This window comes from Vicia villosa, unplaced genomic scaffold, assembly GCF_029867415.1.
Source record: "Vicia villosa cultivar HV-30 ecotype Madison, WI unplaced genomic scaffold, Vvil1.0 ctg.006148F_1_1, whole genome shotgun sequence".
NCBI lineage: Eukaryota > Viridiplantae > Streptophyta > Magnoliopsida > Fabales > Fabaceae > Vicia > Vicia villosa.
In genome coordinates this window covers 4,037-76,125 of record NW_026706736.1, presented here as the reverse complement: position 1 = coordinate 76,125, position 72,089 = coordinate 4,037, and the positions used below count along the sequence as shown (strand labels likewise).

Sequence of the window (72,089 nt, the reverse complement as noted above, 5' to 3'; positions counted from 1 at the left end):
CGTCGTATTCACAAACATCAGATCAGAAGGAAGTACAGGTGGCAGACTACGCTGACTGACAAAAGGAACGTTAAAGCTACTAAAGGCAACGTCAGTAGACACAGCGTGAACAAGGCTCGAGGTAGTTGACAAAAGCGTATAACATTAAATGCAATGCTGTACGGAACACGCAAAGCATTAAATGCACTCAACGGTCATCTTCTCAACGCCTATAAATATGAAGTTCTGATGAGAAGCAAGGTTAACGATCCTGAACAATATTATTCAAATTAACTTGCTGAAACTCTGTTCAAATCCAAAGCTCAGAATCTTCATCTTCATCAAAGCTCACTACATTGCTGTTGTAATATCTTAGTGAGATTAAGCTTAAACTGTAAGAGAAATATCACAGTTGTGATTACCGCTTTTAAGAAGCAATTGTAAACTCTTGAATAGATTACATTAAGTTGTAAGGAACTAGAGTGATCGTGTGATCAGTATACTCTAGGAAGTCTTGGCAGTTGGCTGAGCAGTTTGTAACTAGAGTGATCAGGTTGATCAGTAGACTCTAGAGAAAGTCTTAGGAGTGAACTAAGCAGTTGTTCCTAGAGTGATCAGGTTGATCAGTAGACTCTAGAGAAAGTCTTAGGAGTGAACTAAGCAGTTGTTCCTGGAGTGATCAGTGTGTGATCAGAAGACTCTGGAAGACTTAGTTGCGGACTAAGTGGAAAACCATTGTAATCCGTGCGATTAGTGGATTAAATCCTCAGTTGAGGTAAATCATCTCTGCGGGGGTGGACTGGAGTAGCTTCGTTAACAGCGAACCAGGATAAAAATAATTGTGCAATTTATTTTTATCGTCCAAGATTTAAAGTCACACTTATTCAATCCCCCCCTTTCTAAGTGTTTTTCTATCCTTCAATTGGCATCAGAGCGCCGGTTCTAAGGTGCAAGCACTTAACCGTGTTTAGAAAAGATTCAGGAAGAGAAAAACGCTTCAGTAAAAGATGGTTGATGAAAGTGAAAAGACTACACCTACACCTGCATCTACATCTGGCTCTGCTGAGCAATACAACGGTAACAATGGCTATACTAGACCGCCGGTATTTGATGGTGAAAACTTTGAATACTGGAAAGATAAACTAGAAAGTTACTTTCTGGGTCTAGATGGTGATCTATGGGATCTTCTGATGGATGGTTACAAACATCCTGTAAATGCCAGAGGCGTAAAGCTGACAAGGCAAGAAATGGATGATGATCAAAAAAAGCTTTTCAGGAATCATCATAAATGCAGAACTGTTTTGCTGAATGCTATCTCTCATGCTGAGTATGAGAAGATATCTAACAGGGAAACGGCCTATGACATATATGAGTCCTTGAAAATGACTCATGAAGGAAACGCTCAAGTCAAGGAGACCAAAGCTCTAGCCTTAATCCAGAAGTATGAAGCCTTCAAGATGGAGGATGATGAAGACATTGAAAAGATGTTTTCGAGATTTCAAACTCTGACTGCTGGATTGAGAGTTCTTGACAAAGGATACACCAAGGCTGATCATGTGAAGAAGATCATCAGAAGCTTACCCAGAAGATGGGGTCCTATGGTGACTGCATTCAAGATTGCAAAGAATCTGAATGAAGTTTCTCTGGAAGAGCTTATCAGTGCCTTGAGAAGTCATGAAATAGAGCTGGACGCAAATGAGCCTCAAAAGAAAGGTAAGTCTATTGCATTAAAATCAAATATCAAGAAATGCACTAACGCTTTTCAGGCTAGAGAAGAAGATCCTGAAGAATCAGAATCTGAAGAAGAAGATGAACTGTCCTTAATCTCCAGAAGGCTAAATCAACTCTGGAAGACCAAGCAAAGGAAGTTCAGAGGCTTCAGAAGTTCAAGGAAATTTGAACGTGGAGAATCTTCTGATGAAAGAAGATTTGACAAGAAGAAGGTCATGTGCTATGAATGCAATGAGCCTGGACACTACAAGAATGAATGTCCAAATCTTCAGAAGGAAAGTCCCAAGAAAAAGTTTCATAAGAAGAAAGGTCTTATGGCAACCTGGGATGAGTCAGAAGATGATTCAGAAGATGAGCAGGCTAACTGTGCGCTGATGGCGACAGAAGATGACGGATCAGAATCTACATCAGAATCAGATTCTGAAGAGGTATTTTCTGAACTTACTAGAGACGAGTTAGTTTCCGGTCTAACTGAACTTCTGGAACTCAAGTCTCAAATTAGTCTCAAATACAAAAAGCTGAAAAAGCAATTTGAATTTGAAACAAAGAAGCTTGAGTTGGAAAATTCTGAATTGAAAGATAAACTTTTAAAATTATCCAATGATGTTGGATCTCCTTCTAATTCAGAAAAATCCACTCCTAGTCTAAACCATATTCTAAAAGAATATGATTTAAGTTTCAGAAAGTTCTTATCTAGAAGTATTGGCAGAAGTCAGCTAGCTTCTATGATATATGCTGTGTCTAGAAACAAAAGAGTTGGCATTGGCTATGAGGGTGAAACCCCATACAAACTTGAACCTGTTGATGAAATGAAACTCACATACAAGCCATTGTATGATCAGTTCAAGTATGGCCACTCTCATGATATTAGGCACACTTCACATGCACAAAGTTTTCACATTACACACACTAAGAAGCATGTGACACAACCTAGGAAATATCATGAAACTCACATTAAGAATTATCATGCTGTTCCTCCTATTACTTACAATGTTAAATCCAAGTTCAATCAGAACTTGAGAAAATCTAACAAGAAAGGACCCAAAAAGATGTGGGTACCTAAGGATAAGATTATTCCTATTGCAGATATCCTTGACTGCAAAAAGGACAAAGCACAACATGTCATGGTACCTGGACTCTGGATGCTCGCGACACATGACAGGAAGAAGGTCTATGTTCCAAGACCTGGTGCTTAAGTCTGGAGGAGAAGTCAAGTTCGGAGGAGATCAGAAGGGCAAGATAATTGGCTCTGGAACTATAAAGTCTGGTAACTCTCCTTCCATCTCTAATGTACTTCTTGTAGAAGGATTAACATATAACCTCTTATCTATCAATCAATTAAGTGACAATGGTTATGATATAATCTTCAATCAAAAGTCTTGCAAGGCTGTAAATCAGAAGGATGGCTCAATCCTATTTACAGGCAAGAGGAAGAATAACATTTATAAGACAGATCTGCAAGATCTTATGAGTCAGAAGGTGACTTGTCTTATGTCTGTTTCTGAAGAGCAGTGGGTCTGGCACAGGAGATTAGGTCATGCTAGTTTGAGAAAGATCTCTCAGATCAACAAACTGAATCTTGTCAGAGGACTCCCTAATCTGAAATTCCAATCAGATGCTCTTTGTGAAGCATGTCAGAAGGGCAAGTTCTCCAAACCTGCATTCAAGTCTAAGAATGTTGTTTCTACCTCAAGGCCATTAGAACTCTTGCACATTGATCTGTTTGGACCAGTCAAAACAGCATCTGTCAGAGGAAAGAAATATGGATTAGTCATCGTAGATGATTATAGTCGCTGGACTTGGGTAAAATTCTTGAAACACAAGGATGAGACTCATTCAGTGTTCTTTGATTTCTGCATTCAGATTCAATCTGAAAAAGAGTGTAAAATCATAAAGGTCAGAAGTGATCATGGTGGTGAATTTGAGAACAGATCCTTTGAAGAGTTCTTCAAAGAAAATGGTATTGCCCATGATTTCTCTTGTCCTAGAACTCCACAGCAAAATGGGGTTGTAGAACGAAAGAATAGGACTCTGCAAGAAATGGCCAGAACCATGATCAATGAAACCAATATGGCTAAGCATTTCTGGGCAGAAGCAATAAACACTGCATGTTATATTCAGAATAGAATCTCTATCAGACCTATTCTAAATAAGACTCCCTATGAATTGTGGAAGAATAGAAAGCCCAACATTTCATATTTCCATCCTTTTGGATGTGTATGTTTTATTCTGAACACTAAAGATCATCTTGGTAAGTTTGATTCCAAAGCACAAAAATGTTTCCTTCTTGGATATTCTGAACGCTCAAAAGGCTACAGAGTATACAATACTGAAACATTGGTTGTAGAAGAATCAATCAATATCAGGTTTGATGATAAGCTTGGTTCTGAAAAACCAAAGCAGTTTGATAATTTTGCAGATTGTGATATTGACATATCAGAAGTTGTTGAGCCAAGAAGCAACGCATCAGAAGCAGAACCTCTCAGAAGCAAAGAATCGGAAGATCAAGTATCAGTTTCTCTGGAGGATCTAAGCATTTCTGAAGAGCCATCTGTCAGAAGATCATCCAGACTCATCTCTGGTCATTCAGAAGATGTCATTCTTGGAAAGAAGGATGATCCAATCAGAACAAGAGCATTCCTTAAGAACAATGCAGACTGTCAATTAGGTCTTGTATCTTTGATCGAGCCAACTTCTGTTGATCATGCTCTAGAAGATCCAGACTGGATAATTGCTATGCAAGAAGAACTAAATCAGTTTACAAGGAATGATGTTTGGGATCTTGTTCCTAGACCAGATGGATTCAATATAATTGGTACAAAATGGGTCTTCAGAAACAAGCTCAGTGAGAAAGGTGAAGTGGTAAGGAACAAAGCCAGACTGGTGGCTCAGGGTTATAGTCAGCAAGAAGGGATTGATTATACAGAAACCTTTGCACCAGTGGCCAGGTTAGAATCTATTCGTTTATTAATTTCTTTTGCCACTCAACATAACATCACTCTCTATCAAATGGATGTTAAGAGTGCCTTCTTAAATGGTTATATAGATGAAGAAGTTTATGTCCATCAACCTCCTGGTTTTGAAGACTCTATGTCTCCGAATCATGTGTTTAAACTAAAGAAATCATTATATGGATTGAAGCAAGCTCCCAGAGCTTGGTATGAACGCTTAAGTTCTTTCCTTCTGGATAATGGTTTCACTAGAGGAAAAGTGGACACTACTCTCTTTTGTAAAACCTTTGAAAAGGATTTTTTAATTTGTCAAATATATGTGGATGATATTATTTTTGGAACATCTAATGCTACACTTGGAAAGGAGTTTGCTAAGTCTATGCAGGCTGAGTTTGAAATGAGCATGATGGGAGAACTCAAGTATTTCCTTGGAATACAAATAAATCAAACATCAGAAGGAACATATGTTCACCAAACCAAGTATGTGAAGGAACTTCTGAAGAAGTTTAATCTTCTGGACTGCAAAGAAGCCAAAACTCCTATGCATCCAACATGCATCCTAGGTAAGGATGAGGTAAGTAAGAAGGTAGATCAGAAGTTATACAGAGGTATGATTGGATCTCTTCTATATTTGACTGCTTCTAGACCTGATATTCTGTTCAGTGTTTGTTTGTGTGCTAGATTCCAATCAGATCCTAGAGAATCTCATTTAACTGCTGTTAAGAGAATTCTAAGGTATCTGAAAGGTACTACTAATGTTGGCTTAGTTTACAGAAAATCTAAAGAATACAACTTAGTAGGATTCTGCGATGCTGATTATGCTGGAGACAGAATTGAAAGAAAAAGTACTTCAGGAAGTTGCCAATTTCTTGGAAGTCACTTAATCTCCTGGTACAGCAAGAAGCAAGCAACCATTGCTCTATCAACAACAGAAGCAGAATATGTCGCAGCTGCTGGTTGTAGTACACAGATGCTCTGGATGAAGAGTCAGTTAGAAGATTATCAGATATTTGAGAGTAACATTCCTATATTCTGTGATAATACTTCTGCTATATGTTTATCTAAGAATCCCATTCTTCATTCAAAAGCTAAACATATTGAGATAAAACATCATTTCATAAGGGACTATGTTCAGAAGGGTGTTATATCTTTAAACTTTGTTGATACAGACCATCAATGGGCTGATATCTTTACAAAACCCCTGGCTGAAGATAGGTTTAAGTTCATTCTGAAGAACATCAGTATGGATTTATGCCCAGAATGAGAAGATGAGAAGTTCTCATGTATGAGTATCTTCTGAAATGAATGTGGAACATTTTTTTTAATCAGAAGTTCTGATTGAATTCTTTTAGAAATTATGATTCGGTTATTACTAACGTTTCATTGTCTAAGTTGATTCAGAACCTCTTTTAAAGCAAAACAGCTGTTACGTTTTATCTCGGGATGGTAAACCTGTCGTTACTATTCATGGATAAGCGCGCGTGCAGTTGAAGGGACGCCGACCATAGGTAACTGTGCTAGTCACCTCATTTGTCTTTATTATCTCTCCTCACGTCACGTAACATTAAATGCTAGTCATCATTCGTTTCATTTTATTTTCTTTTAAATACTCTTCAAAATGGTTTTTGGTTTTCTATCTCCTTGCATTCCTCTTAAAGTTTGTCTCTCTCTCTCTTCCATATCAAACCCTACCTGTTCATTTTTTTCTGCAAACCCATCATGAATTCTTCATCAAGCCCAGGAAATAATGAAAATGATAAAAACAATAAACGTAAAGCTGTTGAAACATCACCTTCCAAACCCAAAAAGATCAAAATCACCTATGATCCTCTCAAGGTGAATCCTTTCGAAGCGATGTTGTCTGGAAACTATTCTAGACGTGTGTTTCATCCTCCTGGTGAAAGGCCTCCATCATCTCCATCTTCTTCCTCATCTTTCGACCTTCAAGACTCAGCTTCCTCTAATCTTTCCTCTCCCTTAATCTCTTCTGAAGACATCTCTTCATCTTCACCCGCTGAGGATGTTGTCTCTGGTAAAGGTGGTGGAAGATCTGCTTCAGGACCAAGTCTCCCTGATCCCTCGCCTGAAAGCCCTAGAAGCAGTCAATGAGGCGTTTCACTCCTTCATGGCATGCTGGCACAGACGTTGTCTTAGCTAGGGTCCTAGGATTTGGTCTTAGTAGTTTTATTTTTCTTTGTTGCACATCTTCTTGTAATCCTCTTTTGCTTATCAATGAAAAAGTTTCTTTGTTTTACATTCCAGTAAATGTTTTCTTTTGTCGTTTTATACATCTGAATCTTTTTAAATATTCTTTTTGATGTTATGACAAAAAGGGGGAGAAGATAAATGATAAATGATTTGATTAAATCTATCAGTTGCTGGGTAAAGGCTCCCACACATTCACTAACAAGAACTTGCAGGTTCTATATGGTTTAAGTGTTTTGCAGGTACAGAGAAGTGAAGTGAATCTTCAGAAGCAAACACAAGAAGCAAAACCATAAGAAGCGTTATTCTGTAAAAGGAATAAGCTCTTGGAAACTGAAGCAAGCTGAGTGCTGTCAAGCTTCAGAGATCAGAAGCAAGAAAGAAGAATGAATCAGAAGCACTGATAATAGAATTTGAATATCATTGTCTATCCTGTTCTGACAAAATTCTATTTGCTCTGATACATATAATGTCATGGCTCTGATACATTATTTGCTCTGATACATTATTTCAGCCTATATGGCTCTGATACATATAATGTGTTCAAACATACATTTTATGTTCTAACTCGCTCATGCTGACTTTTGTCGTTTAGTTTTTGTTCTGTAACATTTCAGGATGTAGAGATGCTCTGATGATGCTCTGGTACATTCAACAATGTTCTGATACAAATCTAGCATGAAGTGATGATTGGTAGACATTCAAAGTTCTGAAGCTATCCGAGGGAAGCAGAAATCAGAAGATGTGAATGTTCTAGAAGATCCAGAAAACTCAAGTTCTGAAGCTGTCCTGAATGGAAGCAGAAATCAGAAGCTGTGAATGTTCTGAAGATCAAAGAAATTCAAGTTCTGAAGCTGTCCTGAATGGAAGCAGAAATCAGAAGCTGTGAATGTTCTGAAGATCAAAGAAATTCAAGTTCTGAAGCTGTCCACGATGGAAGCAGGAATCAGAAGCTGTGAGTGTTCTAAGGATCTAAAGAAATTCAAGTTCTGAAGCTGTCCAATGGAAGCAGAAGTCAGAAGCTATGAATTCTCTGAAGGCAGAAGCTTATATGATCGTCTCTACCGAAATAATCAGGGAAGTCTTTTATTAAAGTTCTTCGAGTATTTATTTCAGGGGGAGATTATTTATCTCAGGGGGAGATTGTTAATCTCAGGGGGAGACATATTCATATGCTTATGCTATAGCTGTGTAATTTGTCTTTTGCCGTCTACTCTTTCTGATCGCAAATTCATATCATTTATATATGTTTTTGTCATCATCAAAAAGGGGGAGATTGTTAGAACAAGATTTGTTCTTATCAATTATCTTAGTTTTGATGATAACTATAATATGAATTTTGCTTAAGATAATATGGTACTCTAATCCAATGCAATTTCCCTTTCAGGAAATATATAAAGAGTACGCATAATTCAGCGCTCAGAAGTTGTGTCTCAAATGGTTCAGCATGCAACATCAGAACATGGTCTGGCAAGACATCAGAAGATGGTCGAAGCAGAATCAGAACATGGGTCTATGGAAGCATCAGAAGAACATGAGATCAGAAGCACTGAAGATCAGAAGATGGTATCACGCTCAGAAGCACTTCAAGGTCAGAAGATCAGAAGATGCTATGCACCAAGCTGTTTGACTTTGATGATATTCAAACATCGTATTCACAAACATCAGATCAGAAGGAAGTACAGGTGGCAGACTACGCTGACTGACAAAAGGAACGTTAAAGCTACTAAAGGCAACGTCAGTAGACACAGCGTGAACAAGGCTCGAGGTAGTTGACAAAAGCGTATAACATTAAATGCAATGCTGTACGGAACACGCAAAGCATTAAATGCACTCAACGGTCATCTTCTCAACGCCTATAAATATGAAGTTCTGATGAGAAGCAAGGTTAACGATCCTGAACAATATTATTCAAATTAACTTGCTGAAACTCTGTTCAAATCCAAAGCTCAGAATCTTCATCTTCATCAAAGCTCACTACATTGCTGTTGTAATATCTTAGTGAGATTAAGCTTAAACTGTAAGAGAAATATCACAGTTGTGATTACCGCTTTTAAGAAGCAATTGTAAACTCTTGAATAGATTACATTAAGTTGTAAGGAACTAGAGTGATCGTGTGATCAGTATACTCTAGGAAGTCTTGGCAGTTGGCTGAGCAGTTTGTAACTAGAGTGATCAGGTTGATCAGTAGACTCTAGAGAAAGTCTTAGGAGTGAACTAAGCAGTTGTTCCTAGAGTGATCAGGTTGATCAGTAGACTCTAGAGAAAGTCTTAGGAGTGAACTAAGCAGTTGTTCCTGGAGTGATCAGTGTGTGATCAGAAGACTCTGGAAGACTTAGTTGCGGACTAAGTGGAAAACCATTGTAATCCGTGCGATTAGTGGATTAAATCCTCAGTTGAGGTAAATCATCTCTGCGGGGGTGGACTGGAGTAGCTTCGTTAACAGCGAACCAGGATAAAAATAATTGTGCAATTTATTTTTATCGTCCAAGATTTAAAGTCACACTTATTCAATCCCCCCCTTTCTAAGTGTTTTTCTATCCTTCACATTTGAATATGATTGATGTTTACCAGGAAAAACAGGAATAGCATTCAAGAAATGTCCCAATTATCTGGACATCATTCCATCAGAAGAAAATCCCCAAGAGGAACGCATTTCTCAGCAAATTCTTCAAAAAAGATTTTCTCTTCAAAAGAAGTCTTATCCCCCAGCAGGGTTGTTCCAGATTGCTATCTTCAAAAGGTGTGATCCCCGCACCCGGACTTGGTCAGATAGTGCATCGGAGGATTATGCATCTTCCTCATTCCCATTTGAAAGGGCATCAGAACTTCCAGCTACCTTTCATTCCCAAGAGATATTCAAAGATCCTTCAACAGAATACCAGGATTCTCAAAGAATTTCCCCAGCCAAGGGTACTCAAACAAGACAAAAGATCATCAACGATCACGATATAGTCATATCCAGATGACTGGCGGAAATTTATTTTCCAAAATAGAAGCTCGACATCTCACATTCATACATTCACATATTCATACATCTCACATTCATACATTCACATATTCATACATCTCACATTCATACATTCACATATTCATACATCACACATTCATATTCACATTCATACATCATGCATCATGCGCATATTCATACGCATATTCATACACAACATAACATGCATATTTCTCCGGGAATATCTCACATTTACATGCATCATTAACATTGCATATCACTAACTTGATTTTTCAGGTAGACGGATATCCTCAACAAAGATGTTCTCAATCACATGCAGTGTTCACCTGAATTCCATGAACGGTTCTCTCAGATATAATCAAGCCAAAGATTCATTCTGATCACTTACCAACTCAAAAACAGACATTAGAGATCTAAAACGATACCTCAGACGGTTCCAAAACGATCTAGCATCACAGATCTAAAGCGATACCTCAGACGGTTCCAAAACGATCTAACATTGCAGATCTAAAGCGATACCTCAGACGGTTCCAGAACGATCTAGCATTACAGATCTAAAGCGATACCTCAGACGGTTCCAAAAACGATCTAGCATCACAGATCTAAAGCGATACCTCAGACGGTTCCAAAACGATCTAACATTGCCGATCTAAAGCGATACCTCAGACGGTTCCAGAACGATTTAACATTGCAGATCTAAAGCGATACCTCAGACGGTTCCACAACGATCAACTTCCAAAATCTAAATCGGAAAAACTTTGGACAAGTTCCGTAACGATTATCTTCCAAGACTTAAAGCGGTAACCTTGGACGGTTCCGAAACAGTCAACACAAAGACTTTCAAATCCTTCATCAAGATGGATTCATTCTGATGAAACAGACCATCAACACATATTCCAGGTGGCATCTGAAAGCCCATCTCAGGTAATGTTTCAATTTGCCAACAACATTTCGCAGACGACATTCAAATGCAACTTCCAAACATCTCTTCTGATCAAGGTAAGTGCAAATTTTCAGGGCATCTAAATATTCAATCATCTTCTACCTTCAGATTTCAGACAATCTCTTCAGGTTTAAGAAGATTGAATAGGGGCAACTGTTATACCCCAAAATTTGCCCACATATTTTTCAAGAAAACTCCAATCTGAAAATTAAGAGTCTCATATAATCATGGATTTTTATTTCAACAAATATCCTGACATATGAAATACTTAGTTTTTAGAATTTTTCTTATACAGTAATTTGGCTTGCAGTTGAATTTATTCTTACGCAAACGCCAAATACTGTTTATTACTTCACACATGCTATTTATTTATTTACAGATAAATAGTACTGACGCAATTGGTACAGAGTTAAATCTTTTTGCAGGCGCAGAATCAGGAAACTCAGACTGTACTGGTAACAAGTAGATTATTATTATCTTTTGTTTCCCACTAATTTTTGTACTATATTCCCTTATTTTCAAAAATCTTTTCAAATCTCTTTTTCAAAAATCAAATCTCTCTTTTTTCCAACGCTATCTCCACTTTCTTTCAAATCTTACTTCCACTCAAATTTTCCTTTTGTACGGAATCACATCATTCCCCAACGTCTCTTTCCTTCTTTCCATTCTATAAATACCTCTCATTTTCTTCCATAAAATCTCACATCAAATTCCAACTCATCTTTCAAATTCCTACCTCATATCTATTTTCTCTTCTTCCCTGACAAGAATGGCAAAGTGGATAGAGACACTGTTTCTTACAGTCATCACCATTGCTACGGTGATCATGACTTTCTTCTGCCTGCATAGTCCTGAAGAGTGTGGACCTGCAATGGTTGCACTCCCAATCATCTACATGTTATTGTTCATAGCATGGGTCATTAATCGTCATTCTTAAAATTTGCAGTATTTCTTATTTCTTAAATGTACCGTTTATTCGTCGTACTGTTCAATATAGTATGTGATATTTGTACTGTCAGTATTAAATGTTGTACTATTTGTCATAATATTGCTTAATTACTAAGATAATATTTTGTGTGTTTTCTGCTAGTCAAATATTCCTATTTCTGTGCATTAAATGATTTTCAGGGTTATTATCGGTAATTTTGCCCGCATACCGTAAATATTAGTTATTTATTATGTCTATGTTTTTTTAACAAGTCATGTAAATAAACTTTCATTTTTCACATAAAACAAAAAAAACAAAAAAAGAAAATTAACTTTGACTGTTGATTTTTCACTCTAACTGCTACCTGAACAGTCAGTCGACAGCCAAACTGCTGGCAGTACAATTCTCAGTGTTTTGTACCATCAATCAAATCAATCTTTCACAATTCAAAATTCCAAGATCTTTTGTGCTAGAAGTCTTCTGAATATCACGCGATTAGCAGAGACTCAACACTGCACAAAAATCAGGTACGCTTAACTGTCTCCTACACAAACAGTCCCTAATCAGGGTTTTTCTTGTTTTTACAGGAGCAACAAGTTTTTGAGAGCTCAAATGGATTTCATACACATCCATATATCTCAAAGTACCATCATACAAATTTTCAAACTTCAATTCATTCAGACGCACCGTCAGCAGCTCAAACAGTCAACTGACGACCCGTTTGACCAAAAAAGTCAACAGACAGTCAAAAATGAAATTTTTTGTCAAAGTCCATATTTTTTCAAAGGATTCATCATTTGATCATTGGATGATCATAATTCATCAAGGAAAGATCAAAAATCAACAAAACCCTAAGATTCAAAATTAGGGTTTTTGCCTGAAAAGTCAACTCAACTTTGACTGATCATAACTCTCTCATCCTTCATCCAAAAAATTCAAACCAAAGCTTGTTTTGAAGGAAATTCAATTATCTTTCAAATGCCATTGATCCCATGGTCATTGGATTCACCATTTGAAGAATATGATCAAAGACATTACAGGTCATTTTCAAAGTCAACAAAAAGACACTTTTTTCAAAAGGACACACAAGGAGCTTCAAAAATCATTTTGACATGAGACCAAAGACATTGGTTAGAGGACTCTTTGAGGTTTCTAAAAAGTGCAAGATCTCCTTCATATGACAAAAATTGAAGGATTTACACCTTGTTGAAGTTGGCTAAATTTTGGGAAAATGCATGAAATCAACATTGCTCAAAAATGTATTTTTTCCCAATGGGGCCAAGTTTTCAGCATTCAAACATCATTTCCATGATGATATGGGCCTCCCACGACCAAGACTAAGCCCACACCATTTTTTATCCATTTTTGGCATAATTTTATCTTATTTTAAGATTAAAATTAAAAAGAAAATGAAATGGATAAAGAATAGCTTGTATTCCAAGCATGACTCATTCAACTCTGTCCCAAAGCAAAGTACAGCAGAGGAGAAGAAGAAAATCAAGCCATGGTGGCTTAAAGGCAAAGCTACCAATGTTGAAAAAGTCAAGATTCCAAAAAAACTCATCAATGCTTTTGGCTTAGTTTCTAAGCACTTTAATGCTTATAAATAGGCTATTGCACTTCAGTAATGAAAAGAGACAGAAATTGAGAGCAAAACTCTTGCTTGTAACACACTTGTAATCTCTTAAAATATTCAAAGAATTTTGAAATTCGAATTCCAAATTTAAGTCACTTTCCATTCAAACTAAACACTCAAACACGTTCCTTGAACTTCACTGAACATATCCAGATCATTTGCAAGCTCTGAAACTCCTTGAATCAAACGCTACAGGTCTCGATTCATCCAAACTAAAACTGACTTGTGTCTCATAACCCAAGCATATCTAGCACGATGTAGACATATATTTGAACTTGGTGTGGTGTGTAGATCATTTCTGGAGCTTTAATTGAGTTTTAGATGCTTACACACGAAGATACCATTTTAGGGTTCTTAAGCTAAAATTTGGGATCCTCTGATTTAGGCAAAATTAGAAGAAACCAATGACATATTTGAACTCAGGGGACGATTTTAAGCTTAACCATGGTCTCCTAAGTAATTTATATTGCTTGTATGAAATTTTGACATGTGCAGGTCTTGTAGCTACGGACGAAAACCGTCACTAAAGGCTTTACCTACAGTTGCAGAGCCTATAGCAACGGAGATAGGAAGAAGATGAAGGCGTGGCAGGCTCTGGTTGGCCAGAATGCGCGCGCCAGCTTTTATTCAAATTCTTGGATCCTGTGTTGCGCTGTCCATGCTTTTGTCATGCTCCTCAAAATCTGAGCCCTCTAATTCACTTCCAGTCAGATCCAACGTGCCAGATCTCTCACCACACCATACTCCTTCATTGATTTCCACACAGGATAGTATCCTTTTTATTTTCTATTTTATTTTCTATTTTATTTTAATTTCTTTGTTAAATTAATCAAAAATAGTTTTAAAAATCCAAAAAATACACAAAAAATATTTTTAGACTTCTAAAATAATATATTATTTTCTGAAATAAAAATATTTTATTTTTCTTCAAAATTTTAATATTTTGCATAATTAATTAGTATATATTTATATATTAGCTTTTTAATTATTCTAACCAATCAAAAAATCATAAAAAAAATTGTTCTTTATATAAAATAGTGTTTATATGTTATAAACTAATTTTGTACATATTTTGAATAATTTTCTCTCTAAGTTTTAATTATTTATATAATTATTTGCATAATTATGTATTAATTAACTTAATCAATTTCAAATCAATTTCAAAAATTCCAAAAAAATTAGTTTTGTTTTAAAATTAATTGACAAATATTTTGTACATATTTTAAACTTAATTTCTAGGTTTAAATCAATTTTCATCTTTTTTCTTCATTTTAATTTAATTAATCATGCATTAATTATAATTAAAACCAATCATAAAAAATCCAAAAACATGCCTTTTATTTTTCTTGCAATTTAAAATTCCTAGATAAATGTATAGGATGTCAAATTCATGTAAATAGGCTAGTTTACATTTCCCGCACAATCGATGTAATAGCGTAGATTTACTTTCCGCACTTTACATTTCCGCACTTTAATTTCCAGCAAATATAAACTGCGTGTATGTCAAAGATAAAATTGAACCGTTAGATCACTAACTTCAAAGATAAATATCTGAATACAAACACAATCACACTTGCACCTCTTAAGGTAATCCTTTCTCATTCTTTTCAAAATCAAAGTCAAAATTCTACTGTTTTGAGTACAAAATCGAACCTTGCTTTTATATCCGGTGAAAGGATAGATTTTTAAAGGAAATAGGATAAAGACCTTACAACTCAGGGTAGACCTCCTAGTTTGCTTGCTCAAATCAAAACAAACAAAATTCTCATACACTGTTGTTTTTCAAAACAAAACTTTCAAAAAAGACAATACTTTGTATACATCCAAACACGGATTATTACAAAGTTAACGTTCTTTTCAAAACATCTTTCGAAAGATAAACAAGCATTTTGTATACATCCACACACGGATCATTACAAAATTCAAATTACAAAGGTATTTGAAACCACATATGAGCAATTTCAGAGCAATTGAAAAGTGATCGAAAAACAAGTGAGCTAAGCAAACTTAAGAGCCCATGGATAACCATGGATACAAAGGGTGCTAACACCTTCCCTTTGTATAACCTACCCCCTTACCCAGAATTTCTTAAAGGTCTTTTTTCTGTTTCTTTTATAAACCTTTCCTTAATTGGATAAAATAAAAGGTCGGTGGCGACTCTGTGAATTTTCAAAAATGCGAAAGCATTAAGCGATAAAAAAGAGTCAGTTCACGTATCTCTACAGAACAGAGGTATGGCCCGGGATTAAAAAAATCGGAGGTCCACACTGGGTTTTTGCAGGTTGCAAGAAAGGATCAAGAAGGTGCAAGAAAAAGGAATGGGGGAGCTAGATTTCCCACAGACGGCGCCACTGATCTTACCGAGTGGATCAGATGACCAGCAACAATGAAGGCTTGAACTTCGGGGTGACGAATATGGGAAAAAAGGTGTTGTCCCTGCAAGGCACTCCGGTGCCAAAGTAAGTATGTATTCCACAGGGTACAATAAAATAATAGGGTCTTAGTGGTAAGAAAAAGATTACCTTGCCCTCTGTATGTAGAGGGCTTTTTATAAGATGTTTTAGCGAGCAGATTGGACTCCTCCTTCTGGGGCAATATTCAGGAGACGCGTGGATTGATTGTTTACCGAGCACGTGGGATCCTTGTGGTCGGTTATTTGGCCCGATTGCCCAGTCTGCTCGGATGTAATCCACCACGTGCACTTTGACGTGTATTGGGCCGAAGGTGGGAGTGGCCCAATTGATTGGATTGGGCCGGTCCAGAACAAAATCCATAAGAACTAGAGCATCAGATTGGACAAGCACTTTATTTTGCTCTAACTCTATGGCAATCTATGTACACCATGGCAGTAACACCCTCAGGAAAGCAAGGTTTGATATAATAATCCTCTATAGTTTGTATAACTGTATCAATTGTATGTAGTATGATGTTCCCCGAAATTTATATGAAAGGAAAATATACATGTTCCCCTGTTGAAATGTCAAATGAATCCTACAATGGAATCAATGTTAGGCTTAAAATATGAATTTATTATACTTCACTGATAACCTTTAATTCTCAATTTTTGTGTGTTTCTTGTTGACTTTATATATGTGTATAATTAAATGAGAGTTTGTGTTGTTCTGCAGGGTGGCAGCATAGAGGCAACCAGTAGCATAGAGGCAACTTTGCTTTTATTCTCTCTTCTTAGAAGATAGGAGATGATGGAGATGAAAAGGATAATGATGTGTCCGACAAACTTAAATGAGTTGGATGAAATTGTTTTAGGCTTTTACTTAAGCGTTAAACTTAAAGAAATTATGTATTTTTTTTAATTTTGCTAGACATATACTTCTAAATATTAAACTTATATTATTAAATAATGTTGACATTTTGTGTCTAGTGTGTATATATGAGTTAATGTTTGAAGATTTTATTAACACAATTTTTGAGATACATGTAATTTATGTTTGAATTATTTATTTTATAAAATACAATAAAAATTATTCTTTGTAACTTAAAGATATATTTACAAAATTTTCTCATTATTGCACCTTTTGGGAATGATTTGTAATATGACAACATTTGAAAACGTTGCCACAGAGTGATTTCGTTGTATTAATTTTAGGGAACGCTTTTTAGTCGTTACACTTTATAACAACACTTTAAAATCATCGCCTAAGATACCTGGTGAAAACGTCCCCTTTTCCTATTGTTTAGGGGACGTTTTAAGAAAGTGTGGCCAGAGAGTAAAAAACACGTTGCATTAAATAATAGGCAACGCTCGCACACAGTACGGCTGGTAAACATCCCCTATTCTTTTAGGCAACGTTTTTTTTTTCAGTTCTGGCAACATTTTTCAATTGTTGTTGAAGAGGAAAAATGGTGTAGTGATACAAGATATAATGATAAACTTGACAAAGAATGTTCTTAGATATTCGTATGAATTTAAATTGAATTACTTAATTATAAAATAAATAATTAAATAAATTCAATTGTATGAAATATTCATTAAAATAAATAAAGATAACTTGTGACATAGAAAAAGAAGAAAAAAAATTGACATTTAAATATAAGAATTATAAGAATTTTGTCTTAAAATCAAATATATATTATGGTGATATTGACCCGTAAAAAAAAAGTAATTATGTGAATAACTATGTAATATAACTCAATTTGATAAAAAAACATTTTGAATTTTATTAAAATTAAAAATTAAATTAATTAATATTTTTAGTAATAATAAACAAATATAATAGATTAAATATGTCTTAAATACAAAAAAAAATCAAATTCAACAAAAAAAATTAAAATCATTAAACTTAAGTACACGTAAACACCATAAAGAAAGTACACATTAAAAAATTAAAATCATTATACTTAAGTACACGTTAACTCCATATTAAAAAAAACACATTTACTAATAAAGAAAGTACACGTTAACAAAAACATATTTACATAACTAAATTATTTTAAACATCAATATAAAAACGTTCATTGCAATTTAAAGCAAATTCATAATAGATGATATAATATAGAAACAAAATTAAATATTTATAATAATTTTAACAAATTATATTATAATAAACACAATCAATTTTAATATATTTTGACCATTTGGGATAATATTGAAGGAATAAATATCTGTAGAGGCTGCAATCAATTATTTGTTAATAAAATTGTTAATCTCTTTACTCTATGTAGGATATATATATATATATATATATATATATATATATATATATATATATATATATATATATATATATATATATATATATATATATATATATATATATATATAATACTACAATATAATATGTAATACTGTAACATATGAAGCTTTGAATATTTGATAATATCAACAGAGAATATTTCATGCCAAATGATAACAATATTTACAAATAAAAACTTGGTGGTTTAATATTGTTTCTTAAGTATACCCGCATTTTATATCTTCAAATTCATCAGTACAAACGACAATTTATATTCCATGGCCAATACCTATAAAATCAAACTGATATTAGAAAGGAAATATTTTCATGTTGATATTATCAATATTCAAAACAGGAAAACATAACTACAAAAATAGCTAGTAGAAAATAGATACAAAACAGGAAAACAGAACTACAAAATAGCTAGTAGAAAATAGATATTGCACAGGGAATCTTCATATTTTCATGTTTTATGGGTGAAAATTGAAAAAACAATGATGAATGACATAAAATTGGTTCATCTTACACCTCGTCAGTTGGGGTTAGAAGTAGGTGTATTTTACTCTCAAGATTGTGAACATCTGTAAATAGATATTGGAACTTCAGTTAGTGTAATGTTTTTTTTGAAAAGGCAAAAGATCAAATATATTATTAAGAAACAAAACATGGCACAAGTAATGCCAAGCACAAGACTTGCCCCCACATCTGTACTAACCACCAGCACAACTATCCTAAAAAAGAATAAAAGACAGTTCAAACATGGAACAAGCTAGCAACTCACCCAAAAACAAAAACAAAAAAAAAACAATACAAAGGTCCCAAACATATGCAGCTCCCAAACCCAGGCAATCTTCTGTAAAACCAATACTTAAAGTTTCAGTGTCTCAGTCAAACTACCTCTATCAAGTGAGTTACACCAGAAACAGACATATATTCCAAATTTTGCATTCCAAGTCGTTTGCGGTACAAGGCAATCAACGAATTTAATTGTTCCAATGCCATTTGAAAAGCCTTTCGAGTTGTAAATACCTATTCATAGTTATATTTTTTACATGGATAAGTAATACAAAGTATAAAATGGAGCCCAAAAGGAAACAAATTATGAAGTGTATTTTTTTCACACAGACAAACCTCTGGAAATTGTCCCTCAATTGCAACAATCATACTTGTCAGATCTCCTTGATGAGCAGAGTCTTTATTGAAAGATGACAACATTTTTGATGCTTTACCAATAGCATTTGCAGAGGAAGCGGTTGAAATTAACTTCTTTAACAAACCAGAGTACAATTTATTATGATCATCGGTATCCCCCTCTCCTATTAAGTTGCTAAAGCCGTTTTCCAGCAGACAAAATAGCTTGAATAATGGAAATAAACTGTAAAAAGACAGCATGGTTGAAGCAATCAAATAGCTAGAAGCTTTATGTCACATAAAAAAACTCAAGTGAACTAATACCAATTTGATATAATATATAAACTTATATGACTAACGACAACTGTTCAGGCAATTCGCCTAACCATTGCACTTCACACTGCATTAAGACTCTAGTTCTCATTCTCAACCAGCAAAAACATTTTCACCAAAATAAATAATTTTATTACAGTTATTCACTTTCTTAACCTAGAAAAGTTTAAACACTCGCATCAAACGGTGGAAATCCAAACTTGATTCTCTATTTCTCATTCTCTATTTTTCAGACTTGATTAAAGAGAAACAATAGCATTTAAAGTAGGTAGAAACAATAGCAAACACACATTCAAAACAAAATAGGACCGGATCTAAAACAACAATAAACATAAATCATACCCAATTTCTCTTCTCACCTATTTAGTGTATCTGCATACCTGCGTAAAATTATACACAAACCATTAGGAGCCACATCACACAATCAGAATCTGAAAAATAGATCAAATGAAAAAGAGAACTGCCGAAAATAACATTAAATTGTTCCGAAATAAAAGATGTTTGGTTCTCTGAAGAGAGCATTCGGAGAAAAGAAGGAAAAATGTTATCTTTTTCCATTTCGAGTTACGACGGTCGGAGAATGAAAAAGGGTGGTCGACGGCAAAGCCAAAATCAATTCGGTTTATTAGAAAGGTTGTGAGATTGGGAGAACAGATATGTGATTGGTTTTGCAATCGGGGATGATGATGGGGTGGAGAAAGGGGCTGCGGCGGGCTAGGGTTTAGAGGAGGGAAAGAGAGACGAGAAGAGAGGTTCTATGGAGATGAAGAGAAAGAAGTAGAAAAGGAAGTACAATGAGAGAGAATAGGATTTGGGTGTGAATGAGTTGTTTTTGTGAAATGTATTATCCGGATAATAATAGTACATGTAAGATAATAGTAGTATTGTAAATTCTCAAGAATGACTAATAATGATGCCACCTTGCAAAAGCATTTAATATGATTGGTCAGAAGTTCTTATTTAGTCAATTACTAAAATGTCCTTTTGTTAGAGCAATTTATTTTTGAGGAAAGGGCACTATTGATAGTTTGGTCAATTGATTAGTAATGGGTAGACAGTAGATTAGTATAAAGCATCATTAGGCAACACTTTCTATTAAAAGCGTTTGTGTAAGTTATCGTTAGACAACAGTATTATAATAAGCGTTGTTTGATATGTACTTTAGACATCGCAAAATAAATAAATATAATACAATACAAGAGGATTGGGCAATGAATTCTCATAATTATTTTTTCAACATCAAATTTATATTTAAATTTTCATAATTATATATTAATAATGCATTGTGAACAATAAGAATTGTATAACACTCAAACATAATAGGAACAATTAATTTTTAAATTTGCATAAACTTCATAATCTCTCTTATACAAATTCAAAACATACATACAAACAAAAATGCATTGCAATATACATAATAGCATAAAAAGTGTCATTACCTCAACAAACTTCCAAATCCAACCTAGAACATAGCTCACCGTTTCACTGATATTACCTGCCTTAAATCAAATAATGACTCAGATGAATAATAGAACTTCTAATTAATTTCACCTATACATAAGATTCATTCAAGTAAGTCTAAAATCTTAGTTTCTCTTGTTTTGATATCTATATAAAAGTTTGACTGACACTTAAAAAAATAAAACATTTTTTAAATCTTTCCAAAAATCATTCCACATTTTATAACTTCATTTTCTATAAAATAACTAAACTGAATACATATTTTTCAAAGCTGTTAGAACAAGATTTGTAATGATCAATATTCTTAGTTTTGATGATAACAATGTATATGAATTTCGCTTGAGACAATGTGGTACTCTAATCCTATGCAATTTCTATTTCAGGAAATATATAAAGAGTATGCACAAAATCAGCGCAAGAAGCACTGACTCAGAAGGTTCAGCATGCAACATCAGAACATGCTCTAGCAAGACACCAGAAGATGGTCAAGCAGAATCAGAACATGGTTTATTGAAGCATCCGAAGAACTTGAGATCAGAAGCACTGAAATTCTCATGGTATCACGCTAGAAGCACTTCAAAGTCATAAGACAAGAAGATGCGTTGCATCAAGCTGTTATGACTGATATATTCAAACGTTGTATCTACAAAGATCAGATCAGAAGCAAGTACAAGAAGGCAGGCTACGCTGACTGACAAAAGGAACGTTAGAAGCTATTAAAGGCAAAGTCAGTTAAAGCAGGAAAAGCAACGCTCGAGGTAGTTGGCAAACGAGTGAAACATTAAATGCAATGCTGTACGGATCACGCAACGCATTAAATGCTCCCAACGGTCATCTTCTCAAACGCCTATAAATAGAAGTTCTGATGAGAAGCTGAATACAACACTTTGCGCAAACATACAGAAACGCTGTCAAATTCAAAAGCTCTCAAACTTCATCTTCAACCTCACTTCATTACTGTTGTAATATCTTAGTGAGATTAAGCTTAAATTTTAAGAGAAATATCACAGTTGTGATTATAGCTTTTTAAGAAGCATTTTATAACTCTTGTAAGAATTTGTTTACATTCATTTGTAAAGAACTAGAGGAGATCAAGTTGTGATCGGATTCTCTAGAAAGTCTTAGAGGGTATCTAAGCATTGTGTTCCTAGAGTGATCAGGTTGTGATCAGAATACTCTAGAAGACTTAGAGGGTATCTAAGTGGAAAACCATTGTAATCAAGATTGATTATTGGATTAAATCATCAGGTGAGGTAAATCACTCTAAGGGGGTGGACTGGAGTAGTTTCGTTAACAACGAACCAGGATAAATATATTGTATTCATTGTTTTTATCTTAAGAGTTTTTAAAGTCACACTTATTCAAACCCCCCCTTTCTAAGTGTTTTTCTATCCTTCAAAAGCTTAGCATGTGTTATTAAGATAAGTTTGGTATACATTACCATACATATATGTCTTGTTAGAACAAGATTTGTTCTGATCAATATTCTTAGTTTTGATGATAACAAGGATATGAATTTTGTGTGAGATAATGTGGTACTCTAATACATTGCAATTTCCATTTCAGGAAATATATAAAGAGTATGCACAAATCAGCGCTCAAAAGCTTTGTCTCAGAAGGTTCAGCATGCAACATCAGAACATGGTCTGGCAAGACATCAGAAGATGGTCAAGGAAGAATCAGAACATGGGTCTATGGAAGCATCAGAAGAACTTGAGATCAGAAGCAGAAGCACTGAAGTTCTCATGGTATCACGCTCAGAAGCACTTCAAGGTCAGAAGACAAGAAGATGCTATGCACCAAGCTGTTTGACTCTGATGATATTCAAATATTTTATTCAAACATCAGATCAGAAGAAAGTACAGGTGGCAGGCTACGCTGACTGACAAAAGGAACGTTGGAAGCTATTAAAGGCAACGTCAGTAGACACAGCGTGAACAAGGCTCGAGGTAGTTGACAAAAGCGTGAAACATTAAATGCAAAGCTGTACGGAACACGCAAAGCATTAAATGCGCTCAACGGTCATCTTCTCAAACGCCTATAAATATGAAGTTCTGACGAGAAGCAAGGTTAACAACTCTGAATCAAATTCTGTGAATATTAACTTGCTGAAACGCTGTTCAATTGAAAGCTCAGAAACTTCATCTTCATCAAAGCTCACTACATTGCTGTTGTAATATATTAGTGAGATTAAGCTTAAACGTTAAGAGAAATATCACTGTTGTGATTATAGCTTTTCAGAAGCATTTGTAATACTCTTAGAATTGATTACATTTATTTGTAAGTAACTAGAGTGATCAAGTGTTGATCAGGATACTCTAGGAAGTCTTAGCTTGTGTCTAAGCAGTTGTAATTAGAGTGATCACGTGGTGGTCAGGATACTCTAAGAAAGTCTTAGCTTGTGTCTAAGCAATTGTTCCTGGAGTGATCAGGTTGTGATCAGGATACTCTAGAAGACTTAGTCGCGGACTAAGTGGAAAACCATTGTAATCTGTTGCGATTAGTGGATTAAATCCTCAGGTGAGGTAAATCACTCCGCGGGGGTGGACTGGAGTAGTTTAGTTAACAACGAACCAGGATAAAAATAACTGTGCAATTTATTTTTATCGTTCAAGTTTTTAAGACTACACTTATTCAAACCCCCCCTTTCTAAGTGTTTTTCTATCCTTCAATTGGCATCAGAGCGTCGGTTCTAAGGTGCAAGCACTTAACCGTGTTTAGAAAAGATTCAGGAAGTGAAAAACGCTTCAGTAAAAGATGGCTGGTGAAATTCCAACAAATCCAGCTGCATCTACATCTGGCTCTGCTGAGCAATACAATGGTAACAATGGTTATACTAGACCACCAGTATTTGATGGTGAAAACTTTGAATACTGGAAAGATAAACTGGAAAGTTACTTTCTTGGTCTAGATGCTGATCTATGGGATCTTCTGTTGGATGGTTACAAACATCCTGTTAAAGCTACTGGTGTAAGGCTCACGAGAAGCGAAATGACTGATGATCAAAAGAAAGACTTCAAAAATCATCACAAATGCAGGACTGTTTTGCTGAATGCTATCTCTCATGCTGAGTATGAGAAGATATCTAACAGGGAAACGGCCCATGACATATATGAGTCCTTGAAGATGACTCATGAAGGAAATGCTCAAGTCAAGGAGACCAAAGCTCTTGCTCTAATCCAGAAATATGAAGCCTTCAAGATGGAGGATGATGAAGACATTGAGAAGATGTTTTCAAGATTTCAAACTCCGACTGCTGGATTGAGAGTTCTGGATAAAGGCTACACCAAGGCTGATCATGTAAAGAAGATTATCAGAAGCCTACCCAGAAGATGGGGCCCAATGGTGACTGCATTCAAGATTGCGAAGAATCTGAATGAAGTTTCTTTGGAAGAGCTTATCAGTGCCTTAAGAAGCCATGAAATTGAGCTGGACGCAAACGAGCCTCAGAAGAAAGGTAAGTCTATTGCATTAAAATCTAATATTAAAAAATGCACTAACGCTTTTCAGACCAGAGAAGAAGATCCTGAAGAATCAGAATCTGAAGAAGAAGATGATCTGTCCATGATCTCCAGAAGGGTAAACCAACTCTGGAAGAGCAAGCAAAGGAAGTTCAGAAGCTTCAGAAGTTCAAAGAGATTTGAACGTGGAGAATCTTCTGGTGACAGAAGATCTGACAAGAAGAAGGCTGTCTGCTATGAGTGCAATGAGCCTGGACATTACAAGAATGAGTGTCCGAAACTTCAGAAGGAGAATCCCAAGAAGAAGTTTCATAAGAAGAAAGGTCTTATGGCAACATGGGATGATTCTGAATCAGAATCAGGATCAGACTCTGAAGGAGAGCAGGCAAACTTTGCGCTGATGGCGACAGAAGATGATGGATCAGAATCTACATCAGAATCAGATTCTGAAGAGGTATTTTCTGAACTATCTAGAGAAGAGTTAGTTTCCAGTCTAACCGAGCTTCTTGAATTAAAAGCTCATCTTAGTATCAAATACAAAAAGCTGAAAAAGCAATTTGAATTTGAAACTAAGAAGCTTGAGTTGGAAAATTCTGAATTAAAAGAAAAAGTTTTAAAATTATCCAATAATGTTGGATCTCCTTCTGATTCAGAAAAATCCACTCCCAGTCTGAATCATATTCTGAAAGAATATGATTTAAGTTTCAGGAAGTTCTTATCTAGAAGTATTGGCAGGAGTCAGCTAGCTTCTATGATATATGTTGTGTCTGGGAACAAGAGAGTTGGCATTGGTTATGAGGGTGAAATCCCATACAAGCTTGAATCTGTGGATGATATGAAAATATCATACAAGCCTCTGTATAACCAATTTAAATTTGGCGACTCCCATGATATTAAGCACACATCACATGCACAAAGTTTTCACATAACACACACCAAGAAGCATGTGACACAACCCAAGAAATATCATGGAACTCAGAATAAGAAGTATCATATTGTTCCTCCTGCTAAATATTTTGCTAAACCCAAGTTCAATCAGAACTTGAGGAGAACTAACAAGAAAGGACCCAAGAAATTGTGGGTACCTAAGGAAAAGATTATTCCTATTGCAGATATCCTTGGCGGCAAAGAGGACAGAAAGCAAAATGTCATGGTACCTGGACTCTGGGTGCTCGCGACACATGACGGGAAGAAGGTCTACATTCCAAGACCTGGTGCTTAAACCAGGTGGAGAAGTCAAGTTTGGAGGAGATCAGAAGGGCAAAATCATTGGCTCTGGTTCCATAAGTCTTGGTAACTCTCCTTCCATAACTAATGTACTTCTTGTAGAAGGATTAACGCATAACTTATTGTCCATAAGTCAATTAAGTGACAATGGTTATGATATAATCTTCAATCAAAAGTCTTGCAAGGCTGTAAGTCAGAAGGATGGCTCAATCCTATTTACAGGCAAGAGGAAGAACAACATTTATAAGATTGATCTTTCTGATCTTGAGAAGCAGAAGGTGACTTGTCTTATGTCTGTTTCTGAAGAGCAATGGGTCTGGCACAGAAGATTAGGTCATGCTAGTTTGAGAAAGATTTCTCAGATTAACAAACTAAATCTGGTCAGAGGACTCCCAAATCTGAAATACAAATCAGATGCTCTTTGTGAAGCATGTCAGAAGGGCAAGTTCTCCAGACCTGCATTCAAGTCTAAGAATGTTGTTTCTACCTCAAGGCCGTTAGAACTCTTGCACATTGATCTGTTTGGCCCAGTCAAAACAGCATCTGTCAGAGGGAAGAAATATGGATTAGTCATCGTTGATGATTATAGCCGCTGGACATGGGTAAAGTTCTTGAAACACAAGGATGAGTCTCATTCAGTGTTCTTTGAATTCTGCACTCAGATTCAATATGAGAAAGAGTGTAAAATCATAAAGGTCAGAAGTGATCATGGTGGCGAATTTGAGAACAAATTCTTTGAGGAGTTCTTCAAAGAAAATGGTATTGCCCATGATTTCTCTTGTCCTAGAACTCCACAGCAAAATGGAGTTGTAGAGCGAAAGAATAGGACTCTACAAGAAATGGCCAGAACCATGATCAATGAAACCAATATGGCTAAGCATTTCTGGGCAGAAGCAATTAACACTGCATGCTATATTCAGAATAGAATCTCTATCAGACCTATTCTAAATAAGACTCCTTATGAATTGTGGAAGAACAGAAAGCCCAACATTTCATATTTCCATCCTTTTGGATGTGTATGTTTTATTCTGAATACTAAAGATCATCTTGGTAAGTTTGATTCCAAAGCACTAAAATGTTTCCTTCTTGGATATTCTGAACGCTCTAAAGGCTACAGAGTATACAATACGGAAACATTGATTGTAGAAGAATCAATCAATATCAGGTTTGATGATAAGCTTGGTCTTGAAAAACCAAAGCAGTTTGAGAATTTTGCAGATTTTGATATTGATATATCAAAAGCAGTAGAACCAAGAAGCAAAGCCGCAGAAGCTGGCAGTCTCAGAAGCAATGGATCAGAAGATCAAGTTGCTGCATCTTTAGAGAATCTGAGAATTTCTGAAGAACCTACAGTCAGAAGATCACCTAGACTTGCTTCAGCTCACTCAGAAGATGTGATCCTTGGAAAGAAAGATGATCCCATCAGAACAAGGGCATTCCTTAAGAACAATGCAGAATGTCAATTAGGTCTTGTTTCTTTGATCGAGCCAACTTCTGTTGATCAAGCTCTAGAAGATCCAGACTGGATAATTGCCATGCAAGAAGAACTAAGTTAGTTTACAAGGAATGATGTATGGGACTTGGTTCCTAGACCAAAAGGATTTAACATCATCGGTACTAAGTGGGTTTTCAGAAACAAGCTAAGTGAGAAAGGTGAAGTGGTAAGAAACAAAGCCAGACTGGTTGCTCAGGGTTATAGTCAGCAAGAAGGGATTGATTATACAGAAACCTTTGCACCAGTGGCCAGGTTAGAATCTATTCGTCTATTAATTTCTTTTGCCACTCAACACAACATCACTCTTTATTAGATGGATGTTAAGAGTGCCTTCTTAAATGGTTACATAGATGAAGAAGTTTATGTCCATCAACCTCCTGGTTTTGAAGACTCCATGTCTCCAAATCATGTTTTCAAATTAAAGAAATCATTATACGGATTGAAACAAGCTCCCAGAGCTTGGTATGAACGTTTGAGTTCTTTCCTTCTGGAAAATGATTTCACTAGAGGAAAAGTGGACACTACTCTCTTTTGTAAAACATTTAAAAAGGATATTTTAATTTGTCAAATACATGTTGATGATATTATCTTTGGAACATCTAATGCTACACTTGGAAAGGAGTTTGCTAAGTCTATGCAGGCTGAATTTGAAATGAGCATGATGGGAGAACTCAAGTATTTCCTTGGGATTCAAATCAACCAAACTTCCGATGGAACCTATTGTCATACCCCAAAATTTTCCTTCCATATTCCATTTTATAATGATTCAAAATTCAAGATTCAGTCCCAAAGATTACTCATTCAAAAGTCCAGATGAGCCACAGTCAACTGGTTTGACCTAAAAGTCAACCATAATCAGAGCATAGTCAAAGCCTCCCAATTTTGGTCAACATCAAGTATGTGAAGTATAACCATCATTGGATCAAGGAATGATCATGATTCCATTAATAGAAACTCAGAGATGAACAAATACAAAAAGGTTCAAATTAGGGTTTCTTAGGAGAAAGTCAACCCAACCTTGACTGGGCACAACTTTCACATGGAACATCAAAAATGCCCCACTCAAAGCCTATTTTGAAGGAAATTGGATCCCCTACAACTTTGTCTGTCACAAGCCAGGGCTAGAAATGATTCATTTGAGAGATACAGTGCAAAAGATTACAGGTCATTTTCAGGCATCCTTCAAAAGCAGTTTTTTGTCAGAGAGGATATGATCAAGATGAAAGCTCCAAATGAAAAATATGTTCCAAAGTGGCTTGTAGAGGACACATTGAGGTTTCCAAAAAGTATTAGAACTCCCTCATAGCTTAAAAATTGAGTGAGATATGCTTGATCAAAGTTGGGTGATTTTGGAGGACCAAATGTGAAAAAAGAAGGTTCAAATTGAGAAATTTTGCAAATAGGCCTATGGTTTTATGATACAAACTTGGTCCACAAGCCATTAGCATGCCCAAAATCATTTTCCACGAAAATTAGCATTATATTTGATTTAATATGATTTTTTTATTTCATTTTTATGATTTAATTAAGATTAAAAATCAAATATTTTGTTAGGAAATATATTTTGTTGATTTCCAATCAATATTTATGACAAAATACAATATATTTTCGTGGTATATTGATTGGGAAAGGATTAATAGAAGATTGGACAAATATGGAAAGATTTCATTCAAACTTTAAGTCAAATTTCCAAAAGATGCAAGATTGGATTCAAGAGTGTTTTGGTTGGTTTTTGGTGACCTAATTCATTCCCTATAAGTAGTTTATGCAAGGCCAAGGACTAGGGGAGAAAAATTCGGACCAGAGGCAAGAGTGCAAGAACAAAAAAATACCAAAGAACTCAAAATCGTTTTCAACGAATTCGTGGCTTCTAACAAGAATTGAAGGTTGAAAAAGGTTCATTGGAGGATTCTGAACGTGTCTGGATAATAGCATAGCATCAACACCCCCAGAATTGCCTCGATTTTGTCAAAGTAAATCGCTCTGAACTTCAATTCGATTAGCATGATATGGGCATTCCCATGGTGTTCTGATCATATATTCTGTTTGTTCTTAATGCCCTGATTGTTTCTGGATTGTTTGTATAAAGTTTGTGTGTCCCAATCGTGTTTTGCCATTGATGACCGATTAAGCTTTTAGGCTTTTAAATTGGGGTTTTTCAATAGGGTTAAAATTCGGGGGAAACAAAGGTACAGGCAGGTTCGTGAGATTCAGACGAAGAGAAAGGGATGGTCGCGCCCTATTTATTTAAGTCTGGGCGCTGTTCGTTATTTTGGAAGTTTAGTTTACTACGGGCAAACTCGTAGCTATTTTGTAGCTAAATTCCCCAGGTTTTGCAGTCCTGATGGGGACGATGATGAGTTGGCAACATCTGGTTTGCCAGTTTTAAATTTCGCGCGCTGAATCCTTTTATTTTTATTGTTTTTCTATATAATTGAATAGAGCTGAATCTTAAACACGCGCGTTGCGTGGTTGGGGTGGTAACGAGCAGTTTGTGTGAGCATGGGGGTGGGGGTTCGAGTCCTCGCTCCCACATATTTATTTTTCTGAATTTTCACTCTAGATCCTATGTGTCTGCGTGCCTACAGTTCACCATGTACCTTCAGATCTGGCCCTTAGATCATTAATCTCTTCTAATCCAACAGTCCAGATTTAATACCCTATACCATGCACCATACTAACAACCACACTGAATCTAAATCCTAATAACTTTAATAATTTTAATTATTTATTTGTTTTAATTAAAATACCTTTTAATATATATTAATTGTATAATAATTATTTTTTTAAATAAATTATTATATGATATTTATATTAAAAATGTCAATTTGTTGTTCGGGCCGATTAAATCGATTAATCGCTATGGTCAACAATAATTTTAATTAAAATTCTATTTAATTAAAATGCAATTCAATTGTATTCGATTAAATGGTTGCAACTATCTTATTAGTTGTGATGATTAATCCTTTTTCTAACTTCAAATTTGTTATTCTTTTTAATCGAATCAATCGATTGCGAGGGGTAATGATACAAATTAATTATTTAAAATTATTAAAAAATATCCTAATTCGTTATTAGTGATAATCAAGTCAATTGATTAAAATTGGTAACGATACAACTTCGAATCTGTTAACCATGGTAATTGAATCAATCGATTATTGCGGTTAATAGTGCATACTAAAATCAGGGTTGTACGCCCACATCCTAAAACACTTCTCAAAACCTTTCAAAACCACAATACTAAACTATGGATTTTCATCCTCATCAATTAGACAATTCAAAAACGCTTTTCAAGGCACAAACAATTTCAAACACCTTCAATTCTAATTCTAAGGCGTACAACCCTTCCCCGAACTACGTTGACTCTGATTCTCCCTAAGGAGATACGTAGGCACTTGGCAACAAGGCGAGTCCCCTTCCCTCTAAATCTCATTTTTTCCCGTTTCATTTTTCTTAATTATTTAACCCTCGAAACATAAACCTTACCTTAATACTCTTAGCCATAAAACTGTTGACCTTAGATTCAAAGCCATAGGAAAGGGTTGAGGGTGCCTAACACCTTCCCTCGACCTGAATATAGTATCTTACCCTGATCTCTTAACTGCGCGAGGTTTCCTATTCGCCTTGGTAGAATAGGTGGCGACTCTAATCTTTAATTTTTAGGGCAGGTTGCTACAGCTGGCGACTCTGCTGGGGATAACTTAAATGGTGAATACTATGCTCCTATAGGTTTTAGGTTTTGGCAGGGTTTAGGTTTGACAACTTTTTAGGGTTTGGCTAATTCGCCTTTTTTAGGGTTTGTAATTATTTTTTATTTTTTATTTTTTTAAAAAAATTTGTTTATTTGTTTTTTATCTAAAAAAATATTTAATTGTTTATAATATGTTTATATTTAATTGTTTATGTTAATATATTTATATTTAATTGCCTAATTGTCATATTTTTATATGCACTGCTGACATATTATGTAATGTTAAAACCCTAAGTGTGGGAGTTAACTTTGAGATCAATAGGGGACATGAATCGCCTACGAGTCTCATTGATAACTCCACTCGGAGTGGGTTGAGTATTCGGAAATGTCCAAAACGAGGCTTGACTTTGTTGAGGGCAGGACTGCATACTTGGCTGATCTCTCCGAGAACCTACCCCAAAAATTCGAACCTCATGGATAAAATGAGTTGTTCTAAAATCCGAAGAGACAAAAAGTCTCGAGGTTACGAACGACCCCATGAGACCTTCTAGAACCCCCCTATAAAAAGGTTGGCTCCCGAGAGCCGCTACGTCGAACCTATGAACTTATGTGATTATGTGCTATATGTATATATATGTGTTGATCATTTTTTTTATTATTATTTATTTTTCCATTCATCATACATCAGGGGCATTCTTGCATCATATTTTATTCAAAAAAAAAAAGAAAGAAAAAAGGATATCATACATATCATGCATGGCATACACATCATTTTCATGACATTAAGAGAAGATTCCTCATCTATCTCCAAAACAAGGGACCATTGGGAAGGATAACCTAACATCCCGACCGTCTTATCAAAAAAGATTTCATTAAAAGAGATCAATGGATCAGCTGGAACAGAATCAAGCCGCTCTTCGTGAGGAAGTGGATCAACTGAAGGTTAGTATGGAAGAGGTTAAAGGAGGTATGACTCAGATGCTAGGGTTCATGAAGGCCCTCCTGGATAAACAAGAAAAAGCAAAAGAGGTTCAGTCTAGGGATACCCTGGTTCAGGATGAGATCCCCAACGACGAAAACCCGCCGCTAGGATTTGTTTCAGGCTTTGGCCCGGCTAAGGACAGACCTCAGGCCCGCTCTGTTAGGAGAGCTACCCAATTCCAAAAGAAAGGAGAAACCTCCCAAGAGGGGTTTGTCCCCACTCTACAAACGAAAGGGACAACCCACACAGTTCGCATTCCTGCTGACAATGTCCCTAAGGACGAAGATTACCTGGATCTACAATACGGAGTGCAAGAGGTGGACAATACAGACCAAGCACCTCAGACGCAACAGTCTAATCCCGACTCTAGGGAAGACTCCAAGGATAGTGAACAAATCAAGGCGCTGGAAGAGAGACTAAAAGCGGTAGAAGGATACGATGCCTTCGATGTGGATGCCTTCGAAATGAGTTTGGTCTCAGACTTGACTATCCCTCGCAAGTTCAAGATTCCCGATTTCGAGAAATACAAAGGACTCACATGTCCGAGGAATCACTTGCGCATGTATGTACGGAAAATGGCTGCCTACGCCCACGATCAAAAGCTAATGATACATTTCTTTCAAGAAAGCTTAAGCGGATCGTCTATTGACTGGTACATGCAATTAGAGAAGTCTTCTGTCCGAAGCTGGAATGATCTGGCTAACACATTCTTGAAGCAGTACAAGTACAACTTGGACATGGCACCCAATCGGATGCAATTACAAAACATGTCACAGAAGAAGGATGAATCATTCAAGGAGTATGCCCAAAGGTGGAGGGAAATGGCTTCTCGAGTCCAACCTCCCCTAATGGAAAAAGAACTGGTGGAAATATTTATGAGCACCTTGCAAGGACCATACTACGACAAGATGGTCGGAAGCATATCTTCAGGGTTCTCGGACTTGGTAGTCATTGGTGAGAGGATTGAAGATGGAATAAAAAATGGGAAGATACAAGGGGAACCCTCAGGTTCCTATCACACAAAGAAGTCATATGACGGAAAAAAGGAACCCAACACCGTTGGAGCAATCCTGGTTAATCAAACACCAACACTACAACAGAAGGATCAGCAAAAACAACAGGGTGGCCAACGCCCCTGGAGGTCCAAGCCAAAACGATCGTTTACCCCATTGCACATGCCGCTGTCTCAAGCTCTGCAACATCTGCTCAGTCAGAACTTGATAACTCTGCTGCCTCCATACTCAGCTCCAGCTAACCCCGCTCCTGGGTACAAGCATCATGCTAGGTGCGCTTATCATTCAGACAGTCCTGGTCATGATACAGAGGATTGTGGGCCATTGAAGCACAAGATCCAAGATTTAATTGAAGAAGGGCTCATTGAGTTCGAAGATCCTAGCAAGTCTAAAGCCATAGGTGGCTAGAAAGAGGATTTCTTAGATCATTAGTTTTGTTTTCATTCGCAATTTCTTTACGTTTGTTTAAACATTAGTCTTATGACATATGCTATGTACTTTACAACAATCTTTAATGCATTGCTTACGTTTGTCTTGATTCATTCCTAATGTTCTCACTATATTTAAAACTGTGTTTTTACTCGGTTTTCTTCTTTGTGATATTCAACTCTCGATTAAAGTCGTACACCTTTTGAGGGAGAATGACGAAAACGATACCACAATTTCATACACTACGCTTTCGAACAGACCGTGTTGACGATGTACAGGCATTGTTTCAATTCCTAAATAACGGAGATATAAGGATGTTAATCCCTCGTCAACCCCTTTGAGCCTAAAAGAAGTAGGAGTTTTCCTTCATATAAAATAAAACCCTTCATACATAACCTGGGGTAGGGTAGTTGCTCAGTTAACTTAATTATTCCAAGTTGTTCCTTTGAACATAATCGCCGATGGTTCCCCGTCATCATTAAGTCCGGCAGTCAATATCCGCAAAGAAAAAAAGAGAAAGCAATGCAAAAGCCTGCTGAGTCAAAACCTATTAAGGAGACTTAGGCAACATTGGGGCATCCCGCTGACTGCAGTTTTAAAACAAACAGTTCAGGCAAAAGTTAGGGATAACAAAGTCGAAAAAAGGTTACTATGTACCTTCGACAAAAAGAAAAATTACAAAAAAGAAGAATGACTGCCTTTGCAAATAAACCTTTGGTTTTTGAACCATCATAAATGTCAATGTCATAATTCCCCGAATTCTTTTGGAGACTAAATGCATAGTTAATTGAGCATAGGACTGGAGAACATCACGAAGAGGGGGATGGGTACAAATAAACTTTGAGCCTCTATCTTTTGTTTCTTTAAACCGTGAACCAGGCCACGTTACAACCCTTAAAAGTCCTAACTGAAACATGGTTAGTTCGAAAGCATAACGTTACCAAAGGTATCCCGACTCCTTAAGGTCTACTATAACTCTTGAGTTGATATCACTTTCTTACAAAAAAAAACTTCGTTTTATTCTCATAAATGTTTTTAAACTTTCAAGACAAACATATGCATTCGCATCTTATGAATTTCATTACAAAGTACACTTGTCTATGTAGTTTCAGATGTTTAAACATCAGAGAGAAGTTGCATGGGGCATAGCTAATGGCTAAAAATCCTACTGACTGACGAAGTAGCTTTAAAAACTCGTCAAAAGAAGAAACATCCCTTACTCATGACTGGGATGGCTAATGTGTACACATGGCATAACTCGTCATTATCCCCTTTACATGGGGCAATCTAATCAAGATCCATTGGAATCTCTCAAGGACGCTGAATAGCCCATGGGGCAAGTCCATCACCTGGGGGCATGTTGCAAAGGTCACTCAGTATCAGATGGGGTCAATACCACTCTCACATCCTTTCCAGGAACCTTTATATGACACTTCTCAATCTGTCCATATAGTCTTCTTTAAGACATTGTTCAAATACTTCTCACCCCTTTTAGGAGCCTTTTTCAGATAGTCTTTTTAAGACCCATCTTCTTATCCTTTCTATTTTCAAGCCCTTTCAGACAGTCTTCTCTAAGACATATTCCTTTCCAAGAACCTTTTCTAGGTGGTCTTCTGTAAGACATCTCTTAACTTTTTAGTTAGTCTTCTTTAAGACATATTCAAACTTCTCTTATGCTTCCAAGAACCTCGTCAAACTTCGTTTAAAGTACAGAGTCTTCTATAAGACAGTCTCATATCCTTTCCAGGTTAATCTTCTTCAAGATGTCTTTTCCTAAGTTTTGTTTAAAACATCACAAAAAACAGTCTTTATCCTCTATAGGAATATTTCTGACCCTCTGCACAACACATCCCGTTGAGCTTTGTTTAAAGCGCGATCTTATTTAAGACAATCTCCCATTTCTTTCCAAGGACCTCTTCAGGTAGTCTTATAGAAGACATCATCTCACTCTGAGTACTCAGCAAGTCACTGTCAGTCGGACGCGACCGAAACGCATGACTCACTCTAAAAGGCATCTGCTTCACATTCAAGTCAACACTTAGCATCAAGGAGACCTTGAAACTGGTCTAATCAAAGACAATCATTCCTGATAAAGACCCTTGAATGGGGAAACCACGTTCAGAGGATTTTCCTAAAACAGGGGCATACAAGCAAGGATCCTATTAACTAGGGCACATCCTTCAAGAATTCAAACACTGGGGCAATGTATATCAGGCAAGACATGGTGAAACTCGTGTTCCCTCTAAAGGTCCCTCCTTCAGATTAAGGGGGGCACGTCTCTCAAAATTTCTGATAATCGGGGAGTCACACTAGTATCATACAAGGAGCATTGTTGCATAATTGATCTTCCCACGCCTATACTATTTACATCCCGCAGTGTGGGATCGGCATACATGCATAACTCTCATTTATTTTGAGAATCTCATTACATGACACATGCATCATGACATCGCATAAAACTAACGCTGCCTTCTCAGGTCACTTCATAATCAAAAGGATGTTATCATCCAATTACAGTGCAAATACGATCGTATCAACGATTCAATCTTAACGCGCACAGATACAATTCTAATACCTCATTCCGAGTCTTTCTTCAAAGGCAATCCAGAAGCAATCTAAGATTTTCTCACCTCTCCAGGTAGTCTTGTCCAAGACAATTATCCTAATCTTTCCAAGCAGTCTTGTTTAAGACATATCCTAACCTTTCTAGGTAGTTTTGTTTAAAATATTTCATAGCGTTTATAGGAACCTTTCTAGGCAGTTTTGTTTAAAACATTCCACGACCTTTACAGGAACCTTTCTAGGTAGTTTTGTTTAAAATGCTTCGTATCCTTTATAGGAACCTTTCTAGGTAGTTTTGTTTAAAACATGTCGTGTCCTTTATAGGAACCTTTCTAGGTAGTTTTGTTTAAAACTTATCATGCCCTTTATAGGAACCTTTCTAGGTAGTTTTGTTTAAAACATCTTATGTCCTTTATAGGAACCTTTCTAGGTAGTTTTGTTTAAAACATTTCATGTCCTTTATAGGAACCTTTCTAGGTAGTTTTGTTTAAAACGTCTTATGTCCTTTATAGGAACCTTTCTAGGTAGTTTTGTTTAAAACGTCGTATGTCCTTTATAGGAACCTCTCTAGGTAGTTTTGTTTAAAACATCTTATGTCCTTTATAGGAATCTTTTTAGGTAGTTTTGTTTAAAACGTTTCATGTCCTTTATAGGAATCTGTTTAGGTGAGTTTTGTTTAAAACGTTTCATATCCTTCATAGGAACCTTTCTAGGTAGTTTTGTTTAAAACGTTTCATGTCCTTTATAGGAACCTTTCTATGTAGTTTTGTTTAAAACGTATCGTTCCCTTTATAGGAATCTTCCTAGGTAGTTTTGTTAAAAACGTATCACTCCCTTTATAGGAACCTCTCTAGGTAAGTCTTGTTTAAGATATCCCGTATCCTATCTAAGAGCCTTTCTAGGTGAGTCTTATTTAAGACATATCATGCCTTTCTAGGTAGCCTTCTTAAAATACTTATCCATTCTTTTCTAAGACACGCTTAGTTCTTTTAAAGAACTCCTCAGTTAGTCTTCTCCAAGACATTCTTCCTAAGCATTGATCAAAGCATAAGCTTTCTCGCATCAACCTTCGATATACCCTATTCAGGAACCTCTTCAGGTAGTCTTATGTAAGACATTACTTCCTCTCTCCTCAGATACAATCAAATGATCCAGGTCTGAAAAGCATACGCTTTAGACAAGTACCCTTCCGGGCAAATAGATGGCATCTATAAGCCCATCTCCCGCAGAACTCTTTCCCTACGCAAGCAAATTTCAGGGTATTTCAGTGTCCAATCATCTTCTACCTCTTCAGGTTCAAGAAGATTGAACAGGGGCAGCTGTCATACCCCAAAATTTGCCTTCCATATTCCATTTTATAATGATTCAAAATTCAAGATTCAGTCCCAAAGATTACTCATTCAAAAGTCCAGATGAGCCACAGTCAACTGGTTTGACCTAAAAGTCAACCATAATCAGAGCATAGTCAAAGCCTCCCAATTTTGTTCAACATCATGTATGTGAAGTATAACCATCATTGGATCAAGGAATGATCATGATTCCATTAATAGAAACTCAGAGATGAACAAATACAAAAAGGTTCAAATTAGGGTTTCTTAGGAGAAAGTCAACCCAACCTTGACTGGGCACAACTTTCACATGGAACATCAAAAATGCCCCACTCAAAGCCTATTTTGAAGGAAATTGGATCCCCTACAACTTTGTCTCTCACAAGCCAGGGCTAGAAGTGATTCATTTGAGAGATACAGTGCAAAAGATTACAGGTCATTTTCAGGCATCCTTCAAAAGCAGTTTTTTGTCAGAGAGGATATGATCAAGATGAAAGCTCCAAATGAAAAATATGTTCCAAGGTGTCTTGTAGAGGACACTTTGAGGTTTCCAAAAAGTATTAGAACTCCCTCATAGCTTAAAAATTGAGTGAGATATGCTTGATCAAAGTTGGGTGATTTTGGAGGACCAAATGTGAAAAAAGAAGGTTCAAATTGAGAAATTTTGCAAATGGGCCTATGGTTTTATGATACAAACTTGGTCCACAAGCCATTAGCATGCCCAAAATCATTTGCCACGAAAATTAGCATTATATTTGATTTAATATGATTTTTTTATTTCATTTTTATGATTTAATTAAGATTAAAAATCAAATATTTTGTTGGGAAATATATTTTGTTGATTTCCAATCAATATTTATGACAAAATACAATATATTTTCGTGGTATATTGATTGGGAAAGGATTAATAGAAGATTGGACAAATATGGAAAGATTTCATTCAAACTTTAAGTCAAATTTCCAAAAGATGCAAGATTGGATTCAAGAGTGTTTTGGTTGGTTTTTGGTGACCTAATTCATTCCCTATAAGTAGTTTATGCAAGGCCAAGGACTAGGGGAGAAAAATTCGGACCAGAGGCAAGAGTGCAAGAACAAAATAATACCAAAGAACTTAAAATCGTTTTCAACGAATTCGTGGCTTCTAACAAGAATTGAAGGTTGAAAAAGGTTCATTGGAGGATTCTGAACGTGTCTGGATAATAGCATAGCATCAACACCCCCAGAATTACCTCGATTTTGTCAAAGTAAGTCGCTCTGAACTTCGATTCGATTAGAATGATATGGGCATTCCCATGGTGTTCTGATCATATATTCTGTTTGTTCTTAATGCCCTGATTGTTTCTGGATTGTTTGTATAAAGTTTGTGTGTCCCAATCGTGTTTTGCCATTGATGACCGATTAAGCTTTTAGGGTTTTAAATTGGGGTTTTTCAATAGGGTTAAAATTCGGGGGAAACAAAGGTACAGGCAGGTTCGTGAGATTCAGACGAAGAGAAAGGGATGGTCGCGCCCTATTTATTTAAGTCTGGGCGCTGTTCGTTATTTTGGAAGTTTAGTTTGCTACGGGCAAACTCGTAGCTATTTCGTAGCTAAATTCCCCAGGTTTTGCAGTCCTGATGGGGACGATTATGAGTTGGCAACATCTGGTTTGCCAGTTTTAAATTTTGCGCGCTGAATCCTTTTATTTTTATTGTTTTTATATATAATTGAATAGAGCTGAATCTTAAAGACGCACGTTGCGTGGTTGGGGTGGTAACGAGCAGTTTGTGTGAGCATGAGGGTGGGGGTTCGAGTCCTCGCTCCCACATATTTATTTTTCTGAATTTTCACTCTGGATCCTGTGTGTCTGCGTGCCTACAGTTCACCATGTACCTTCAGATCTGGCCCTTAGATCATTAATCTCTTCTAATCCAACAGTCCAGATTTAATACGCTATACCATGCACCATACTAACAACCACACTGAATCTAAATCCTAATAACTTTAATAATTTTAATTATTTATTTGTTTTAATTAAAATACCTTTTAATATATATTAATTGTATAATAATTATTTTTTTAAATAAATTATTATATGATATTTATATTAAAAATGTCAATTTGTTGTTCGTGCCGATTAAATCGATTAATCGCTATGGTCAACAATAATTTTAATTAAAATTCTATTTAATTAAAATGCAACTCAATTGTATTCGATTAAATGGTTGCAACTATCTTATTAGTTGTGATGATTAATCCTTTTTCTAACTTCAAATTTGTTATTCTTTTTAATCGAATCAATCGATTGCGAGGGGTAATGATACAAATTAATTATTTAAAATTATTAAAAAATATCCTAATTCGTTATTAGTGATAATCAAGTCAATTGATTAAAATTGGTAACGATACAACTTCGAATCTGTTAACCATGGTAATTGAATCAATCGATTATTGCGGTTAATAGTGCATACTAAAATCAGGGTTGTACGCCCACATCCTAAAACACTTCTCAAAACCTTTCAAAACCACAATACTAAACTATGGATTTTCATCCTCATCAATTAGACAATTCAAAAACGCTTTTCAAGGCACAAACAATTTCAAACACCTTCAATTCTAATTCTAAGGCGTACAACCCTTCCCCGAACTACGTTGACTCTGATTCTCCCTAAGGAGATACGTAGGAACTTGGCAACAAGGCGAGTCCCCTTCCCTCTAAATCTCATTTTTTTCCCGTTTCATTTTTCTTAATTATTTAACCCTCGAAACATAAACCTTACCTTAATACTCTTAGCCATAAAACTGTTGACCTTAGATTCAAAGCCATAGGAAAGGGTTGAGGGTGCCTAACACCTTCCCTCGACCTAAATATAGTATCTTACCCTGATCTCTTAACTGCGTGAGGTTTCCTATTCGCCTTGGTAGAATAGGTGGCGACTCTAATCTTTAATTTTTAGGGCAGGTTGCTACAGCTGGCGACTCTGCTGGGGATAACTTAAATGGTGAATACTATGCTCCTATAGGTTTTAGGTTTTGGCAGGGTTTAGGTTTGACAACTTTTTAGGGTTTGGCTAATTCGCCTTTTTTAGGGTTTGTAATTATTTTTTATTTTTTATTTTTTTAAAAAAATTTGTTTATTTGTTTTTTATCTAAAAAAATATTTAATTGTTTATAATATGTTTATATTTAATTGTTTATGTTAATATATTTATATTTAATTGCCTAATTGTCATATTTTTATATGCACTGCTGACATATTATGTAATGTTAAAACCCTAAGTGTGGGAGTTAACTTTGAGATCAATAGGGGACATGAATCGCCTACGAGTCTCATTGATAACTCCACTCGGAGTGGGTTGAGTATTCTGAAAGCAAAGAAGCCAAAACTCCTATGCATCCAACATGTGTACTGGGTAAGGATGAGGTAAGTAAGAAGGTAGATCAGAAGTTGTACAGAGGTATGATTGGATCTCTTCTATATCTAACTGCTTCTAGACCTGACATTCTCTTTAGTGTTTGTTTGTGTGCTCGATTCCAATCAGATCCAAGAGAATCTCATTTAACAGCGGTTAAGAGAATTCTAAGGTATCTGAAAGGTACTACTAATGTTGGTTTAGTTTACAGAAAATCTAAAGATTACAACTTAGTAGGATTCTGTGATGCTGACTATGCTGGAGATAGAATAGAAAGAAAGAGCACTTCTGTAAGTTGTCAATTTCTTGGAAGTCATCTGATCTCATGGTACAGCAAGAAGCAAGCTACTATTGCCCTCTCAACAACAGAAGCAGAATATGTTGCTGCTGCTGGTTGTAGCACACAAATGCTCTGGATGAGAAGTCAGCTGGAAGATTATCATATATATGAGAGTAACATTCCTATTTTCTGTGATAATACTTCTGCTATATGTTTATCTAAGAATCCTATTTTACATTCAAAAGCTAAACATATTGAGATTAAACATCATTTCATAAGGGACTATGTTCAGAAGGGTGTTATATCTTTAAACTTTGTGGATACACACCATCAATGGGCTGATATCTTTACAAAACCCCTTGCTGAAGATAGGTTTAAGTTCATTCTGAAGAATATCAGTATGGATTTATGCCCAGAATGAGAAGATGAGAAGATCTTATGTATGAGTATCTTCTGAAATGAAATTGGATTTTTTGTTTATAAGAAGTTCTGATTGAAATCAATTAGAAATTGTGATTCAGTTATTACTAACGTTTCATTGTCTAAGTTGATTCAGAATCTCTTTAAAAGCAAAACAGCTGTAACTGGCTATCCAGATGGTAAACACGTGTTCACTATTTCTGGACGAGCGTGCGTGCAGTTGAGGAGACGTCTACTTAGGTAACTGTGCAAATCACGTCTTTTGTCATTATTATCTCTCCTCACGTCACGTAACATTAGATGCTATCCATCATTTACTCTCTTTCAGTTTTTCTTTTTATACTCTTCAAACGTTTCTTTTCCCTCTTATATTTCTCTCACTTTGCATTCAGTTTCTTTTTCGTTCTCTCTCTTGGCATTCATATCATAAACCCTAGCAGTTTCCAATATCTGCAACTTCATCATGAATCCATCGTCAAGCTCTGGAAATCAAGAAAATGATCGAAAACTAAAGAGAAAGGCAACTGCTGAACAAGAAACCAAACCAAAAAGAGTAAGGATCACCTATGACCCTCTCAAAGTGAACCCGTTTGAAGCTATGATGTCTGGAAACTATTCTAGACGTGTGTATCAACCCCTCGACGGTACCCCTCAATCACCTCCCTCTTCACAGACCTCCACCACCTCTTCCTCCTCATTCATCCTCTCGGAACCACCTTCTTCACCATCTGATATCTCCTCTCCTTCAACCCATCCCTCAGATATCTCTTCATCTCTCTCACACCCTTTTCCCACCAGAACACCTAACCCCTACAGTGTTGTTTTTCCCGACTCCAGGTTCACTGTCAACCCTCCAACCCCTACCACTCAATCATTTCTAGAGCTTTTACATTCTGATGTAAATGGCTGGTTGGAGATTCTGGGTGCTGCTCACCTTAACCATCTGGATGAGTATGCTACATGCAACCTTTGGGATACCTTTCGTCAGGATTTAATGGCTAGGGCTATAGACATTCAGAGAAGGATCATGTCTGAAGCACCTGGCGTTCGTGGTCTTCGGCTGGAAGTTGGTGAAAGCAGCTATCACCATCTCATCAGGAACAGAAGAGTTCTTGAAGAGAGGATACCTGCAGATGAGTTGGAAGAAGAAAATCCCTGCAGAGACATCGTGGTGTGGAGACCATGGTATCCTGTGCTGACTGGAGATTTTCAGTGGCTGTTTAACTGGTTCAGAATGAACCCTTCTGAAAAAGCACCTCACATGGTCTTTCCAGTAGTGGTTTATCCTGCTGAAGTTGCTGGTCCTACTCCTCCAACAAACCTAGCAGCTATTCTTCAAGCGTTGGAAGTTGGAACTTCTGAGCTGCCTGAACCAGAATATGCTAAGGCTACTTCTGAGTCAGACTCAGATGAGGACATGGAAGATGCACAAGCTGAAGACCTTCCAGAAGATCGCCCTGCTGAGATTGCTGTCCCTTTTGGTAGAAATTCTGGTGCCTCTTCTTCTGGTGAAACCTCAGCTCTGATGGAGACCTTGGAAGCTCTTCATCAGCATCAAGCTATGCTGGCTTCTCATTTGGACGCGCAAGAAGCAGCCAATGCTGAGTTTCGCTCTTTCATGGCAAGGCAAGCTACAAGCACTGATGGGATTCATGATGTTCTGGCGCGGATTTTGCGTAGGCTAGGGTCTTAGTCCTTTGGTCTTTGTAGTTTTCTTTCCTTGTTGCATCTGTTTTCCTGCATTCCTCTTTTGTAATCTTTCTTGTTGAAATCAATGAAAAGTTATCTATGTTTCTTTCCTTTTGTCTCTTGCTTTACATCTGAATCTTTTTATGCTTTTTGATGTTATGACAAAAAGGGGGAGAAAATATATGATAAATGATCTGATTAATATTATCAGTTACCGAGTAAAAAGGCTCCACATTTACTAACAGAAGCTGCAAGCTTCATATGTTTTTAAGTTGTGTTGTTGCAGGAATCAAAGATTCAAGATCAACATGAGGAGCAACAAGATGAATCAAGCTCTTGGATTCTTGAAGCAAGCTGAGTGCTAGGAAGCTTCAGAATCAGAAGCAGAATCAGAAGCAAGAAGCAAGAATGATCAGAAATTCTGATAATAGAATATGATCCAAATCATTGTCTAATTGCTCTGATACATTGTCTATTGGATCTGATATATTCTATATGGCTTATATGGCCCTGGTACATATTTTGTGTTCTGATACACATTTTATGTTCTAACTCATTCATGCTGACTTTTGTCGTTTAGTTTTGTTTTGTAACATTTCAGGATGTAGAGATGCTCTGATGATGCTCTGGTACATTCAACAATGTTCTGATACAATCTAGCATGAAGTGATGTAAGAAGAAATTCAAAGCTCTGAAGCTATCCGAGGGAAGCATGAATCAGAAGCTGTGAATGTTCTAAAGATCCAGAAAACTCAAGTTCTGAAGCTGTCCTAAATGGAAGCATGAATCAGAAGCTGTGAATGTTCTGAAGATCAAAGAAATTCAAGTTCTGAAGCTGTCCTAAATGGAAGCAGGAATCAGAAGCTGTGAATGTTCTGAAGATCAAAGAAATTCAAGTTCTGAAGCTGTCCTAAATGGAAGCAGGAATCAGAAGCTGTGAGTGTTCTTGGGATCTAAAGAAATTCAAGTTCTGAAGCTGTCCAATGGAAGCAGAAGTCAGAAGCTATGAATTATCAGAAGCAAGAAGCTTATGTGATCGTCTCTACCGAAATAATCAGGGAAGTCTTTTATTATTAAAGTTCTTCGAGTATTTATTTCAGGGGGAGATTATTCATCTCAGGGGGGGATTGTTAATCTCAGGGGGAGACATATTCACATGCTTATGCTATAGCTGTGTAATTTGTCTTTAGCTGTTTGCTCTTTCTGATCGCAAATTCATATCATTTATATATGTTTTTGTCATCATCAAAAAGGGGGAGATTGTTAGAACAAGATTTGTTCTGATCAATATTCTTAGTTTTGATGATAACAAGGATATGAATTTTGTGTGAGATAATGTGGTACTCTAATACATTGCAATTTCCATTTCAGGAAATATATAAAGAGTATGCACAAATCAGCGCTCAGAAGCTTTGTCTCAGAAGGTTCAGCATGCAACATCAGAACATGGTCTGGCAATACATCAGAAGATGGTCAAGGCAGAATCAGAACATGGGTCTATGGAAGCATCAGAAGAACTTGAGATCAGAAGCAGAAGCACTGAAGTTCTCATGGTATCACGCTCAGAAGCACTTCAAGGTCAGAAGACAAGAAGATGCTATGCACCAAGCTGTTTGACTCTGATGATATTCAAATATTTTATTCAAACATCAGATCAGAAGAAAGTACAGGTGGCAGGCTACGCTGACTGGCAAAAGGAACATTGGAAGCTATTAAAGGCAACGTCAGTAGACACAGCGTGAACAAGGCTCGAGGTAGTTGACAAAAGCGTGAAACATTAAATGCAAAGCTGTACGGAACACGCAAAGCATTAAATGCGCTCAACGGTCATCTTCTCAAACGCCTATAAATATGAAGTTCTGATGAGAAGCAAGGTTAACAACTCTGAATCAAATTCTGTGAATATTAACTTGCTGAAACGCTGTTCAATTCAAAGCTCAGAAACTTCATCTTCATCAAAGCTCACTACATTGTTGTTGTAATATATTAGTGAGATTAAGCTTAAACGTTAAGAGAAATATCACTGTTGTGATTATAGCTTTTCAGAAGCATTTGTAATACTCTTAGAATTGATTACATTTATTTGTAAGTAACTAGAGTGATCAAGTGTTGATCAGGATACTCTAGGAAGTCTTAGCTTGTGTCTAAGCAGTTGTAATTAGAGTGATCACGTGGTGGTCAGGATACTCTAAGAAAGTCTTAGCTTGTGTCTAAGCAATTGTTCCTGGAGTGATCAGGTTGTGATCAGGATACTCTAGAAGACTTAGTCGCGGACTAAGTGGAAAACCATTGTAATCTGTTGCGATTAGTGGATTAAATCCTCAGGTGAGGTAAATCACTCCGCGGGGGTGGACTGGAGTAGTTTAGTTAACAACGAACCAGGATAAAAATAACTGTGCAATTTATTTTTATCGTTCAAGTTTTTAAGACTACACTTATTCAAACCCCCCCTTTCTAAGTGTTTTTCTATCCTTCATGTCTTTTGATCCAAACTCCAAACTTAAGAGCATCTCCAATGGTGCAACCCATTTTTGGGTTTTTTGTGGGACCCATTAAGACACATCATCTTAAAGCAGCTCACTTAATTTTCACTCCAGTGATGCAATTATAAAGAATCCATATTGGGTCCCACAATTTTATTATATATATTAATATTTTATTCATATTAAATTTTATTTAATTTAAAATAATAATTTAAATTATTTAAATTTAAATTAATATAAAATAAATAAATGACATATAATTAAAATGATAATTAAAATTAATCTCAAATAAATGATAATGAAATTAATATAAAATAAATTAACAACATATAATTAAAATGATAATTAAACATAAAATTTAAAATGATAATTAAAATTAATCTCAAATACATGAAATATAATTAAAAACAATAAAAATAAATAACATAATAGAATTACACAAATTTAATTTACATCATCCTCATGTCCAAAACTTTCCCAAATATGCTCGATTAGATCTCCTTGAAGTTTGCGATGAACTTGTTTTTCACAAAGAATTGCTCTTCTTTGTAGTTTTGTTGCAAGATTCGGATGAGGACCGTTAAATGTTTCCGTTGTAGAGTAGGTGTCATCTACATTATCATAAGAGTAATCAAATTCACCTTCATATGTGTGTCGTTCGTCTTCAACAATCATATTGTGCAATATGATGCAAGCATATATGGTATGCTTGAGGGTTTCCATATGCCATGCACGCGCTGGGCCACGTGTAATTGCAAATCGAGATTGGAGCACGCCAAATGCCCGCTCCACATCCTTTCTAGCTTATTCTTGATGTTGAGCAAATAGTTTTCTCTTTTCTCCCTGCGGCATTGAAATGGTCTTGACAAATGTATCCCACTCAGGATATATACCATCTGCTAAATAATACCCCATGTTATATGGAGTCCCATTGATTGTATATTGCACAGTAGCAGTACGTCCTTCCAAAATATCGTTAAACACATTGGATTGGTTTAGCACATTAATGTCATTATTTGAACCTACAATACCAAAAAATGCATGTCAAATCCATAAGTCTTGTGATGCCACTGCTTCAAGCATGATCTTAGGTTTACCATGATCACTTCGGCAAAATTGTCCTTTCCATGCAACAAGACAATTCTTCCATTCCCAATGCATACAATCAATGGAACCTAGCATGCCTGGAAATCTACGTGACTCCCCTATTTGTAAAAGATGTTCAACATCATTGTTATTAGGCCTTCTTAAATACTCGGCCCCAAATACCTCATTCACGTCCCTTACAAATCTCTCTAAGCACTCAATTGCAATGCTTTCACCAATTAGAACATATTTGTCTACAATGTTAGCGGAAGATCCATATGCCAACATACGAATAGCAGAAGTGCACTTTTGCAATGGTGAAAGACCCATTTTACAAGTTGCGTCGACCCTCATTTGAAAATATTCATCATGATTTCCAAGGGCTTCTACAATTCGAAGAAACAAATGCCTATGCATTCTGAACCTTCTACGGAATTGGGCATCCGTGTATACTGGATTTTTTGAGAAGTAGTCGTTGAATAATCGTATATGCTCTTCTTCACGATTCCGATCTATCACTGATCTTCTTTTTCGCCTTGATGAACTTCTAGATTGACGTTCCTTCTCGAGCATTGACAACAATAGTTCTTCATTTGTGTTGTCCATAAGTTCTTCTTCAATCACCTCCCAAAAAAGTTTGTTGAGGTCGTTTGAATTGTTTGAATCCATTGAAGTGAGATAAGGGTGATAGAAAAATGATAGAAGAGTGAGAGAATGATGATAGAAGTGTGATAGAAAAACGATAGAAGAGTGAGAAAATAATGAAAGTATATATAAGGCTAGTTTGAATAACGGCTAGTTTGAATAACGGCTAGTTTGAATAATATTTAAATATAAAAAATACTAGAACATTGCATCTTGTTACAATAGTCGTTGATACATAACAAGTACTACATAATATTTAAATATAATAAATACTAGAACATTGCATATTATTACCATCCATATTTTTCTTTTAGGTTATTACAACGTTTTTCATGAAATTCACGTTGACTATCATTCATCTTAGAAGTGTCTGACATTATGAATTGCATTGCTTCAAACTCAATCTTTTCCTTGACTAATTTGTTTTCTTCCTCCTTAAGTCGTGCTAGATTTTCCATTACTTCCATTCTTTTATTCCTTGTATCGGAAATAACACTAGAAGGAGGTTCAAATGCATTTGCATTTTACTTTGCCTTACCTTTTCGTTCTGCCGCCTTTTGTACCATTGGACGCTCCATTGGAGATGATGAGTTTAACTCATAACTTGAAGGTGTCTCTGAGTTTAGCGATGCCGTGTATGAACCACTAGCAGAATTCTTTGTTCTCTTTGAAGAATTTTCAGTGAATGCTCCCATCCATTTAGGTTCAACTTTTAAAAGCCACCATGCATACTCAAGATTGAATGGTGCACCTTCATCTTGTTCATAAAAAGCATGCGCATTGATTAAGATATCTTTCTCTGATGCCCCACTTTTTTTCCATGAACAGCTTGTTTGTAACACCCAGCAAAATTTTGAACACAACCATTTATTCGATGCCATCGAGATTTTAATTGGCCTTGTAGCTTTTCTCGTGACTGCCCACGATATTGGTTATAATTATCGGTGATTCTTAACCAAAAGCTATCAATTTTTTGATCAACTCCCACAATTGGATCCTTTGAAACATTGAGCCATGATTGCATAAGAAGTGTATCCTCTTCCCCTGTGAATATCTCTCGAGGTTTTTTTTTTAACAGAATGCCTTTGTTCTTTTTCAATTGTAGTATTTTCAATACCAACTTGAGTTGAAAATTGTGGAACTTGGCGTTCAGACATAAACTCATTTGGTGTTTCGGGTTCATCATGAGAAAAATTCACCCCATGAGTATTTATCTGTGGTCTAAAATAAATATTTGGGTTGTTTGGTGGCGAAAAAAATACGGTAGAGTTTATTGGCGGTGGGGGAAATTGATAATTTTGCGGATTATAATTTTGCTGATTTTGCATGAGATGGAACATAGATTGTTGAAAATTATATTGATTAGGGTCCATTTGCCCTTAACAATATTAATTTGAACTAAGAAGATGAAAAATTTGGTAAAATATATGATCAATTGAAGGCTAATAAGAAGAAATTGTGAGAGAAAAAATAAAATACTATGAGATAAAATTTGACTAACATATGCTTCTATTTATAACCAAATAAATTATAAAAAAAAATTTAAAAAGAAAAAGAGCCGTTGAAGAACAACAGCTTTAAGTTATATTATTATTTTATTGGAAAGTACCGTTGCTTTGTACTATAACGTTTGCATAGTTGGCGCAGTTCAATTTCCAAAATTTTCTTCCAGCTAGCGTATGAAACGGTAAAAACTTACTGTTGGAGATAGAGCTGTCAAATGGGCCGGCCCGGCCCGCTTCGGCCCGGTGGGCCAACATGTTTTAATGGGGATGGCCCGGCCCAGCCCAATTGTTTAATGGGCCACATAAAATGAGCCCGACCATATTTCAAAGGCCCGTGCGGCCCGATGGGCCAGCCCGACCCGTACTTCAATATTATATATATATATATATATATACCACAAAATCATCCTTGTAAAAGTATAAAGTAACTTAATATTATCACCAATAGTTATCAAATTTTCTCTCCATCTCACAATAATTTCTTTGATCACATCATCTTGAAAATACATCTTGATCCTCTTTAACTTTTCTTTATGACTTGAAAACACATTTATGAAATCATATCTCATATCAATCTTTTTTTTCCCAAAATTTACCAAAATCTTTTTCTAATGGGCCAGCCCGAAGCTCGCTTGGCCCGGCCCAGCCCACAAAAAACATAGGCCCGGTGGGCTGGCCCAAAAAGACAGGGTCGTGTTTTTTTAAGGTACTTTGCGGCCCGACCCGTACTAAATTGTAGAGTTTATGGGCCGGCCCGATGGGCCGAGCCCATTTTGACAGCTCTAGTTGGAGATGGCCTAAGGATCAAGCAAATGAAAGGTGAAAGGCAAAGATAATGAACTTATCTTAGGTTGAAATTGTGTCGCACCTACTTACTAATGTGTGAAAATATTTTTATGACTACCATTTTTCTTGTAAAAATATAATGCTTATATTTTATAACAGTTAAAATTCTAAATGAAACATAACATACATAGAAGGGGTTAAAATAAAAAACATACTATAGATAAAATTTTAAACGTGATAAGATTGGTTTGATTGGGTTAAAAGTGGTAGAATCTAAGGATATCTAAATAATAATATTTATTTAGGAAAAATGTCAATCTTATATTATAGATCAAACATGGAAAAAAAACATGGTCAATGCTTTTATATTATTACTAGCGGGATACCCGTGCTATCGCACGGGACCATTTGGATTTAATATTACGTGGATAAGATCTATCTTATAAAGTTATTCTGTATATATTTAAACAATACACATATTAATTGAATGACTATTGGAATAAAAATTAAACATGTAGTACGTTCTAAGAGCTAATAATACATCCAAATTTTAGCTCTTTAACTAAAACAATAATTACACGTCGCAATATGTCATTTGTCAGTTTTTAAATTTGTTTTACAGGTTATAAACATTCACATAATCACAAATATAAACAAAAAATATGTAGCAACCTTTATGCATCGATTAAATTAATATAACAACACTATACTTATTTGATCCAATATAAAAATACTTAGAACCCGTTTATAAAAACACTTATTTGATCCAACGCTGGGTAAAATAATTTTATAAAAATAATTAGTAGATTTTACTTGTTTATTAAAATATTTGTAACTTGTTTCCGATTATAAAAATAATTGTATCACCAATATACTTTTTCGCATTTATAAAAATATTTTTAACTTATTCACGTTTATAAATATAATTGTATTAATAGTAGACTTTTCCCGTTTATAAAGTTATTTGATATTTATTTTCGTTTATAAAAATAATTGTATCAACAATAGTCTTTTTTCGTTTATAAAATAAATTGTATCAACAATAGACTTTTTTTGTTTATAAAAATATTTGTAGCTTATTCCCGTTTATAAAAATATTTGTACCAACAATAGACTTATTTTCGTTTATAAAAATATATGAAACGTATTCCCGTTTATTAAATCAATTGTATCAATAGTTGACTATTCCCGTTTATACAAATATTTGTAATTTATTCCGGTTTATAAAATCAATTGTATCAACATCAGACTTTTACTTTTTCCCGTTTATAAAAATATTTGTAATTTATTCCCTTTTATAAAAATATTTGCAGCAAAAATAGATTAATTTAAAAATATTTGTATCAACAATAATTTTTTCCCTTTATAAAAATATTTGCATCAAAAGTAGATTTTTTTCGTTTATAAAAATGTTTATATTCAAGATACATCTTTTCCCGTATTTAAAAAGAATGTCATTTTGAAAAAATTGGATCAACAATATACATTAAAAACTAAAGTAACACTTACTTTTAATTTATGATAAAATAATTTTTTAACTTCTAAATTATAAAAAAATTAGTTTAAAATTTTTATTTTGTTTTAGTATTTTTATAACTTAGAAGATTAAAAAATGTTAAATTTTATAATTTAATATTTTAATGTAGGCACCATTTATAATTTATAAATTGGTTCATTAATTGAGGCCAAGCTTTTTAAAGTAGATGATAATGTTTTTAATTTAAACGTGTTTCATATTCTTATTAATTTTCTCATAAAAATCTAAAACATTAAAAAAATATATTTTATTTCGAAAAAAGAATCTCTAATTTTAAATTTGTATAAATGATTAAAACAAAACTAATTTGTAGTATTAAAAACCTAAGGACCAATATATGTTATAAACATATCACATTAAAATAAATAAGTAATAAATTATAATTATAATATTAAATGATATTTTAACCTTTATTATAGTTGTTATAATTTAATTGCATTTAAGATCTAAACTATTAAAAATTGAAATTGAAACTTAAAAAACTATATTGAGAATTTGCATTTATTAAATGATAATTTGACCATTATTATATTATTAATTATCTGAAAGATTTGTGGTTTGTATTCTCTAAAGTCTTCCCATTTTTATGACTACCATTTTTCTTGTAAAAATATAATTCTTATATTTTATAACAGTTAAAATTCTAAATGAAACATAACATACATAGAAGGGGTTAAAATAAAAAACATATTATAGATAAAATTTTAAACGTGATAAGATTGGTTTGATTGGGTTAAGAGTGGTAGAATCTAAGGATATCTAAATAATAATATTTATTTAGGAAAAATGTCAATCTTATATTATAGATCAAACATGGAAAAAAAACATGGTCAATGCTTTTATATTATTATTATTATCATCATCATCATCATCATGTTATCCATCTAGTTCAATTCTTTTGTCTTTTACAACTCCATTTTGCTCACTCTCTCCTTGTGCACCTGCTCCACTAGACTCATGTTCACCTTTTTTTTCTCCTTTATACTCCTGAGGTGTTTCTGGATCGTCACGCCAATATATCCATGGTCTCTTATAAAGTAGCACAGTTTCAATTTGAAATTCTTTTGCTTCACCAACTGCAAATCAACACAACATACTTAATAAATATCTTAAAGCATAAACAAAAATTTTGACACCTAAATATTTAACTAGTAAATTTAGTATGAGAATATGTTTTCATTGGTCAATAAGTGCAAACAAAAAAGACACTATGGATGTGTTTTCATTATTTATATGTTTATGAAGTATAGGGAAAATGTCTTGCACATTTTGGGATTCAAATAATTGTTTTCACTATAATAAATGATGACATAAATTGCACTTCAATTTATATATATACATTGTTTCTCATCTTTAAACGACTCGATTGCCGCAACAAATATCATAAATAGTGCACAATAAAAGAACATGGAGATCAAATATTTGGTTTTCATATTTGATAAAATAGGAGTATATTATGATTAAAAATCCTTTGATATATATAGTTAGCATTACACAATATATATATATATATATATATATATATATATATATATATATATATATATATATATATATATATATATATATATATATATATATATATATACCAAAGATGAAAGAATTTTATAAGCTAATATATATTATAAAATAATAATAAAAGAAATTTATAGCTACCATTTAGTTGATTGTGACAAATATTAGATTGTCAACACCTATTGAATCATTGAAGGGTTAAATTTAAAATTAATGGGTTAAACTAGGATATGTTTATACAACAAGAAGCTTTTTCGCGTAATGAAAACAAACAAGTGATTAAAATATTTGATATTTTGTTTAAATTTAATTTTAGTTCTACCTAATGACTTTATAGCGAGAGACAATGTTCAAACTTTAGAATTAACATCTACATTATTACGAATTATAATTTGGAGGGACAAATGTTTGACATGAACATTAATAAAATTAATTTCGAATTTCTATTTAAATTTATTAGCAGTTGATGCTTTCAAATTTAGAATGTAATCATGATTCCCATCATAATACTTTCTTGTAAAACTTGACACAAGAAAAAATATCAGGTTTCAAAATGATAAACTAACTTTAAATGAGACATTCTCCGTGTTAAGTAATAGATTTGTATGATATCTATTTCATATCACATGTATTTTGATCAAAAACGAAATCACAATTTATTAAATTTTTTTATATCAAATGTTAATTTCGTCCGACGCCTAGAAACATACTAGTTTTTTTTCGGCATTTTCCTAGTCATAATTGGATCAACTGCAATACCGATGGAGCTTCAAGAAGAAATTCAAGAATATCAACTTCTTGTGGAATATTCAATGATGGTTTAGGAAAATTTAGGAGCTTTCTTAGTTAATATTGGATTTTGCACCTCCTTTAAGCTGAATTTCATGGAATCATGTTTGATATCGAATATGCTAACATGCGATGTGGAAAGAAAAGAAAACCATTGTAAAACCTGAAAAAAATCATTGCCTAAGTCAATGAGAATGGCTTCAAGGCCGGGAAAAACCAAGGCATTGTCTTAGCCTTTCGCAACGATTTTCATACCAAATGGCAACACCTTGTATATAACCATCATTTTAAGTTTCTTTAGAGAACCTTTTATTTTAGTTTCCAACAACAACGACTTCTCTCCATTCTTAGCTTAAAACACTTGCAATTGTTATATTTTAGAGAACTATTTTCTAGGGGTTATTGCAACGCTTAATAGTCGTTGCTAATTTTAAATCCATTCTGGTTGACTCGTAGTTATATGACTTATTCAATGGCTATAGCAACGGTTTCACAGCTACATTAACAGTTTCTCATCGTTGCAACAGATATAAATGTTTCATTATAAGGTTAAATGCCTTATACCCCCTGCCATATGAGTTTAGTTGGGTACCGGTATCCTTGAGTTTAGTTGGGTACCGATACCCTCGTCCAATCAAATAGTCGTATTTAATGCCACATCACTTTACTATTGTTGTGAATTCAATGCCAATAACAAAGTATAAATCAAGGTTAAAATAAAGGATAAGGAAGAAGAAGAACACAAGAATTGGTTATAACTGCTATTCTTTTACTTTCTCTTAGAAAACAAGATTACAAGTTTACAAGAATATCAAATAACCTCTCTCACCCTAAATTAGGATTTGCTGTGTTGCAATGATGAGAGACTAGTATGCTATTTATAATAAAACCTAACATACTAACTAATAGAATTTTTCCACAAGGATCATTACACAAGCCAACTTAATAAACAAGTTAACTGAACAAATTAAGGTTTAAACACAAAACCTAATTTAACATGCTTACAACCCTAGCATCTTCGACACCAGCATGTGAACAACCTTCGACTTCATACTTAATCCTGTCGAACCAAGAAACTACCCTTCGACCATACTAGAGTTCGATCCAATATCTCACAAATCTCTACCTTGGACTTAACTCTACAATGTCAAGGGAACAAACTAGTTTTCTTCATGCAACTTTATCAACTACATACAATGGAAAAACTTGAAACTCGGTAATGTCTTGGTGATCATATCAGCAGCATTGTCCTCAGTCGAAACCTTCAGCACTTGGACTTCTCCACGCTCTATTACTTCTCTAACGAAATGCAGCCTCACATCAATGTGCTTAGTTCGCTCATGATAGGCTGAATTCTTCGACAGGTGTATTGCACTTTGACTATCACATTTAACCGTGATACCTTCCTCTTGAAGTTTCAGCTCCTTCACAAAACCTTCAAGCCACAATGCTTCTTTCACAGCTTCAGTGAGAGCAATATACTCCGCCTCAGTGGTTGATAAAGCATTAACCTTCTGAAGTGTTACTTTCCAACTAATTGTTGTGCCAAACATAGTGAAAACATATCCAGAAATAGATTTTCTGGAATCCCTACAACCTGCATAATCAGAGTCGACATATCCTTCGATTACTCCTTTACTATCTTCACCCAAGGCTCCACCATAAATTAGGACCCTATTAAGAGATCCATTTATGTACCGTAAAATCCATTTCAATGCTTTCCAGTGAGCCTTTCCAGGATTCGCTATGTACCTGCTTACAAGACTTACTGCATATGCTATGTCTGGTCTAGTATAAACCATAACATACATAAAAGAACCAACTATATTAGCATATGGGATGTTATTCATATAGGCTCTTTCGACATCATTACTGGGACACTGATTAATACTCAACCTGAATTGAGGGTTTGTCGGAGTCACAACTGGCTTCGAATTCGACATACCAAACTTTTCGAGAATCTTTCGTAGATATGCCTCTTGAGATAAGCATAACTTTGACTTCTTTCTATCTCTTTGAATGTCAATTCCAAGAATCCTAGAAGCAGCTCCCAGATCCTTTATATCGAACTCCTTATTAAGTTCACCCTTCACCCTCTTTACATCTTTGACATTGTTGCTTGCTATGAGAATATCATCCACATAAAGCAACAAAATAACAAATGAATTACCAGGTTGAAATCAGAAGTACACGCAATGGTCGAACTGACTTCTAATGAAACTAATGCGTGCCATGAACTTGTCGAATCTCCTATTCCACTTTCGAGGAGATTTTTTCAGCCCATATAAAGATCTCTTTAGCTTGCACACATAATCGTCCTTCCCTTATTTGACATACCCTTCAGGTTGCCTCATCAAGATCGTTTCATCTAGATCACCATACAAGAACGCAGTCTTCACATCCATCTGTTCCAGTTCAAGGTCGAACTGTTCCACCATGGCAAGCAACATTCGAATGGACCTATACTTCACAACAGGAGAAAACACATCATTGAAGTCGACACCTTCTTTCTGAGTGAAACCCCTTGCAACTAACCTTGCCTCGTATCTTTTCGACACCACTCATACGATTCTTTCCTTAACTTTGAAAATCCATTTATAGCTGACTAACCTTTCTCCAGCAGGTTTCTTGATCAGTTCCCAAGTGTGATTATCATGAAGAGATTTCATCTCATCATTCATGGCCTTTGACAATAGGTAGTCATCGACAGTTTCCTCAACTTCCTGAACATCTTCTGCTTCGATTTCATCTGGAATATGCAATTCAACATCAACTTGCTCCACCTCAACAGGATTCTCTACCTGTTCCAGCTCTTCGTCGGATGTTTATGCATTTTGACCAACATCATCAGTTTTCTTAAAAGCCATCTCAGCTTCATTGAAAACTACATCTCGACTGGTAATACACCTCCTGTGACCTGGCTCTAGGCACCATAGCCTATAGCCTATAAGCTTTGACGCCTCCAGGGTATCCCGTGAACATGCATTTTAGAGCTCTAGGTTCAGCCTTGTCTTGCCTAATGTGAGCATAGGCTACACAGCCAAATACTCTCAGTTTGTCGAGATCTGGTGGATGTCCCGACCAAACTTCTTCAGGTGTTTTCATATCTAACACTATCGAAGGACATTTGTGTATTAGATATGTTGCTGTCGAGACAGCCTCAGCCCAGAACACCTTCTTTAACCCAACACTAGTCAATATGCATCTGACTCTCTCCAAGATGGTTCTATTAAACCTTTCAGCCAAACCATTTTTCTGTGGAGAACCTGCAGTAGTTCTGTGCCTTTCAATACCAGAGGCAACACAAAAACGGTCGAACGCCTCATTGCAAAACTCAAGGCCATTATCGGTTCTCAACCTCTTGACCTTCTTGCCAATCTGATTTTCGACTAGAGACTTCCAACTTTTGAAATTCTCAAAAGTTTCATCCTTAGTCTTCTGTATGAATACCCATAACTTCCTGGAATAATCATCAACTATGGATAGATAATACCTTGCTCCTGAATGTGATGGACACCTTGCAAGCCCCAAAAGATCAGCATGGATGTAATCAAGGGATCCATATGTTCTTTGTTTGTCTTTGTTGAACTTCACTCTACAAGATTTTCCAAGTACACAAGGTTCACAAAACTTCAACTTTTCGACTTTGTCTCAACCAAGCAAATTTTGTTTCCCTAATTCGACCAGACCCCTTTCATTGACATGGCCCAATCTCATGTGCTAGATTTTTGTCTTCGACAAAGGTTTCCTAGATGCAACATTTGTCGAACCACTTACAACTTCAACCTTAAGGGTATACAAGCCTTGTTTCTTCACTCCTCTCAAGACTTCCTTCGACCCCTTCATGAATCTTAGGATACTTTTCTCTCCTTGGAAAACATATCCTTTCTTGTCGAATTCACCAAGAGAAAGCAGATTTCTCTTCAAATCAGAAACATACCTGACTTCAGTCAATAACCTTATTAACTCATCATGGAGCTTGAATCTCACAGATCCAACACCTACAATCTTGCAAGCTTTGTTGTTTCCCAGCAGAACTGATCCACCATCTTGATCACATAATTCCTTGAACAAGTCTTTGTTTGGAGTCATATGCCAAGTGCAACCTGAATCCATAATCCACTCCTTCCAAGAGTCACTGCTCAAAACCGCAAGGAGATCAGATGATTCGAAATTATCTTAAACAATGGCTACATTGCCATTATCCTTACCTTCATGATCTTTCAGGCGTTCAGGGCACACCTTTCTTATGTGACCCTCCTTCATAAAATGATAGCATTGAATGCCAGATGCTTCGCCACCGTAAGACTTCGACTGGATTTTGCCCTTCTTCTTGTCGAACTTACCATCCTTTCACATGAATTTTCCTTTAACGGCTAAACCTTCACCAACAGTCGAAGACTTATGCTCCTTTCATTCATTCAAGTCCTTAGAATACAGGGCTGATTGAACTTCTTCAAATGTTAGGGACTCCCTTCCATACAGGAGAGTTTCTTTGAAGTGAGCATGTGTTCGAGGCAAAGCGCACAATAGTAACATCGATTGATCTTCATCATCGATCTTCACATCAATATTTTCAAGATCAAGAATCAGCTTGTTGAACATATTCAATTGCTCGGCTAACACTTTGTCTTCAATCATCTTGAATGAATACAAAGCTTGCTTCAGGTAGAGTCGATTTACCAACGATTTGGTCATATACAAACTTTCGAGTTTTACCCATAACCCTGATGTCATCGTCTCCTTTGATACCTGCCGAAGAACCTTATTACCAATGCTCAACAAAATTGTGTTGTATGATTTCTTGATCATAGCCATCTTCTCCGTTGCTGCTAACTCAGCAGTCATGGCTGCCTCTCCCTTCAACGCTTCCAAGAAGCCCTGCTGAACCAGTAGGGCTTTCATCTTCAAGCGCCACAAACTGAAATCATTCACTCCAGTGAACTTTTCAATCTCATACTTTATTGAAGGCGTCTTCTCCATGTTCACCGCACCAATTTGTTGTGAATTTAATGCCAATAACAAATTATAAAGTAAGGTAAGAATAAAGGATAAGGAAGAAGAACACGAGAATTGGTTATAACTACTATTCTTTTACTTTCTCTTAGAAAACAAGATTACAAGTTTACAAGAATAACAAATAACCTCTCTCACCCTAAATTAGGATTTGTTGTATTGCAATGATGAGAGACTAGTATGATATTTATAATAAAACCTAACATACTAACTAATGAGCTTTTTCCACAAGGCCCGTTACACAAGCCAACTTAATAAACAAGCTAACTCAACAAATTAGGGTTAAAACACAAAACCTAATTTAACATTTTAACAACCCTAGCATCTTCGACACCAGCATGTGAACAACCTTTGACTTCATGCTTAATCATGTCGAACCTAGAAACTACCCTTCGACCATACTAGAGTTTGATCCAATATCTCACAACTATTTTATTTTATTTTAAAATAAATTAAAATTAAAATACAATTTGCACTAAAGATACTAATACCCACCTTAAACTCATGGGTAACAAAGAATTTACCTTAATTTAATTTGTGTCATGCCAATGTTCATTTAAATTCAAATGAAAATATTTCAAAAAATCACTCCCACAAGGATTCGAACCCAACAACCTTCACTCATATAACAAGCACACAACCACTACACCATCTGTCTTTTCATTTCAATTTTTTAATTCCAAATCTATTAATAACAAAATCATATAATCATCTTCTTTAATCATTATTTTCTCTACCATAACATTCACACCATTTATGAACAACAACAACACTACCACCATTCCTTCTCAGTTTCCGGTAAGTTTTATTAATCTATGCTATATCATTGCCTGAAAAATAGAATTTTTTATTTTATTTTTCTACAATTTCTCGCAAGATTCATCAATCTTGAAATTTACAATTCCGTTTAAATCACTGTGAGTATCTTCTTACAGTTGGTTCGAAAATCCAGATCTGAAAGAACGTGATTCATTGTTTGTGTTTGGGGTTAAACACAACAACCTTGATTTGGGTTTTTAAAACCGTTTTAAGGCAATTAGGGTCTTGAATTTTGATTAATTTTATGTAATGAGGAGTGTTGCGGCTTTGATTATTGAGATTTATGTAACTGGGTTGATGTGAGTAGAAAAAGTTTGAGTTTTTAGAATTGGGTTTTTGATTTTTATTTTGATTTGGGAATTTAGGGATTAGGTTTATTTTGTGAGGGCTTTTTGTTTTATTTTGGGTAGGAGTCATGTTCTATGGTGCAGTGGTATGGGATCCTTGGCTTATTGTTGCTCTACCATTTCTGATCCAAACCCCATAACCCACCTCCATCATCACCTTCGTGAACGCTTCTTCAAACCAAACTTATTCTTATACCAGTGTCACCATACCAAAATAACCTCAAGGTGCCACAACAATAACGAGGTACAAAAATTGAAACAACAATATTCAAGAATGATGTGAATGTTATGGTAGAGAAAATAATGACTGAAGAAGATAATTAAATGATTTTTTTATTAATAGATTTAGAACTAAACAATTGCAGTAAAAGCACTGATGGTGCAGTGGCTGGGTGTTTGAAATATGAGTGAAGCTTACTGGGTTCATATCCTTATGGATGTAATTTTTTGAAATATTTTCATTTGAATTTAAATGTAAATGTAAATGAACATTGACATATCACAAATTAAATTAAATAAAAAAATTTAAAAATATCTACGGGAACGCCACGTAGGAAGATTCCCTTGCACAGTTAGCGTAATAGTAACAATAGGGTCTTTAGAGATGGAATCTATATTTTGTAAGGGATGGAATTTTTTTTTAAGGGGGTTTAATCAAAACGCGCTCATATGGAAGGGGGTATAAGGCATTTAACCCTTCATTATATATAAAATATTAATAAAATGTAAAATTAATATATTTTATAAACCTTATAAATTATTATTATTAGATTTAAATAACAATAATGTTAATAAAATTGGATTTTTGATTATATATATAATGATAATCAAGAGAAAATATGAGTAAACTTAATGTTAAAGCAAACTCAACATTCTCTGCTTAATTAAGGAAAGTTGAAGATTTGTACCAAGATTATAAGAGAATTCTCTACAGATTTGTTGTAATTCTCAGCGTGTGCATCAAGAAATATTTAGGTAGAAGTTTCGAAACCCATGAACTGCTAAATACTATTTAAAGAGAACCCTAACCTAATGAAAAATTGTTAGAACAAGATTTGTTCTGATCAATATTCTTAGTTTTGATGATAACAAGGATATGAATTTTGTGTGAGATATTGTGGTACTCTAATACATTGCAATTTCCATTTCAGGAAATATATAAAGAGTATGCACAAATCAGCGCTCAGAAGCTTTGTCTCAGAAGGTTCAGCATGCAACATCAGAACATGGTCTGGCAAGACATCAGAAGATGGTCAAGGCAGAATCAGAACATGGGTCTATGGAAGCATCAGAAGAACTTGAGATCAGAAGCAGAAGCACTGAAGTTCTCATGGTATCACGCTCAGAAGCACTTCAAGGTCAGAAGACAAGAAGATGCTATGCACCAAGCTGTTTGACTCTGATGATATTCAAATATTATATTCACAAACATCAGATCAGAAGAAAGTACAGGTGGCAGGCTACGCTGACTGACAAAAGCAACGTTGGAAGCTATTAAAGGCAACGTCAGTAGACACAGCGTGAACAAGGCTCGAGGTAGTTGACAAAAGCGTGAAACATTAAATGCAAAGCTGTACGGAACACGCAAAGCATTAAATGCGCTCAACGGTCATCTTCTCAAACGCCTATAAATATGAAGTTCTGATGAGAAGCAAGGTTAACCAATTCTGAACGAAATTATTCTGAAAGACTTGCTGAAACGCTGTTCAATTCAAAGCTCAGAAACTTCATCTTCATCAAAGCTCACTACATTGCTGTTGTAATATATTAGTGAGATTAAGCTTAAACGTTAAGAGATATATCACTGTTGTGATTATAGCTTTTAAGAAGCATTGTAAAACTCTTATTTGATTACATTAATTTGTAAGTAACTAGAGTGATCAAGTGTTGACCAGGATACTCTAGGAAGTCTTAGCTTGTGTCTAAGCAGTTGTAATTAGAGTGATCACGTGGTGGTCAGGATACTCTAAGAAAGTCTTAGCTTGTGTCTAAGCAGTTGTTCCTGGAGTGATCAGGTTGTGATCAGGATACTCTAGAAGACTTAGTCGCGGACTAAGTGGAAAACCATTGTAATCTGTTGCGATTAGTGGATTAAATCCTCAGGTGAGGTAAATCACTCCGTGGGGGTGGACTGGAGTAGTTTAGTTAACAACGAACCAGGATAAAAATAACTGTGCATATTGTTTTTATCGTTCAAGTTTTTAGACTACACTTATTCAAACCCCCCCTTTCTAAGTGTTTTTCTATCCTTCAATTGGCATCAGAGCGCCGGTTCTAAGGTGCAAGCACTTAACCGTGTTTAGAAAAGATTCAGGAAGAGAAAAACGCTTCAGTAAAAGATGGCTGGTGAAATTCCAACAAATCCAGCTGCATCTACATCTGGCTCTGCTGAGCAATACAATGGTAACAATGGTTATACTAGACCACCAATATTCGATGGTGAAAACTTTGAATATTGGAAAGATAAACTGGAAAGTTACTTTCTTGGTCTGGATGCTGATTTATGGGATCTTCTGTTGGATGGTTACAAACATCCTGTTAAAGCTACTGGTGTAAGGCTCACGAGAAGCGAAATGACTGATGATCAAAAGAAAGACTTCAAAAATCATCACAAATGCAGGACTGTTTTGCTGAATGCTATCTCTCATGCTGAGTATGAGAAGATATCTAACAGGGAAACGGCCCATGACATATATGAGTCCTTGAAGATGACTCATGAAGGAAATGCTCAAGTCAAGGAGACCAAAGCTCTTGCTCTAATCCAAAAATATGAAGCCTTCAAGATGGAGGATGATGAAGACATTGAAAAGATGTTTTCAAGATTTCAAACTCTGACTGCTGGATTGAGAGTTCTCGACAAAGGCTACACCAAGGCTGATCATGTAAAGAAGATCATCAGAAGTTTGCCCAGAAGATGGGGCCCAATGGTGACTGCATTCAAGATTGCGAAGAATCTGAATGAAGTTTCTTTGGAAGAGCTGATCAGTGCCCTGAGGAGTCATGAGATTGAACTTGACGCTAATGAACCTCAGAAGAAAGGTAAGTCTATTGCATTAAAATCTAATGTTAAAAAATGCACTAACGCTTTTCAGGCTAGAGAAGAAGATCCTGAAGAATCAGAATATGAAGAAGAAGATGAATTGTCCATGATCTCCAGAAGGGTAAACCAACTCTGGAAGAGCAAGCAAAGGAAGTTCAGAAGCTTCAGAAGTTCAAAGAGATTTGAACGTGGAGAATCTTCTGGTTACAGAAGATCTGACAAGAAGAAGGCTGTCTGCTATGAGTGCAATGAGCCTGGACATTACAAGAATGAGTGTCCGAAAATTCAGAAGGAGAATCCCAAGAAGAAGTTTCATAAGAAGAAAGGTCTTATGGCAACATGGGATGATTCTGAATCAGAATCAGGATCAGACTCTGAAGGAGAGTAGGCAAACTTTGCGCTGATGGCGACAGAAGATGATGGATCAGAATCTACATCAGAATCATATTCTGAAGAGGTATTTTCTGAACTATCTAGAGAAGAGTTAGTTTCCAGTCTAACAGAGCTTCTTGAATTAAAAGCTCATCTTAGTATCAAATACGAAAAGCTGAAAAAGCAATTTGAATTTGAAACTAAGAAGCTTGAGTTGGAAAATTCTGAATCAAAAGAAAAAGTTTTAAAATTATCCAATAATGTTGGATCTCCTTCTGATTCAGAAAAATCCACTCCCAGTCTGAATCATATTCTGAAAGAATATGATTTAAGTTTCAGGAAGTTCTTATCTAGAAGTATTGGCAGAAGTCAGCTAGCTTCTATGATATATGCTGTGTCTGGGAACAAGAGAGTTGGCACTGGTTATGAGGGTGAAATCCCATACAAGCTTGAATCTGTGGATGATATGAAAATATCATACAAGCCTCTGTATAACCAATTTAAATTTGGCCACTCCCATGATATTAAGCACACATCACATGCACAAAGTTTTCACATAACACACACCAAGAAGCATGTGGCACAACCTAAGAAATATCATGGAACTCAGAATAAGGAATATCATGTTGTTCCTCCCGTTAAATATTTTGCTAAACCCAAGTTCAATCAGAACTTGAGGAGAACTAACAAGAAAGGACCCAAGAAATTGTGGGTACCTAAGGAAAAGATTATTCCTATTGCAGATATCCTTGGCGGAAAAGAGGACAAAAAGCAAAATGTCATGGTACTTGGACTCTGGGTGCTCGCGACACATGACGGGAAGAAGGTCTACATTCCAAGACCTGGTGCTTAAACCAGGTGGAGAAGTCAAGTTTGGAGAAGATCAGAAGGGCAAAATCATTGGCTCTGGAACCATAATTCTTGGTAACTCTCCTTCCATAACTAATGTACTTCTTGTAGAAGGATTAACGCATAACTTATTGTCCATAAGTCAATTAAGTGACAATGGTTATGATATAATCTTCAATCAAAAGTCTTGCAAGGCTGTAAGTCAGAAGGATGGCTCAATCCTATTTACAGGCAAGAGGAAGAACAACATTTATAAGATTGATCTTTCTGATCTTGAGAAGCAGAAGGTGACTTGTCTTATGTCTGTTTCTGAAGAGCAATGGGTCTGGCACAGAAGATTAGGACATGCTAGTTTGAGAAAGATTTCTCAGATTAACAAACTAAATCTGGTCAGAGGTCTCCCAAATCTGAAATACAAATCAGATGCTCTTTGTGAAGCATGTCAGAAGGGCAAGTTCTCCAGACCTGCATTCAAGTCTAAGAATGTTGTTTCTACCTCAAGGCCGTTAGAACTCTTGCACATTGATCTGTTTGGCCCAGTCAAAACAGCATCTGTCAGAGGGAAGAAATATGGATTAGTCATCGTTGATGATTATAGCCGCTGGACATGGGTAAAGTTCTTGAAACACAAGGATGAGTCTCATTCAGTGTTCTTTGAATTCTGCACTCAGATCCAATCTGAGAAGGAGTGAAAAATCATAAAGGTCAGAAGTGATCATGGTGGCGAATTTGAGAACAAATTCTTTGAGGAGTTCTTCAAAGAAAATGGTATTGCCCATGATTTCTCTTGTCCTAGAACTCCACAACAAAATGGAGTTGTAGAGCAGAAGAATAGGACTCTACAAGAAATGGCCAGAACCATGATCAATGAAACCAATATGGCTAAGCATTTCTGGGCAGAAGCAATAAACACTGCATGCTATATTCAGAATAGAATCTCTATCAGACCTATTCTAAATAAGACTCCTTATGAATTGTGGAAGAACAGAAAGCCCAACATTTCATATTTCCATCCTTTTGGATGTGTATGTTTTATTCTGAATACTAAAGATCATCTTGGTAAGTTTGATTCCAAAGCACAAAAATGTTTCCTTCTTGGATATTCTGAACGCTCTAAAGGCTACAGAGTATACAATACTGAAACATTGATTGTAGAAGAATCAATCAATATCAGGTTTGATGATAAGCTTGGTCTTGAAAAACCAAAGCAGTTTGAGAATTTTGCAGATTTTGATATTGATATATCAGAAGTTGAAGTATCAAGAAGCAAAGCTGCAGAAGCTGGCAGTCTCAAAAGCAATGGATCAGAAGATCAAGTTGCTGCATCCTTAGAGAATCTTAGGATTTCTGAAGAACCAACTATCAGAAGATCACCTAGACTTGCGTCAGCTCATTCAGAAGATGTGTGTGGACCGTCCTTTCGGGCCATACCCCTCCGTGGGTGGGATACGTGAACTGACTCTTTTTTGTCGATCGGACGCTTTCGCGTCACTTTTGAAAAAGTTTACAGAGTCGCCACCGACCTTTTATTTTATCCAATGAAGGAAAGGTTTATAAAAGAAACAGAAAAAAGACCTTTGAGAGATTCTGGGTAAGGGGGTAGGTTATACAAAGGGAAGGTGTTAGCACCCTTTGTATCCATGGTTATCCATGGGCTCTTTAGTTTGCTTAGCTCATTTACTTTTCAATTGCTTCGGAATGCTTTACCTGTGTTTTTGAAATACCTTTGCAAAGAGAATTTGTAATGATCCTTTTGCGGATATATACAAATGCTTGTTTATCTTTCGAAAGATGTTTTGTAAAGAACGTTAATTTTGTAATGATCCGTGTTTGGATATATACAAAATATTGTCTTTTGGAAAGTTTATTTTGAAAAACAACAGTGTATGAGAATTTTGTTTATTTTGATTTTGAGCAAGCAAACTAGGAGGTCTACCCTGAGTTATAAGGTCTTTATCCTTGTTCCCTTTAAAAATCTATCCATTCGTCGGATATAAACAAAAGGTTCGATTTTGTACTCGAAACAGTAGAAATGTAACTTTGATTTTGAAAAGAGTGAAAAGGGATTACCCTAAGAGGTGCAAATGTGATTGTGATTGGATTCAGATATTTATCTTTGAAGTTAGTGATCTAACGGTTCAATTTTATCTTTGACATACACGCAGTTTATATGTGTGCTGGAATTTAAAATGCGGAAATGTAAAGTGCGGAAAGTAAATCTACGCTATTACATCGATTGTGCGGGAAATGTAAACTAGCCTATTTACATGAATTTGACATCCTATACATTTATCTAGGAATTTTAAATTGCAAGAAATAAAAGGCATATTTTTGGATTTTTTTATGATTTATTTTAAATATAATTAATGCATGATTAATTAATTTAAAATGAAGAAAAAGATGAAAATATAATTAAACTTAGAAAATAAGTTTTAGAATATGTACAAAATGTTTGTTAATTGATTTTAGAACAAAACTAATTTTTTTGGAATTTTTGAAATTGTTTTTGGATTTTTTAAGTTAATTAAAACATAATTATATAAATAATTACACAAATAATTAAAACTTAAAGATAAAATTATCCTAAATATGTACAAAATTAGTTTATAATATATAAACAATATTTAACAAAAAGAACAATTTTTTTTTATGATTTTTTGACTAATTAAAATAATTAATAAGCAAATATATAAATACATACTAATTAATTATGTAAAATATTGAAATTTTGAAGAAAAATAAAATATTTTTATTTCAGAAAATAATATATTATTTTAGAAGTCTAAAATATTTTTTTGTGGATTTTTTGGTATTTAAAAACTATTTTTAATTATTTTTGCTAATAAAAATAAAATAAAATAGAAAATTAAAAAGGATACTAATCTGGTGTAGAGGCTAGATGAAGGTGCATGGTGTGGTTGCGTGTGTGAGGCGTTGGATTGAAGATTGACTTGATCCAAGGGTTCAGATCTGAGGTCACATGAGGCACATGGGTAAAGGTGAGCATTGAATCAGTGGGGGACCAAAGTCAGACTGGTCCCACCTTCGCTTGCGTGGACGAATGGAATCTGAGGGAGAGAGAGTTGAAGAGCTGACTGACGAACCACGCTCGGACGTGTGGTCATCTTCAACCTCCGTCCCATGCACTTTTTTCAGTCAGATAGCGGGGGTTTTTAACCCCCTCTATTTTACGATAAAAAAACGTTATTTTTGATAGCTTCCCAAACCTGCAAGAACACACGTTAGCAACATATGAAAACAACCCAGATCCACTAAACATGATGCCCTGAATCCAAATATGTCATTAGTTTCGTGGTTTGATGCTCATAGCTATAGGTTCGAAGATGTTAAAGTATGAACACTCATAAGCTTATGTTAATGGCATATGGCTATTCTCACGTGGGAGTTGGCATGTTAAGGCCCAGATCATTTGCATAGGACCTTATGAGCATGATAGGATGGTTGGTTAGCATTGAAATTAGTTGCATATACAAAAACGAAAATAAAATTCATATGTACATGAAGAGCTTTAAGTGCTTTATACGACTCTCATAGGCCTATATTTAGAGTTCAATCTTACTCTATAATGTTTGAGAAGATGATTAGAAAGCTTGGTTTGTATTAATATTGATTGGAGAATTGAATTTGAATTTTACAAAGTTATGGAAATTTGAGAGAATTTTTGATGTTTCTTGGCTATGCTCTTGCTATCTTTTCGTGTCCTCCTTTTTGCTGAAGTATGATGCTTCTTTTATAGCCCAAAGTTGCTTGGAACTCAAGCTAAGAAGCTTTGTTGTCTTTGTTGAAAGTTTGATTTTTAAAATATTAAAAATCTTTGAATTGTTGACCAAGCTTGACTCCATTCAATGCTCTTGTCTTGCTCTTCAATTCTTGCAGAAAAAATGAAGATTCCTTGAAGTGAGTCATACTTGGAGGCCAAGCAACCATTATCCATGCATTTTCCTTTTAATTTTAATCTTAAAGTAAGATAAAATTATGCAAAAAAAATGGCCAATAAAGATGTGGGCTTTGTCTTGGTCGTGGGAGGCCCATAGTAACATGGCAAAGATGTTTGGACCATAAAAACTTGGACTCATTTGGAAAAAAAACATTTTTGAGCAATGTTGATTTCATGCATTTTCCCAAAATTTAGCCAACTTCAACAAGGTGTAAATCCTTCAATTTTTGTCATATGAAGGAGATCTTGCACTTTTTGGAAACCTCAAAGAGTCCTCTAACCAATGTCTTTGGTCTCATATCAAAATGATTTTTGGTTCTCCTTGTGTGTCCATTTGAAAAAAGTGTCTTTTTGTTGACTTTGAAAATGACCTGTAATGTCTTTGGCCATATTTTTCAAATGGTGAATGCTATGACCATGGGATCAATTGCATTTGAAAGATAATTGAATTTCCTTCAAAATGAGCTTTGGTTGACATTTTTTGGATGAAGGATGAGAGAGTTATGATCAGTCAAAGTTGAGTTGACTTTTCAGGCAAAAACCCTAATTTTGAATCTTAGGGTTTTGTTGATTTTTGATCTTTCCTTGATGAATTGTGATCATCCAATGATCAAATGTTGAATCCTTTGACAAAATATGGACTTTGACAAAAAATTTCATTTTTGACTGTCAGTTGACTTTTTTGGTCAAACGGGTCGTCTGTTGACTGTTTGAGCTGCTGACGGTGCGTCTGAGTGAATTGAAGTTTGAAAATTTGTATGATGGTACTTTGAGATGTATGGATGTATATGAAATCCATTTGAGCTCTCAAAACTTGTTGCTCCTGTTAAAACAAGAAAAACCCTGATTAGGGACTGTCTGTATAGGAGGCAGTTAAGCGTACCTGATTTTTGTGCAGTGTTGAGTTTCTGCTAATCATGTGATATTCAGAAGACTTCTAACACAAAAATCTTGGAAATTTGAATTGTGAATGATTGATTTGATTGATTGTACAAATCACTGTGAATTGTACTGTCCGCAGTTTGTCTGTCAACCGACTGTTCGTGTACTGAAGCAGCAGTTAAAGTGAAAAATCAACCGTCAAAGTTAATTTTCTTTTTTTTTTTTTGTTGTTATTTTTGTTTTTGTTTGGTGTGAAGCATGAAAATTTATTTACATGACTTGTTAGAAAACAGAAACATAATAAATAACTGATATTTACGGTATGCGGGCAAAATTACCGATAATAACCTGAAAATTGTTAAATGCACAGAAATAGAAATATTTGACTGGCAGAAACACACAAAATATTATCTTAGTAATTAAGCAATATTATGACAAATAGTACAACATTTAATACTGACAGTATAAATATTACATACTATTGAACAGTACGATGAATAGACGGTACGTTTAAGAAAATAAGAAACACGGCAAACTTTAAAAATGACGGTTGATGAACCATGCTATGATCAATAACATGTAGAGGATTGGGAATGCAACCATTGCAGGTCCACACTTCTCAGGACTGTGTAGGCAGAAGAAAGTCATGATCACCGTAGCAATGGTGATGACTGTAAGAAACAGTGTCTCTATCCATTTTGCCATTCTTGCTAGGAAAGAAGAAAGAAAATGGATGATGAAGTAGAAATTTGAAAGATGATTTAGAATTTGATGTGAGATTTGTGGGAAGAATGAGAGGTATTTATAGAATGGAAAGATGATAGAGACGTTGGGGAATGATGTGATTCCGTACAAAAGGAAATTTGAGTGGTAGTGAGATTTGAAAGAAAGTGTAAGGTATTGTTGGGAAAAGAGAGATGGATAGAATAAAGTTGAGATTTGAATTTGAAAGGATAGATTTGAAAAGATTTTGAAAATAATGGAATATAGCACAAAAGTTAGTGGGAAAACAAAAACAATTGTTACCAGTACAGTGTGAGTTTCCTGCTTTTGCGCCTGCAAAAAGATTTAACCCTGCATGAACTGTGTTAGTACTATTTATCTGTAAAATAAATAAATAGTATTTGTGAAGTAAAGAACAGTATTTGGCGTTTGCGTAAGAATAAATTCCACTGTAAGCCAAGTTACTGTGTAAGAAAAATTCTGAAAACCAAGTTCTTCATATGTCAGGATATTTTGAAAAAATCCATGTTTATATGAGACTCTTAATTTTCATATTGAAACTTTCCTGAAAAAAGAAGTGGGCAAATTTTGGGGTATAACAGTTGCCCCTATTCAATCTTCTTAAACCTGAAGAGATTGTCTGAAATCTGAGGGTAGAAGATGATTGAATAAATAGATGCCCTGAAAATTTGCACTTACCTTGATCAGCAGAGATGTTGGAAGTTGCATTTGAATGTTGTCTGTGAAATGTTGTTGGCAGATTGAAACATTACCTGAGATGGGCTTTCGGATGCCACCTGGACAATGTGTTGATGGTTTATTCATCAGAATGAATCTGTTGATTATATCTTGATGAAGGATTTGAAAGTTGATCATTGTGGAACCGTTTGAGGTATCACTTTAGATCTGCAATGTTAGATCGTTCTGGAACCGTCTGAGGTTTCGCCTTAGATCTGCAATGTTAGATCGTTCTGGAACCGTCTGAGGTTTCGCCTTAGATCTGCAATGTTAGATCGTTCTGGAACCGTCTGAGGTTTCGCCTTAGATCTGTAATGCTAGATCGTTCTGGAACCGTCTGAGGTTTCGCCTTAGACTAGCAATGTTAGATGATAAATGAGTTGAGAATGAGAGTTCTTCAGAGTGAATCTTTGGTTTGATTGTATCTGAAAGGACTGCTTGTCTGAATAAGATTCAGGATGAACACTGCATGTGAGTGAGAACATCTTTGCTGAAGACATCTGTCTACCTGAAAAATCAAGTTAATAATATGCGATGTCTATGATGCATGTATGATATGAGATCCTCGAGCTAGAGGAGAAATATGCAAGTTATGTTGTGTATGAATATGCGTATGATGCATGATTGTGAATGTGAATATGAGTGTGAATGTGATGCATGGTTTATGCAGCTTAGAGCGTGTCAAGCTCCTGATTGGGAAAATAAATCCCAGCTTAGTCGTCAAGAAATGAAGGCATTGTGATTGGGAAAATAAATCCCTGCTAGCCATTTGGAAGTGAAGGCATCGTGGTTGTTGATGATCTTCTGTCTCGCTTGAGTACCCTGGGTTGGGGAAATTCTTTGAGAACCAGGATGTTCTATTGAAGGATCTTTGATTACTGCTCGGGGATGAACAGTAGTTTTGAGAGTTCGGACTGTGACGCCCTTTGGAGTGGGAATGAGGAAGATGCATAATCCTCCGATGCACTATCTGACCAAGTTTGGGTGCGGAGATCACACCTTCTGAAGACAGTAATCTGGAACAACCCTGCTGGGGAATAAGACTTCTTTCGAAAGAAAAATCTTTTTGAGGGATTTGTTGAGGAATGTGTCTCCATTGGGGAAACTTCCTTCTGATGCTGGTTTAGGATAATGTCCAAATAATTGGGACATGTCCGGAATGCTATTCCTGTTTTTCCTGGTAAACATCAATCATATTCAAATGCATATGTTCATTCAAAATATCATTGGGATGCTCGCGTATTCAAAACAGAAAAAATGAAAATGTTAGTTATAAGTTGCATTGATTTTTGAAAAGGTGCCGTGATAGGCGGATTAGTATAAGGAGACAACAGTCCTAGAAGTAGGAAATTGTCAGAAAGTTTTGAAAAGTGTTTATGAAAAGAAATAGCTATGTGAGAACGATCCAGTAAAGTTTCAATTCTGCTATTGCCAATCTGTCTTCGAGCATCTCATCCCTCACTTGTTGGAAGAAAGTGATTGGACTGATCGGTGTCTTTGAGGTGTTGAACCTTGTCGGTGAGTAGGCAGCTGAGCGGGACATAGTTGTATGCTTTATTCCCTAATTTTTGCCTAGGCTGCCCTTTCAGGTTTTCAGCCTACCGGGATTGTATTTGTTTTGTCTCTAATTTTTGCCTGGATCGCCCTTTCGGGTTTTCAATCCACCGAGACGCTCATTTTTGCCTAAGTTGCCCTTTCAGGTTTTCAACTTAGCGAGCTGTATTTTTTTTTTTTAAGCAAAGTACTTTTTGACTATGTCCGCATTCACAGGGTGTGGGAAATCCTCGCCATCCATGGTGGTAAGCAACATGGCACCGCCGGAGAATATTTTCTTGATTATGAATGGTCCCTCGTAGGTGGGGGTCCATTTGCCTCTGGGATCACCTTGTGGTAAGATGATGCGTTTGATAACCAAGCCACCAGTTTGGTATGCTTGACTTTTGACTTTCTTGTTGAATGCTTTGATCATGCGCTTTTGGTATAGCTGGCCATGACAGATAGCTGCAAGTCTTTTCTCATCGATCAAGTGTATTTGGTCGAATCGAGTTTGAATCCAATCGTCTTCGTC

At 35.5% G+C, this 72,089-nt stretch overlaps 1 protein-coding gene, 1 long non-coding RNA gene and 1 pseudogene across 3 annotated transcripts; all 3 read right to left on the bottom strand.

The window, feature by feature from the left end:
* Positions 1-18,392: 18,392 nt before the first annotated feature.
* On the bottom strand, positions 18,393-20,312 carry LOC131642939 (uncharacterized). 2 transcript variants are annotated; one of them, XR_009296076.1, is made up of 5 exons: positions 19,977-20,312; positions 19,845-19,882; positions 19,170-19,413; positions 18,936-19,067; positions 18,393-18,619 (listed from the first exon to the last, which is right to left on the bottom strand). It is a non-coding gene; the product is annotated as an uncharacterized LOC131642939 (long non-coding RNA). The 2 variants fall into 2 exon arrangements; XR_009296075.1 differs by having other exon boundaries at positions 19,845-20,312.
* A 25,906-nt stretch (positions 20,313-46,218) lies between these two features.
* LOC131642938 (uncharacterized) lies at positions 46,219-47,169 on the bottom strand. Its single transcript, XM_058913100.1, has 2 exons — positions 46,512-47,169; positions 46,219-46,436 (listed from the first exon to the last, which is right to left on the bottom strand). The coding sequence occupies exons 1-2, from the start codon at positions 47,167-47,169 to the stop codon at positions 46,219-46,221; spliced, it is 876 nt and encodes a 291-aa protein (XP_058769083.1).
* A 266-nt stretch (positions 47,170-47,435) lies between these two features.
* LOC131642940 (glutathione S-transferase T2-like) lies at positions 47,436-48,518 on the bottom strand (annotated as a pseudogene).
* Between the last annotated feature and the right edge of the window lie 23,571 nt (positions 48,519-72,089).

Coding starts and splice junctions, on each gene's coding strand:
- LOC131642938 (XM_058913100.1), bottom strand. CDS start 47,169: ATGGATTCAAACAATTCAAACGACCTCAACAAACTTTTTTGGGAGGTG. Junction 46,437..46,511: donor ATTTTGCCGAAGTGATCATG/GTAAACCTAAGA, acceptor TTGGTATTGTAG/GTTCAAATAATGACATTAAT.